Source organism: Malania oleifera, chromosome 7 (assembly GCF_029873635.1).
Source record: "Malania oleifera isolate guangnan ecotype guangnan chromosome 7, ASM2987363v1, whole genome shotgun sequence".
Taxonomy (NCBI): Eukaryota; Viridiplantae; Streptophyta; class Magnoliopsida; order Santalales; family Ximeniaceae; genus Malania; species Malania oleifera.
Genome location: NC_080423.1, coordinates 107844506 through 107916594, shown reverse-complemented (window position 1 = coordinate 107916594; position 72089 = coordinate 107844506). Strand labels below are relative to the sequence as shown.

Below are 72089 nucleotides of genomic sequence, written 5' to 3'. Positions count from 1 at the left end.
ATGGGGAAAACAAAAGAACATCAAATGAAAAGGATTAGATAGTCAAAAACTCGCTACTTCAACACTTTAGCCTCTATTGATAACGACTGAAACCATTGATTTCAGAACCTCCCTGATACGTTAACAACCTCCTTCCTCGTGTTTGGGCAAAGGATTCCCTTGGACTCTCGGTTGCTTGACGTCGAAGGTTAACCAACTAGCCTCTCTCAATAATTGCACTTTATGCTTGAAGGCCCAACATTTTTCAATTGAATGGCCTATTGCCTTAGTGTGATACTCACAGCGAGCATTTGGGTTGTACCACCTTGGGTAAGGGAATTATACCAACGCTCCAGGTGTAGGCGCAACTAGATGTCTTTCAACCAACTATGGAAATAATTCTACGTAGATCATCGGGATATGGTCTATCTTTCTAACTTTCCTCTGGACACCTCTATCTTGTGTTTGAATATGGGCGGGCATGACTAACGGCCTTGTGCCTGCATATACAGTCTGCTCATCATGGTGTTTAAAAATGAGGTCGTTTCTAGATTCGATGTGCGGGACTATTTGACAACATTGCTCTTGTGTCATTTGGGCTTTCTTACTTTTCTTTCTACTAACCAATTTAACAAGGCTTCGTTCTGACTCTGTGTACTTTACTTTCCCCATATTGGTTGCATCTTCAATTTGCTATTGTATAATTTCCCAATTGGGACTATTCTGGGGGGTTCTTTTAGGGAAATGGGCAACACATGGATATAGGTAAACTACTTTCCCTTTTCCTATCATAGGGCGACTCTGGGCTGTCATCTCCCTTCTTTGATACGAGTAATCGCTCGTCTTCTCCTCCCTACTCTTTGAGATTAGAATTGCCTCCTCGCAATATTGAGTCATGAAAGCATGAGCTAAATCCCTCCATGTGTGTATTTTTACTCCACAATACCATTCTAGAGCTTCCCCTATTAAACTACTTTGGAAACAATGGATGAGCAGATCATCTTTGTCACAATCAGCAGCCATCTTTTGTAAATACATCCCCAAGTGAGCTAGTGGACACTCAGACCCATTAAACTTCTCAAAATTTGGAACTTTGAGCTTTGGGGGTAAGATCAAATTCGACTTCAGACAAGGATTGAAAGCATTCGATGAACCTGACATGTTTGCTTTTTGCATAACTTGCAGCTGTTCTTCCCAGACTTCATTTTTATGATTCATTTCTTCACTAGGTATCTGCTCTTTGCCCATTTCTTCAACTATTCCCCCTTCTTGAATATTAGGATTTATGAAGGGCAAAACTTGGACATCTCTCTCCGGTTGAGGTTTCAGGTCTTGAGTTGATAAGACAAATGTGTGTAGGCTTAAGCCTAGACCAGCTAATGACTTCATCAACCATGGTTGAAACAAAGGCTTGTATTCAATTGCCTGCTTTGGATGTTGTGTAGTTTGGCTCCATGAGGGGGCTACCTCCTCCATTTGATTCTTAATCTTTCGCATATCTTGATGGACATCTTCAGGATTTGGTGCAGGAGAGCTCATCTGACCTTCTAGATCCTTCTGCATGAGTCTAACCCTTCGTCAAGAACTTAAAAGGATGTGCAGAAACCGTTCTGTTTCGCCTGCTTTTAAAACACCAGATCTCGATTTCACCACCTTGGCATACTGGTTTTACAGGAAATTGGGATATGATTACCGAATCATTGGAGATTACTATGCATGCATAGTAATGGAATTGAGCATGGAATGCACGATTAGGTTATGTAATGGGTGTTTATGCATGGATGCAACTAGTGCACTTATACATACAAACAAAGATATGAGCCTGCATGCAGCCTATCGTGCTTGACTATATACGAAAGGAAGTGCATGAATACGATGTAACCTAAATGACTACTTACCCAGAATTCTAGAAAAATTCCACTAATGAAAGATTTTAAGATTAACATGACCATTGATGGGCCACGATTTCAATTCAATTTCTCCCTCAACCATTTATTTCTTTGATGATGGTCCATATACCTCAGATTCTATGAAGGGTCAGATTATGATCTGAGATTGGGGTTGGCCCAGGGTAGTCAACCCGTTGGACTTGTTCAATGCGGACTTGTGAACTTTAGTGTGCACTTGGGCCTCGGGTATTTAAAAATATGGGCTTCAATGTATTTCATGATGAGATCAGACCCTAGTTTTAAAAGGACTTGGGCTTAGATTATTTAGAAAATGTTGGCTCGAATTTTTAGGTAATAGGGCCGAAGCCTATTTTTGAAATCTGGGTTTGACATTTTTTGAAAATCAGGCCTGGACCAAGTTTTTACTTAGGAAAAGGTCAGGCCCAAGTTTATTTTAAAGAATTGGGCCCGAGTTATTTGAAAAGGGTTGGGCCGACCCATATTTTAAAATGCTTGGGCCAAGTTCTTCATTCTTTGAAAGGATGGGCCATGGTTTCATTATTGGGCTTTTTCAAAATACTGGCTAAGTAGTATGTAAGTCTAAAATGGATGCAAAATGCATGGAATAATATATATACAACATACTATACGTGGATAAGGATGTGGCTCTTGTCCCGCCCCAGGGTAGGTACGTATATACAGGGTTCTTCATGGTTCTATCCTAGTTAAGGAAAACTATGTACAAGTATGTGTGGGTAAGTTATAATCCTTATTAATAAAAAGCTTCCCAGCCTGAACCCTATCTTCACCCAATGGGCTTGGACAAAGTTCAAATTAAGCGGAGTGGTTCACGTGCCCCCAAGGACCTTGTCCCATGAGGGCTAACGATACTGTACTCCTTTCTAATCCTACAAGGTAAAGCCCGGGTCGATGGCTAGTGAAAGTGTGTGAATCAAAGCTTAACCTAAACCCGCTACCCCACATGCATGTCACATGCTTATTCATAATTACTTACATGCTTATTCCAACACCCATGGAAACAAATTAAAGCAAGGATATTTTCAAACATGGGAACTAAATATTTACATTAATAAAAGGTATCTACATATATAAGAAGTAATATTCACATTAATGAGGGGTATCTATCTATATGGGAAGTAATATTTACATTAATAAAGGGTATCTACATATATGGGAAGTAATATTCACATTAATGAGGGTATCTACCTATATGAGAAGTAATATTCACATTAATAAAGGGTATCTACCTATATGCGAAGTAATTTTCACATTAATGAAGGTATCTTTATATATGCGAACATTAATGAAGGTATCTATGATTATTAGCTCCAAGCTATCTACAACTAAGGAAACATATATATATATATATATATATATATATATATATTTATTTATTTATTTATTAAGTCAAACGTATTATAATTTTAACAAATTACTTTATTCAAATATAGGGGTATTTTATTTACAAAAGTAGAGTAATTAAAGACTTAATAGATTTAAATTAGGATAATTCCTAATTAATTATTAGCTCAACTCTCGTTAGCTCCCCAGCGGAGTCGCCAAGCTGTCACGACGTCCCGGGAGCGCGTGTGCCCCGGGCGGCTAAACAAAAATAATAGTTTATAATTTTCGGGAAAACAAGGAATGTCGGAGTCGCCACTAACCTTTTAGTATGGTTAGAACACATGGTTACTACCCCGTTAAGGGTAGAATGAGTCTATGTTATCAGAGTTGGGGTCTGGAGTTCGGTCACGTGAGGGGAAGGTATGAGCACCCCCTACGCACCGTTTTTACGAACGGTAGCTAATTAATTTGGAATTATTCATAAGTTAATCTAATAAGTCTTTCAAATTACTCCTCTATTAATGAATTTACATATATACATGCAATATAAATAAATAAATAATACTAGAATATATGTAATATATAAATATATACATATTCCCTCAGAACTAAGGGTACTTAAAGCCCGAAAGCTCATACCCTAGCATTAAAATCATAGGAATAAAAATTAAGAAAATATCTAAGAAAATACACACCCAAATTTTGAAATTGTATATAAAATTTTTATAGGAAAATACTAGTATGAGAGGTTTTAATATATATATTAATAAGATAATAAGTTAAGATATTAAATTATCACACTGCATATAATAATAATAATAATAATAATAATAATAATAATAATAATAATAATAATAATAATAATAAACATATCTATTAAAATATTCAAATGTCAAAATAGGCAATAAAATACCATATATATATATATATATATATATATATATATATATTAAAATACTCAAGATACTACACAAAGTAATACCATCTATAAAAAATGCCTTAATAAGTGAAACTAAATAATGATTATACCATAATATTCCATACAATATCATACTAAATATAATAGCAAAACGTATACCAAAACCCTAAACTTGCCATAATGATTGATACATTTATATGTAAACATGATAAAATATTAGAATACTAATACTAACTATCCTAAAATATTAATATGAGTATACATAACACATATAATAAAGAAAACCCTAAATAATTAAAAATGGACATACATTAATGATGAAAACCCTAAATAGCACTAAACATATGGATATCAAAGACGCCCTTAAGTAAATAATTACGATACCTATTCTAACTACGTATTAAATATGCAATAATAATATTAACAATTCAACGAATAAAACGAAATTAAACTTCAAATATCTAAATAAATTCCAACTATAAAAATTCCACAATAAAGACAATTAACTTATCTAAACAAAACAACCAAAACTTACCATAAATACTAAATATTAAACTAACTATAAAAATCATAAAAACCTACATACCTACATATACAAGGAAAAAAAAAAACATTAGATATTAGAACGAATAAAAACTAGCAAAGAAACAGAAAAAGAAAAAGAAAAGAAATAAAAAAATGGAACGTGAATGTGTTTGTGTGTGTTTTTGTGTTTAATCTGTGTGTGTGTGTGTGTGTGGCGGGGAGCAGGGAACTCACGACAGGTGCTGGTGAAGAAGAAGGCGGTCAGCTGGGCGTGGATGGCCTTGTCGCCGGACGTGCAAAGTGGTCTGTGGCTTGTGCTGAGTGATGGGTCTAGAGAAAGATGACCGTGAAGTGGTGAATCACCAGAGTTGATGGCTGGAGGCTACCGTTGCTGCTGTTGTCGGAGCTGCACAGAGGACGGTGGCCTCTAGAGGAAAGGTGGAGGCTTTGGGCGGTGTCTGTTGTTGTGGAGCCGTGGTTGTGAACTAGTGTGGTCTCGGACGTTGCTGGAAGAGGATGAAGATGACCAGAGCTATGCGGAGGTTGTTGAGGAACGCCTGTTGAAGAGGTGGAACGTCAAAGCTTCTGGGTTCGGTCGGGATGATGGCTGGGTGGTTTGTCAGTGTTGCAGAGGGAGGCCTCGGGTGTGGTGGTAGCGGTGGACGTGAAGATGGCTGGGCTGACGGCGGAGCTGGGGGGTGACGCCAGATAAAGCGGGGCTAAGGACTTCAAGAGAGAATGAGAGAGTGCAAAACAAAACGATGGAGGCTATCAGTTAGGGCTCGGGAAGAAGAAGAAGAATAAGAGGAAGAGGAAGAAGAAGGTTTGTTTTTTTTTTTTGGCTCTGTGCGCCTGTGTTCGTGCGCTGCGCCCCCTCTGTTGGCCTCCCAAACAAGCCTTTAAATAGGCTTTTTACCTCCAAACCCTAGTACTCCAATAAATAATAATAATAATTATTATAATATTTAGTAAATAAAGTAATAATGTTAGTATTAAAAGCAACAATTAATAATAATAATAATAATAATAATAATAATAATAATAATAGCAAAATAATGATAATAATAGTAGTAATAGTATATCAATAATAATAATAATAATAATAATTATTATTATTATTATAATAATAATAAATAATGAATAATAATAAAAATAATTATAGTAAAGTAATAATAAAATAAAGATAATAAAAATACTAGTAATAATAATAAAAATGAAAAATAATAATAAAAAATAATAACACTAAAAATAATAGTGATATAATAATAATAATAATAATAATAATAATAATAATAATAATAATAATAATAATAATAATGATGATGATGATGATGATGATGAACATAAGGAGAGACCTCTTGTTCTATTTGGTTAGGAAAAAAATAGGGTGTTTACAATGCTCATACATAGGGTTTTAAGGTTTTAAGGTCAAAACAGGGCCAAAACTTTGATCTTAACTGACCTAGGTCGATCGACCTCTTGCAAGCTTAAAATGCCCAGCTGACCAACCATGCTTTGACCTGTTTTATAAAGCCTTGGTCAATCGGCCAAATTTAAAGCTTAAAGCCCCAGCCTACCGACCTTATAATTTGGCCTAATGTTCAAAGCCCAGCCGACCGACCATTTTCAAAGAATTTATGCCCAGCTAATCGACCTTCATATTTTTGCTAGTTCCTAAAACTCAGCTGACCAACCTTTTGTGCCTTAAATATCGTCAACCGACCAGCCTTTTGGTCCGATGGACCGGTCTTGAGCCTTAGCTGACCGAACCTATGAAAGTTTGGAAATCGCTTATGACCAGTCGACCGGTGCTTTCCACGGTCGACCAACTCACTTTTAAATTTCAAAATTTAACTAAGGCCAACCGATTGGCTCCTTCGCCAATCGACTGAACCTTTCAAGTTTAGGAAATTTTTCAACGCTAAATGTGTTTAATTTTTAATTAAAAAATTTTAATAATTCCCTCTGTGTCCCTAACGGTTAGATTTTTTTGAGAATTCTATATGTAGTTAATTTATAAGCATAATTAGTGATTTTGATTTGTCAAAAATTCTCTCATATATTTTGGTCATTTATTTCAAAAGCTAAAGCTCCTTTCTATTCTTTCATTACAAATATATTTTTTTTGGAGTGCATAAAATTTAGCTTTTCTGTGACGTTTTTCAACACAATAATAAACAATAATAATCGATCATCTAATAAACATCTCTTATACCATATATCAACATAACCTAACTCGAAGTGGGGTACTAGGTAGTCTATCCATCAATACATACAATCCATGTAGTGGAATACATAAAGTGTCTAAGTCCCATATACAATACTAGAGTGCTATAACCTCCATACATATACATATACTACCCCAAAAATTCACAAAATACTTTAGGGGTTATACAAAACATATCCCCAACTCTAAAAACTTACCCAGAATGCTAGGGTAACAAGATCTCCTCTACCTCGGAGTTCTCTCTACTTGTCTGTCCTGATTTTCTGAAATATTCAAATTTTTTGGGGTGAGACACCTCTCAGTAAGACGGAATAAATTATTAACTGTGTGTGGCAACATGAGTTTTGTTATATCATAATACATTCATTTAAATAATTATATCAATTGAGAAAACATACAGATTTGTACTCATAGTCATATATATATAAACATAGTTTCATAAGCTTTCATCACTCCTCATCTTATATCAATACTGAAATTTGGAATAACTTCCCAAGAGGGGGGGTGAATTGGAATCTTTTTTATTTTGATAATTTTTTTATACTTTTGCTTAAGATACTAAAGAAAGCACAACTAATAACTGATAATCACACTTTAGAATACTTGTAATTTAAACGAACAAGCCAATCAATAAAGTCAAAACAATTCAATCACTCAACCAAGAAACTTTGTACTTTTGTTGATGAATGTTTATCACCTTCTTTGAATAAGCTCTTAGTATGCACTTCTCTTGATCAAAATTTTCGTAGATTAACCAACGTACTCCTGTAACGTCCCTCAATTTCTTGACATAAAATATCATATAATAAATAAAATGGTCAACCCAAACCCGTGGGTAGCGGGGACACCTGTCAAACACAGCGAAAAACCTAGTAACAGTAAACATAAAATCTCAAACATCCAATCATAAAATATAATACAAGAGCATTCTATACATCCTCACATACATCCAAATATCTCTAGAGTCAAACACTAAATAACTCTGACGCTATTACAAAATCTTACCCTTCTCACGGGGTAATCCCACTAGCTCAATGGTGGCCTTGACCCGCCAGTCTCTCAGGGACTCCTGAAAAATTAATTAAGTTTGGGGGTGAGACACTTCTCAGGAAGGGAAAATAAACTAAATACAGCTGTGTGGCAATATGAATATTTAATGCATTTGTACCTATACAGTACATTTCATAATTCTATAACATGATCATATCGTACTGGGTAAACATATATTTTCACATCTGATAATAAATCATAACATACATAAAATCATCTGTTATAACTGTAGTACTGAAAACAAACCCAGGATGACTAGCTAGGTGGTGTCATGTATTACCCCCCATGACGCGTTGTGCAGCCCGAAGGCGGGACCCGACAATGGCTGGCCGACCACTGCCGAATCAAATATATCTGTAAGTACGATGAGCCCGCCACACCCTAGTTCGGACTACCAGGTGGACGTCCACACTCTACTGAAAGCCACATCGACTATCCATCTCCCATCTCCTCGTGGGACGGTAGCACTAATAAGGCCTCGTGCCAAAATTAACCCATAGCTACGGTACCGAGCTCCTGGTCTGAACTAAACTAACATCCTGGTTGTGAAAACATATAATACATGATCATACGTAACATCATTACGGCCTCATGCCGAAAACATAAATACATGGCCAATAACATAAATACGGCCTCGTGCCGATAACATAAATACGGCCTCGTGTCGATAACATAAATGCATGGCCTCGCGCCAATAACATAAATACGGTCTCGTGCCGATAACATAAATATATGGCCTCGCGCCAAAAACATAAATACAGTCTCGTGCCGATAACATAAATATATGGCCTCGCGCCAAAATTGTTTCAGGTATATATATATTGAAAATACATCATTTATCATATAATTGTCAAAACCATCACAACATAACTCATATTTTCATAATACCTGAAATCATGCTTTGTTTGTAAAATCTTTCACATCATAATACATTTCACATAAAATAATATTCATGCCACACATATGCTGTTAAAAAAAAACCATACTTCATATTCTAAAATCGTGAATTCCTTACATCTCATACATACATATACATTTTAATCATCATAGCAGTATTTTCACAATCGTACATTTCATTCGTAATACACAATATAACATATGCTTTTCTAAAAATAAATTTACTCATAATCAATAATAATTTGTATGAAAAATGACTGCTTTAGTTTATTCCCTTACCTGACTATTGAGAATTTCCTTAGGACCCAAAATTTCACGCCCTTGGCGCCCGAAATTTAATTCTTGCAATTTACATTTTTTCCTAGATTAATTAATCTATTTCTTCAAAATAATACTCATCTAGCCTTCCTTAGGCTTCATATACCTCAAATTAACATTTAAACTATTATTTAACATCCCCACTTAATTTTCTAAATTTTGCCTGCGGGTCCCAAAATTACACCCGCGGCGCTCACCCGAGCCCTAAATTTCAGAAATCCTACTTCAGTCTCAGATGCTAAATATTTTAGTATTTCTAAATTAATACTAGTTAATTAAAAATAAGCCCTTTAATAATCGCCGCACCCCAAATTTGGGATTTTGGCCCGAAACCCCCACGAGAATTCCGTCCCACTAGACTTGTAGAGAATCATCCCTAGATTCTCGTGGTGGCGTCTGTTCGTCAATTGGGCTTATATTTTGTAAGAAATTAAAGAAAAAGGGGAAAATGGCTTACCCCAGGGAATAAGCTTACGCTGCTCCTATCATTGATCCGCTTCGGTAGAAATGACGGCAGCAGCGAATGGAGTCCAGTGGTATCTTCGGATTTTCGATCAGGCGAAAATACGTCACGAAATCAAGGAGAGGAAGAGAGAACGTGAGGAGAGAGAAATTACAGAGAGTTGCAGAGAAGATAAAAGAAAAGAAAAGAAAAGGAGAAGAAGAAGAAGAAGAAGAAGAAGAAGAAGAAGAAGATAGAATATAAAGGGGCGCGTGAATCATTTATTAAAGAAGTCACCTGAAGCTTCAAAGAAGCTTCAGGTGATTTAATATCTATATAATAATAATAATAATAATAATAATAATAATAATAATAATAATAATAATAATAAATACATATTTAATTAATATTAATAATAATATATTTTATTAAAAAAATTGAATTAATTTTTTTTCTTTTTCTTTTAAATTCGATTAATTAATTAATTAATTAATAATAATTTTTTTTTTTTTTTTTGGGTTTTTACAACTCCCCTTTGGGTTTCCGAAAACGGTTAATCGAAACGTACTTTCTAAATATCAAGAATCTTTGTTTCTTTCTCTTTAAAACCTGCAACCTGCACTTTTAAATCATACAACACAGCAAGTACAATATGTAAAGTAGAGAAGAGAGTAAGACACAAGATTTTTTATGAGGTTCGGCTTCAACACAGCCTACGTCCTCGACCTTAGCAAAACACCAAAGGTTTCCACTATAACAGTTCCGTTACCGGGTGGAACAACACCTGTTTACAACCACTCCTTGGTCAAGGCTAGAACCCGCATTCTCCAAACAATATGCCCTTGTTTGGTCAACGATCCAACAACCTAGAATCATCCAAAATCTACAAGAGAGATATCAAAACCTGGTGTACAAGAGAGGCTCATGCAAAGAGCAGATTAGTACAAATTAAAACTATGTACTTCAAAAGATAAATATCAAGAATGAAATAAACTTTTGAAGCTTTTTAAAGATTTCACCAAATTCCTTTTCTCCAGATGAGAAATCAGTAATTCTTTAGGATTTGATGAGCAAAAATATCAGAACAACAGTACTTTCAGCTTTGCAAGAGATTGATCAAAAGAGATTTAGAGCACAAGAGAGCTTTGAGAGATTATCAATGCTTGGGATTATTTTGATCTACAAGAATCATGTATTTATAGGCTTTCAAAAACATGTTTCCTTGTTGTAAGAGTTTCCATAAAGAGTTTCCCAATTATTTAGAAAATTTGGGTTTCAAACGGCTATAATTTGAAAAATAAGACTTTTAAAAATTTGCCCATTGAACAGTATTCAGATGTCTGAGGATTCAAGGTCAGACGTCTGAAGTTCCTGAAACCCCTTTAAAATAGAACTAGATATAGGGTCAAAAGTCTGAAGTCAGGGTTCAGACGTCTGAGGTTTCAGGTTCAGATGTCTGAAGTCGCGAGTTCAGACGTCTGAACTGCTACTGCCTTTTCTGTCTTGGTTCATAAAATCTTCAGACGTCTGAAGTAATTCTTCAGATGTCTGAACATGAAGTTCAGTCATCTGAACTTCAAAAAAACCAATTTTTTTTTTAAAAAATATTTCTTTGAAAACTGATTTGCTCTCTTATGACTTTTACAAAACTTATTTCAGAAATATTCAATGGGTCTTTTAAGTTCTTATAATCTCTTGAAGAAGATTCAAAACATATTTCAAATGACATTTTAGCTTTTGAAATACTTACAATATATGTTTCTTAAGCCTTTATAAGACACGCTTGAAGTCCTTCTCATGCTTTGCTTTTGAGATTCTTTGAAAGATTTGCTCGAGCTTCAAATATATTAGATTCTCTTTGGATCATTGAATAGTTGTCCCATACTTTTATACTTGATCTTCCCTTGAATCATTCTTAAGCTATACTTGAACTTTGCTTAATCCACACTTGATCCATATTTCCTGAAATATGAAGAAAAAAAAACTCAACATTTCCAAGTTAAATAGTCCTTTGTTTGTTATCACCAAAACCAAAACCGATAGAAAGACCTTGTTAGGTCAACAATCTCTCCCTTTTTTATGATGACAAACAAGGAGTAAAGATAAAGGTTTTATGCAAAATGAAGTACTCCCCCTTACTATGAACATTAATAAAAATGAAGTACTCCCCCTTGCTATAAACCGTAGAAAATTTTTCATGTGTTCCATATATGTTGCAAGTCATTGAAATAGTCATATATCCATCCATTGTTCACATCAAGTTATGAAATTAGTTCATATGTGATTCATCAAGTTCTTATATGTAGTTAATATGTGATTCATCACATATATGTGATTCATCAAGTTCTTATATGTAGTTTTTTCTTAATTCTTTATTTATTTTATCTTTACTTTCTTTACTGAACACAACACTCTCTCCCCCCTTGTCATTAGTCAAAAAGAGTGACAAGATTATGAAGAACCATCAAAAAGTCATTCTTATAATCAAAAGGTAATCAGTACAGAGCAATACGTAGAAGTTTCATATGTTTTCATACAAAAACATAAAAAAAAAAAAAAAAAAAAAAAAACTACATTGAGGTACATAAGTCTTGGTTCTTTATGACAAACAAAAATTTGCATAGTAACCTAAGCTGGGTAACTTCTAACTTTTCTAATCTTCTTATTCAGAGCCATCCCCTTGTTGTTGAAGCCCTTCTTCTTGAGTTCCTTCTTCTTCCATATTCCCTTCATCACCTTCTTCTTCAAAATTTCCTTCTTTTTCTGCAGAGTCATCATCATCATCATCATCTCCACTCTGAGGAGCAGAGCTAATATCCATTGGATCACCTCCCTTAGAGGATTTTGCATGATATGGTTCTATATGAGTGACCCGTTTGTCAAGTGACGTGACTTTTTCTTTGATATTCTAAAGTCCAGTGCGTACTTCAGATGAAAAATTTGTGAAATTCTTTTGAAAAGATAAGAACCATGAAGGTGTTTCTTGAGACGAGCCAAGGTCTTGTGAAGAAGAGGAGTGTGCTGCTGTGGATACTAGAGCAGAGGCTGAGGCTACTGCAGAGGCAGGTGGTGCATGTGTAGCCCTTCCTGTTTTCAAATACCATCCTGATCTTCCCTTGTCATACCCTATTTGCTTGAGAGAAGTTTCACTAAAAAGTTCATATCGAGTTCTTTTTATGAAAAACTCAAAGATATTGGTAAGATTAAGATGAGTAAAAAGAAGAGTAAGAATTCCTCCGCAAGGAAGAATGACTCGATTAGATTCTAGTTTGGTCCACATCCACCTAACGATTAAACTAGCCAAATCTAGTTTCTTTCCTTTGAGCAGACACCAAAGAACAAAGCATTCGATATAAGAAAGATGATCAAAAGAGCCTTGTTTTGGAATGATATTGTTAGAAACAAGTTTGTGAAGAATCTGGCCTTTTAAATTCAGTTGCTTGTATAACGGAAGATGTGCAAAACAGACGGGTTCATTTGTCATGATTAATGGAAGAAAAGCTTCAAGAGTGAATCCTTGTTCTAGGATCCAAGATTAAGCAAACATAGGACAATTAAATTCTCCTGGAGTAATTTTGAAAACGAGGAATAATATTTCAGAATTCAGCAGTATTTTCTTCCCTTTAACTTCTGAAGAAAAAATCCCATCTTCATATGTCATATTTGCATAGAAAATTTTCACCAAATGAGCAAAACAACATTTGGGTTGTTGAGTAATGAAATCAAGCCATCCAATATCACAAAATAAGGTAAGAATATCGGGAAATTCAGTAGCAAAGAATGATACATCCATGATTTTACCTAAGATTGGTTTTACAGACATTGGTGAGTTTTGATACCGGAGTCGAGCTCAAGGGGCAACCAACCATGTGTATCCTTCACATATCATCATTTTAGTATAAAACATATCTATACTTCTCATATCATCATTTATGTATAAAAAACATATCCGTCTATAAATCTTATATCATCATATCTATATAAAACATATCTGAGTTTCTTATATCTTCATAGCTGTATAAAACATATCATTATATTTCATATTATCATATCTGTATAAAAACATATCTGTATATCTCATAACTTCATTACTGTATAAAATCATATCTGTGCTTCTTATATATCATTTCTCAGTGCAAATCATATATTTCAGTGTCAATCACATTCCCAGTATAAAATTGTTATTTCATATTCCTTATGCCACACAATTTTAGACTGACAATCATAATATAATAATCCACTACAAAAAATGAGGTTATTAGTAAAAGATCAAAATCGTCACTATTAATCAAAAAACTGTCACTAATAGTATTAGTGATGGTTTTATAAGTATTAGTGATGATTTTAAAATAGTCGCCATAACTTCCATTAGTAATACTTATTAGTGACGGATTACCACAAGCGTCACTAATAATAGAGTAGTGATGGATTATCACCATCACTAAAACCCTAATACCGTCACTATAAATTATACATCGGCTTGGCTTAAATTCGTCACTAATAGTGACGAATTTGGAAATCGTCACTAATAGTGGTGTATTAGTGACGAATATAAAACCTTGACTAATACTTGGGCTTTAGTAGAGTATTAGTGAACTTTCAAAACCATCACTAATTGTAGAGTAGTAATGACGAATTTAAAATTTTTACTAATACTTTGGTTTTAGTGACAGTTTTGAAATTCGTCACTAATATTGTACTATTAGTGAAGGTTTTGAAACCTCCACTAATAATATATTAGTAGTGACGATTTTTAAATTTGTCAATATTAGTCTACTATTAAAATTTTTTTAAATAATTAATTCTATTAAAAATCTGTAATTATATTTTCCTATATCGTCACTAAAAGTTGACTATTAGTGAATGTTTCAAAATCGTCACTAATAGTGGTGTATTAGTGACGAATATAAAACCTTGACTAATACTTGGGCTTTAGTAGAGTATTAGTGAACTTTCAAAACCATCACTAATTGTAGAGTAGTAATGACGAATTTAAAATTTTTACTAATACTTTGGTTTTAGTGACAGTTTTGAAATTCGTCACTAATATTGTACTATTAGTGAAGGTTTTGAAACCTCCACTAATAATATATTAGTAGTGACGATTTTTAAATTTGTCAATATTAGTCTACTATTAAAATTTTTTTAAATAATTAATTCTATTAAAAATCTGTAATTATATTTTCCTATATATGACATTAAACCACAATTACTAAAAAATTCATATATTATTCAAAATTATAAATAATTAAAATTCATATTCAAATACATTATACAAATTTAAATTCAAATACAGAAATTCTATCTGTTTGGATAAAAAAAAATTCAAAAAAACGCAGAAGCTGCATCCGATTGTAGCATGACGTCGTGCTGGTGTTGTGACAACCACAAACACTACAAATTAAGAATTATAAAAAACATTAGTATATGATTTTTGAACATATATGCATACGTACTATAAGTATCAATGATTTGATTATATTTTATCAAATATAATCACAGCAGATACTTAAGGTTTATGCTTGCAAAAGATTTTTCAAATGAAGTATGCAAACTTTCAAGTCTTGCAATTTGAATGCCAAGACTAGGAAGATAAAACAAGTTATTCCCAATCAAATATTTATATATGAAATATAATGGGAATAAACAATCAAGCAAGACTCTCAAAAATATTTTTAAAATATGTGTGAATATATGAGGGTAATGCCAAGAAAATGATTTGAAATGATGCACAATAACATAATCAAATCTCCCTACACCTTGCAATTATTTGCAAGTTAGGAGAACAATAAAAAGAAACTCTCTATTTGAAAATGATATGCGCAAATAAGTATGTAAGAGAGTATATGAAATTATGGTTGAAAACTTTGAGCATAAAGCAAAGGAAGTATAAAAAATTTGGGAGAAAATTTGCATAATCACTTTGCTAATCAGTTACTAATCTAAGCAAATAAGAGGTATATATAGAAATTCCCCCAAAAAATGACCGTTGGGGGACCTATTGCATATTTTGAAATTGTTAAATTAAAGTTTAGCCCAAAATAACCTCAATTAACCATGGTAAAAATAAGGTAACTCGAGAGTTTCAGGTGTCCGGTTCTTATGGCTGGTCGCCCAAGTAGACACGCAGAGAAAAGTGAACTTTTTGACTTCAGGTGCCCTAGGGTGAGTCTGGGTGGCTGAGACAAGGCGATTTCCCAAACGTTCGAGGTTTGGTTACCTGGTGAGTAGTTCAGTTTGTCGAACCTCACAATTCGGTCACCTGGGAAGATTTTGAACCAAACGTTTGGGCGCCAAGGGAAGGTAAAAAGTGGCAGCTCAAAGGTTTGGTTGACCATGTAAATTTAGTTCAATTTCAGTTCGGTCACCAGGGCCATAGTCAACAGTTTGACCTAGTCTAGTTCGGTCGACCTAGGCATTTATAACGCCAAGGTTTGGTCACTCAAAGCCCTTTCAAGCTTCAAATTTGATCTTGATTTTGATAAGTAGTCACCCTTATTCATATACAAATAACTCTTCAATTATAGGGGATTTTTCATGAGGTGCTTGGGGACGAAGAGTCAATCTGCAGCCTAGGCCTTTAAATTAAGCCAAAAAATCTGGCGTCGGTCGACTGAAGTCAGGTTTGGTTCCCTACGGTCAATTTATGGCCTTTTGATCATTAAGTCCTATCATGCATGCAGAAGTATTATTACATACCATATTATATTACAAACCCAAATAAAATTGAATGCAACCACAACAAGAAAGTGTGGTCTTCATTCCTTTTGCTTCTTCAAGAACCATATGAGGCTCGATCTTTATGGACCGTATAACTTCCTTGTGTTTCTACCATCTGTGCATGCTAAGAATAAACCTGTTCAAAAAGCTCAGTGCATTTGTCATAATAAAAATGAGATAGAACTCAAAAAGTCAACATTATCCAAAACCTAAGTACTTTGCACTTTGCATTTTAGTCATTCATCACAAGTACTTAATCCTTTCTTGCTCATTGATCTTATTTGAATCATTCCTCGAGAGAGTAGTGTAAGGTTTTTTTTGTACTTGCAATCAGCTCAATGAGAAACATTCCCTTTGTAAATCATCTTTTTGGTGTAAAGGTTCTTTGTGAACTGTTGTTAGTGAAGGTTCTTTGTGAACCAAGGGCTCTTTGTGAGCGTGTAGGGATTTTTTCCCAAGAGTAGGGTTTGGTACACGAGTTGTAAAGCTTGCTCCGCCGGTGAAGGAGTATTTTAGTGGATTGTGGAATCCTTAGCTTGGTAAGGCGTGGACGTTGGCTTGGTGCCGAACCATGTTAAATCTCCGGTGTTAAGCTTTCTCTCCCTACACTCTTTATTATTTGTTTTGTGCATGATTTACATTCCATATACTATGATATAATTACTTGAATCTTGCCAAGTATTTTGTTTTGTAGAGAAAATTTTAATTATGCAAAAAGAGTCCATTCACCCCCCCCCCCCCTCTAATTTTATACTCTCGGGCAGGGACGATTAACAAAGGCCGATGATGAAACCCTAGATTTTCAAAACTCATGCATTTCACAACTTGTTTCCACTCAAACTTCCTCATTTTCAAATTCACTCCTTTTCAAATATTGGTAATATAAGCCCAGTCCTTTTTCTAAAATTTTGGTTTTCTAGGTCGGTAAGACAAGTCCAACCTTTTTTCAAACCAACAATTTTCTTTTCATCAATTACCATCATCATCATCATCATATTTCCATCAAAACTTATGATTTTGAGGCCAACCACTTCCAGAGCAATACTTCAGGCTTCTCGAAGTCATGCCGGAGTACCCAAATGGCTTGCAAGCTACAGCATCGATGGTGATGGGAAATGGTCTGCAGGATCGAGGCAATTTGGACCACAGGGAATTCTACAATAGAAAATGAGCCAAATTCAAATGAAAGAAACATGCCACAATCAAGTCTAACAAACAAATTTTCACAACCATCCACTTTGAATTTTGAATTTTGAATTTTAAATTTAGATTTATATGAATTTGAATAGAATTAAATATAATATTATAGTATATTTTTTAAAATTCACATAAATTTATAATTAAATTTCATTATATTTACTATTTAAATCCTGATTTTGATGTCAATATATAATATGACAATGACATAATTGATGTACTTTTCTTTTAGCACTTTTAAAAGTATGACATCTTATTTAATTTTATAAAATAGACGGCATCGATTCATAAATTTCTAACACTTTTCACTTATTTTTCACGGTACAAGTATCCGTTACAACATAAAAGAAAATTTTGGATATGTCAGGCACATAAATTTCAATTGCATCCAAGAATTTTACCTTAGTATAAGTACACAAAATGCTAAGCAATGCTGGCCCATGCACTCATTGGTGCCCTACCTTGCAGGCTTTTCTCATCACATGCGTCATATAAGGCGATTGTATAAGTAGACATTGTTGTGTAACAAAAGTCTTCATAAGATGAAGATGCATCGAGCGCCAACTAATGCCAAAAAGGAACAACTAAGTTTTCTCATCAATAGTTTCTTACACATGACTACTCCTATACAAAAATAATAATAAATAATGGAATTTTATTTTAAAATTTATTTTTAAATAATTTAAAAATAAAAAAAATACCAAAGATAGCCAAATCAAGAGTAAAAATCACGAAAAAATATAAAATAAAATGGAGAGTTAGAAAGCTCAAAATATATAAAAAAAAAATCATAAAAATTAAAATTTAGAAATAGAGAAAATGCATCTAAAATCATAAAAAATTTAGACAAAATACCAAAAAGTGGCAAAAGATGAAGAGAAGTTGCATAAAATTCTAAAAAAATAAAATAAAAAATTGAACATTCAATAAAAGCCAAAAAATTAAGAAAGTAAAATTCATAAAAGTACGTTACAAAAAATAGATAAAATTCCAAAGAATAAAATGGATGAATTTAAATCTTGATTTGTTGGTTTAAAAGGTAATATCAAGTTAATATAATTTTGTTCGTTGGATGGATGTGTAGGGATGCAAGTATTTTTTCCTTGCATAATAGTATTTTTGGACTTTATCTAGTGATGGAGACCATTGACTATCGATTTTCGTGAATTTAGGTACAGTTTAGAGACCAATAAATTAGTAACGAATCCACTGAACTTTATGTTTGACCCATTTCTAGCTCACTCCGCATGCTATTACTTTCTACAACTATTACATTAAATTGTTAATAGAAAAGAAAGAATGTTGAAGTAGAGATATAGAACATAAATATCACATTACTAATATTGTAAAAATAAAATATTTTCCTAACAAGTTAGTAATTTCAAATTGTTAATTAATGCATCTCTCGTGAGTATTTAAAGAAATAGTAAATTTTTTGTCATTGTCATCCTCATTATAATCTTTTCCCCCTCTCGCCATATGGTATACTGAGAATGATTTATGAAAGAGAGGGAAAAAAGTGAGAAGAAAAAATAAAAAATAAAATAATTTTTTCAATGTAACAGTCATGCAGGCCTTTACGTTACGGTCGCGGTTCGTAACGAGTGCTACAATTTAAATCTTACTTAAAGATGAAATATGTTAGTAAATATAAACTTTAATTTACGTTAATTTTGAACTTTATATTTGACCCATTTCCCACTCCACATGTTATGAAAATTCACTTCCTCCAGTGTGAGGTGGCTCTTCCGAACAATGCAAGGCTGTATTATCAATCAAAGAAAGAAGATAAATTATTTAGCATGCATATATATATATTTACACTTTGTGATTCTTTATTCCTTTTAAAACTCTTTTATCTGCCTAATCTCAACGCAACCAAAGCTTGCACATGAGAATGCAGCCAGGTGTCCCCGGGCCACTTCCAATTCAAATTTCTAACCAATCATCTTCCATGCATGCATTAATGGAATGTGTTGTATTTGCAAACAGGATACCATTTCTAATAAACAATCATCTATCATGCATGCATCTATACATCCAAAAATTCTAATTCTCAAGCATGCATTAATGGAATGCTTGCTTTAATCTTTTCTGTGGGAATCCTCTTTTTAAGGGGACCAAAAAATGGAAGTGGATTCTCGTTTTATCTCCACTTAAAGACTATTTGTTGACTTCCTCACCCAAATAATTATAGATGGGGAGAAGGACAGCTTTCAATTGGATGTATACGTGTTGAGAATCTTTTATTTTTATTTTATTTTACCATTTTTGTTATGCATATCTTAAATCTAGATAAGATTCTAATCTCGTTACTATCAAATTCAAGCATTTACAAAGGAGGCCATGCCAGACCACTATATATACATATATGTGGCCGTATAAAAATACCATATCGCATAATAGTTAAGACTGAGAGCAAGTTAGCGAGCTAGAGCAACAATGGCCACCGAGTGCTATACCGGAGTGTTTGGCAACCCTATTACCGACGCAACTCTAAAAGGTATGTCAAAGTATGCAGGTAAGAGTATATCACAGAAAGACAAAGCAATCGTTGCAAAACAGAACAAAGAAGAGGGAAACCCCACTCTTCAGCAACATGTGCAAAACTTGACAAAGGGATTGGGTGCGAATACTGGAGTGTTTACTGTGTGCTTGGTTAACAACCTAACTGGCGACACTGTGACCTATGTTACTAGCCATGTGTGGGATGTACCCGCTAGGTATCCCTCCTGCAAAGACATTGAGAATGGGCAAACTGCTGTATTCATGCAAAGCAAAACCAAGGGAACTGCTGTCGTCTATCGTGGCAAGAATTCCAAGAGAGATGAGTGCGACTTCATGTTGGCTTGGTACAACGTGCAATCGGACTCCAAGTCCGTGAACAAGGCACGTACATGCCTTCATATATTATATATACTTGGTTTAAAGTCCTCATAATATATGGGATCTAATTACTTGTGTTTAAGTGAACAATCGTGATAAAGGTCGGTGCATTATGTGTCTACTTGGAGATATGTAACTGATCAATTTATTAAGACTCTTTCATTACCAAATAATAGTTGTAATAATAATACGTTATTGTACTACTTATTTGTAGGTCTATGCTGAGATTAAAAAAGCTCATTCTTATGATGATGACACTGTCTGGGATGCTATTTTCAAGCAACTGGATGTGTCTGGTCCTACAAGTTCTGCAACATGGAACGGATGCACATCATCTATGACAATCAGCAGTGGTGCCATTCCCACCCTTAATGCAACCCTCACCCTTTCAGAATAATCGCCCTATAGAAGCCATGCATGCATGCCTGCCCTTATTTACTGGTTGAAAAATAAAATATAATAATGATACGTAAAATAAATTGCCTTTATATCCCATGTATATAAATGGCATTGGCAATGCAATCATAATGTTAGTGCATGTATGGGTCATGTGTATTGAGTGGTTGACATCGATGTCAAGGCAACTTAATTCAGAAATAAATAATATAGTTGCATCTGGGTTTGTTTTATTTGTTCGTCATAAACCACATGCATCTCTCTCTCTCTCTCTCTCTCTCTCTCTCTATATATATATATATATATAATTAAAATAATAATAATAATAATAATAAAATAAATTTGAACCGCTTAAAATACTAAACGATTCACAAAAATTATGATATTTCCATTTTAAAATATGCAAATGTTTTTAAGCTAATGCAATGCCCTATACTTTTGAGAATTGTAATCTTGCTATTATAAGAAACTTTGTAATTAATTCTCTACCTTTTTTTGGGAATAAAATTGATGTTACACAAAAATATGTTCTCAATATGGCCATGTGGTGGGGGTCATATTTATTTATAAGGTATTTTGCCTTTACCTTTATTTGGGCATTTGAAAAGAACTTGGACCGTGATGGTGATGGATCTCCTTATAGCTGTCTCTCCTCTTATTGAGATATTTCAAAAATTCAATAGTATAAATAAAAGTTTCAAATTACTTATGGTTTGATATATTTATAATATTAAAAGATATTTATTTTTACAAATAATTTTTATATTGATAAATTTTAAATGTTAATATTTTTTTGAAAAATTTAAAAATAATAATAAGAGTTAAAAGTTCTCGCTTATATTTCCGTACATATATCAAAATTTTTGGTTGCGACACGGAAGCATGTGTCTCTAGGAAGGTTGATCCTTAATTTCTAATTAACAATCACATGTGATATTTAAAATTTTAAATATTTACGTTTCTTGCACTATTATCGAATAAATTCTTTGTTGTATTTAAGACATTATTTATTAGCTAAAACCAAGTAATTAATTTTTTAGATTAAGCAAGTTTGCCTATTATGCATTAACTCTTTATTAGTAGCAATTAAGATCAAAGAATTTGGCTCAAAATTTTACAATTATTGAAAATCCTTAGACCTTAACATTCTAGCATTTTATAAGTGCGTGTTACCTTAATATCCCCTCCCTGAACGATATCCCCTCGTTCGATTTGCTCTTTCTAGACGGAGCTACCTCTCCAAGTGATGTACCCTCACTTGGTATGGTTCACAACCCGAACCGCAAAGACACTGTTTTAAAATAATTTTCGTACAATGAAGTGCTTCTCAAAAGCTAATTTTACAATTTAAAATTCTATATGCACTCTCAAATGATTTTAAAATGAAACTCAGTAGAGTATGGTCTTCTTCTCAAAGATATTTTTCAAGTAAAAGAATGAGAGTGTGGAAAATGATTTGCTTTAGATTTGACCTCTAAAAATGATAGAAGGCTAATTTCAAGCAAAATATATATGAGTGTAAATATACGCTCAAGCCTTTCAAAAATACCTCAAAATATTTTCTCCAAAAAAAATGTTTTCAAAAGAAGGGAAGGAGAAATATTTTCTTAAGATTAACCTTTTAGTTGGATGAATGAATGCCCTTTTGATTTTAGTAGAGATTTGCCCAAAGAAGATGGAAGAAGATTGAAGTGCAGAAAATCAGCTCAAGGGTTTAAATCTTGCAATGAAATGTATGTTTTTCTTGTTGTGTCTTAGCTATTATTCTAGGGTTTAGATATTCATAATATATAGTATATTACCCTTAGAATTAATCTCAGCCGTTGGATCAATAAGATACTCCGCATGTCTTTTTAATAAAGAACTGATTTTTAGGCTTTCCCGCGAGTTCAGGCAACCGAACTCGACTTCAGGCTCCTGAAGTCTCAACTTCAGGCGCCTAAGGTTTCAAGGTCAGGCGAACGAAGAGCCTCGGTCAGGTTCTGTCTTCTCCATTTAATTCTTCAGGCGACTGAACTTAATCTTTAGGCAATCGAAGAAATTCTCCAGGCTACTAAGGTTTGAGTTCAAGCGACCGAAGTCCCCATTTTCTCATATCCAACTAAAAACCTGCTTGACTCCTTTTCTTGAATCTTTCATAAAACATATTTTTCATGATTTTGAAAACATTTCAAGGTCCATGAGAGTTTCCTAATGATGTACATGAAATGCATGAATCCTAAAACCATTCTAAGTTATAATGAGCCTCAAATTAAATCATATGAAAATGTAAGTACGTGAGTTCTAAATACCCTTTCCCAAAATATTCTTGAACTTTGCCGCTTGCATCTTGATTCCCGTACTCTTTGAGTTCCATAGATCTTACCAAAATTTGTTCACTTTCCGTGCATGCTTAGTGTAAGTCCTGTTCACAAACTCAATGCATAGATCAAATATCAAGTGATTTATCATTATCAAAACAAGATTAGACTCGTAGAGTCAACAAAGTTTTATCAGTTTAGAAAAATTTTGGCAGTATTTCGCCTATAAATAGGACACAAACTTGGTTGATCCAAATAAACAGTTCATAATAATCTAATCAGTAATGAATTTTATAGAACACAAGAGCTTCATATAATAAGTATTAAATAATGGTAAAATCGGGTTTTTTAAGTTATTTTGGCAATGGTACAAATACTATTGCGGAATTAAAAGCAATTAGAGAGGGAATTCATTTGTGCAAAAGTTTGCATTATTTTAATGTGATTATTGAAAGTGACTCGCGAATTTTAGTTAATTGGCTTCGGAAAGGTAGATGTACTTTATGGTATCTTTGAAATTTTGGGAGGAGCTCATGGTGGAGCTAGGTGATTGTAAGAGTGCTACTCAAAACCTATCAAGATCTTATACCCATCTCTGGTAAGGTATTGTCCTATAAAAGGCACCTCACATAGTTGGAGCCCAAAGTCTTATAAACCCAATATTTCCCTAATACACACCCCGATGTGGGACTGTGACATTCTCTCCTATTGAATCTCGGACACTCTCATTAGAATACTTCTGTGTAGGTCTCATATGATAGTACCCCCAGGGTGGCTCTGATACCAAATGTCACGGTCTTGGGCCCATCTCCGGTGAGATATTGTCCTATAAAAGGAGCCTGACATAGTTGGAATGCCTTGGAACCCAAATCATCCTCGTATCATAGGCTTAGGATTTCCTTAATACACAACCAATGTGGGCCTGTCACAAAACCTTTAAATTAAAGCAGCCCAAGCCTCACACTTGAGTGTGACTTGACCCATTCCCAAAGCCTCTGCCATATGAGTTGATTGCTACCATGCTTTGGCCAATGTTGTCCCCTCCATCAACTGTTGCTAGCGCTTGGAATCATATCTATGGCCTTGACTTTGATACCACTTGTAGACTGAACGCTTGTTGCTGCACCAAAAGCTACAATCGATGGTGAGAGTGCTATTCCAATTCCTTGAATTATATAAGCCCAAGTGTCATGTTTTGACAGTGATCTGACCCATACTTTGGGTCTCCACTATGCAGGCTGATTGCTATCACACCTAGGTCAACAAGCCCATTCGGAGGAAATCTCCCCAAGGGAGAATTAGCTATTTGCTCAAGTTCGTTTTCAGACTGGATACTGTTATGGAGATAATTCAGGATAATTAGGCTGTAAATAATTTATTTGAAATATTTTAGTTTATATTTAGATTGTATACATTGTGGCTGGGCATCTTTGTGGCTGTCGGCAGTTTCTGTGGTGGTTAGCAGCTTCGACTCCTGGTGCGATCGACGAAGGTGCTGTGTTTCTTCCTCTGCTATGTTGTTTTTCACACAGCGCAGGTATTTTGAGTTAGGCTTCCGTGTTTGATCTGGGCTTTTTATTTCTGTCGGGTTTTTGTAATCTGGTTGTGTCTATAGACCTCTTATTATTTGGATTTGGACCTGATTTGAGTTGGGCTTGCTGTTTATTTGGTTGACTGCTTGGGATTATTTTTATTTTTCAGTGCCTTTCATCATGTCTATTGAAAAGATTATTGTTTGATTTATTGGAAAGAATTTCCCTATGTGGGAATTCCAATTTAAAATGTTCTTGAACAGGAACGAATTGTCAAATCATATTGATAGTTCTACTCAAGTTCCCAATGATGAAAAGGAATTTGCACAGTGGGAGGTCAAGGATGCTAAGGTGATCTCTTTGGCTATTGGGGACGATTGAGTCTCACCTTGTGACCAATCTTTGTTGTTTTACTATGGCTCAGGCTATGTGGGATTATCTCCACTGTATTTACTACCAAGATCACAGTGCTCTGAAGTTCCAATTGGAGTTGGAAATTAGTAATTACTGTCAAGCTAATTTACCTATTGAACAATTTTATTTTAGTTTTATTAATCTTTGAAGCGAGTCTTTTGGTATTGTTCATGCTAAGGTTCCCCCTACGACACTCGCGGCTCTTCAAGCGGTTCATGCTGAGAGTCAACGCAATCAATTTTTAATGAAACTTCGACCTGAATTTAAGCCTGTTCAAGCCAATTTATTGAACTGTAATCCGGTTCCTTCTTTGGATATTTGTTTGGGAGATTTATTGCGCGAAGAACAACGATTATCCACGCAGATGGGTATGACTTCTGAGAAGGTAATTTTGAGGCTGTGAATGTATCATATGCAACACAAGGGAGAGGGAGGAACAAGTTGCGGTGTTTGAATTGCAAGGGTTTTGGTCATATTGCTCGCAACTATCTTAAGAAAGTTTGTAACCACTATAAGAAAGAAGGCCATATCATCAAAGACTATCGAGTGCGGCCTCAAAATCGCCAATCCCAAGCTTTTCAGGCCTCTTCTTCTTCTTCTGTGCCACTCACTATAAGCTTTGATTCGTCTGTTCTCAAACTAGCAATGGTCCAACAGATGATTGTGTCGGCTTTTACGGCCTTAGGCTTGCAAGGTATGACTACTAACTCAACTTTTTGGATTGTTGATTCAAGTGCTTCTAATCGTGACTAATAATATGACGGGTCATAGAGGCACGCAAAATATTCAAATTGCTGATGGCAGTACTCTTCCAATTACTGCTATTGGTAATTTGGGCTCCTCATTTCGCGATGTTTTGTCTCTCCTAGATTGTCTACCAATTTGATTTTTGTTGGACAATTGGTAGATAGTAACCGTGATATTCATTTTTCTCGTGATGGTTGTCTTGTGTAGGATTAGGTGTCGGGGATGGTGATCGCAAAGGGGCCTAAAGTGGGACGTTTATTTCCTTTTCAATTTTCTATTCGTAATGTTGTTTCTCTTGCTTGTACGACTACTACCAATAAAAATGAAGTATCGCATAAGAAATTAGGTCATCCTATTTCTGTTGTCTTGGCTCATCTTATGAAACATGGCTTTTTGGGCAATAAAGATTTCTTTCCTTCTCTTGTATCTTTTGACTATGCTACTTGTCGCCTTGGTAAAAGTAAAACTTTACCTTTTTCTTGCGCATGGTAGTTGTAGACACCCTATTTTTGCCCTAACCAAATAGAACAAGGGGTCCTTTCTCATTGTATTATTATTATTATTACCTTATTTTTATTATTATTATTTTATTATCACTATTATTTCATTATTATTATTATTATTATTACTATGATTTTTATTGTTGTTATTTATATTATTATTATTATTTTTATTTTCACTATTATTATTATTATTAATTATTTTCCTATATTGATATAAGTAATTTATTATTATCACTATTATTTATTATTATTTTTATTTTTATTGTTATCATTATTATTTTTACCACTATTATTATTATTATTATTATTATTATTATTATTATTATTATTATTATTATTATTTGTACTATTATTATCATTATTATTATTTGGCTATTATTATTATTATTATTATTATTATTAATTTTATTTTTATTACTCTTATTATTATTATCGTTTACTATTATCATTATTTCTATATTCATCATTATTAATATTACTTTATTATTATTATTATTATTATGGCTTGGTGTAGGGTTTTAATAGAAGCCTATATATAGGCTCTTTCACACACACACACACACAGGGGGGGCGCACACACAGTGCCGGGGCAAGGAGACATTCACTAAAAAGAAAAAGACTGATCTCTCTGTATGTTTTCTAAGCCGCGGCAACTCCACGAAACTCTCACTCTCTTGTCTCCCTTACCCGCTACACCACCATCGCTCTCTCGCCTCTCCATCCTCTTCCTGGCTGCTCCCCCCACGGTCGAAAGAGATCCTCTTTATCACTCCCTGTTGCCTCCCCACCAGCCGAACACAGCAAGTTGTCACACTTCTCTTCCCGCGCCAGAAACCCACAGCTATCCCAAGTCATCCCCCCTGTAGAGACGATCTCCGTCCACCCCACTGCTATCAAGATGACCCACTGCTTCGACGCTGCTGGAGTCACCAGTTGCCTCAATGTTCACTGCTCCGGTCATCTTCAACCACACGAGCCCAAGCCACTCCTCCACAGCAGGACAGAGCACACCACAGCAGCCCCTGCAGATCACGAGCAGAGCATCTCTCCCGAAGACACCAGTTGAATCTAGCCATCGTCTCCGGCGTCCCTCTGTCACGTCCATAGCCTCACACGCACCCACGGTGAGTCCCCTGCTTCCCTCTGCTGTATCTGCGTGCGCGCGCGTGCACACACACACACACACACACACACACACACATATATATATATATATATATATATATATATTGGTTCAGCTGGTGTTTTTGGTACATAAATTTTAAGTTTTTACTCTATTTTACTTCTGCATCTGTGTATATATCACGCAGAATCCATACGCACACTGCACACACAAATACACATACTTACACCTGTAGCCTTGTAAATATTTTAGTTTCTATATCAAAAGTTTAAATTTTTATTGTGTTTGTTATGTAATATTAGTATTTGATAGCCATGTTTATTTTATTTTTATTTTTGTTCTTCTTCACATTTATTACGAATATTAACTGGTCTATCTTTATTATTGTAGGATTATTATTGTCATGACATTTATTTTCAAGTTTAGATTTTTGGTTGTATCTACTTATAAATATTAGATGATGTATTATCAAAGTAAGGTTTTTTTTTTTAACCGCCATGTCATGTATTAAGGTCATTATCATGTTTCGTTATTTAGTGTCGTTTGAGATGGTATATTGAGCTTTGATTTGATTTCCTATTATAAGTTTATGAATTACCATGCTGATTGTTTACATATAGTAAGAGTTTGGATATATTCCCATAATTTAATTGTTTCCTTTCCTATGTATAATTACTTGCTAATTTTAGGTTTACTTAGTTTGATTACAAGATCGTTTCTTTAGTTTTGGTGATTTTGTTTATACCCTTAATTGTGTGTTCATATTAAGGTAAGCGTCCTATTATTAAAATATGCTTATTATCTTCATTATTATTATTATTATTATTATTATTATTATTATTATTATAGGCATTGTGATAGTTTAATATCTTAACTTATTATCCCATTAATACATATTAAAACCTCCCATACTAGTATTTTCCTATAAATATTTTCTATTCAATTTCAAAATTTGGGAGCGTATTTTCTTAAATATATATATTTTTTATTTTTATCCCTATGATTTTAATGCTAGGGTATGAGCCTTCGGGCTTCACGTACCTTTAGTTATGAGGGAATATGTAAATATTTAGATTTTACATATATTTTTTGTATTATTTATTTACTTATTTATTTATTTATTTATTCACTTTGCACATGTATTAATAAATTTATTAGAGTAATTTTAAAGACTTTTTAGATTAACTTAGGAATAATTCTAAATTAATTAGGTACCGTTCGTAAGAACGGAAGCGTAGGAGGTGCTCGTACCTTCCCCTCTCGGAACCAAACTCCCGACCGCATTTCTGGTAACGTAGACCCATTCTACCCCTAACGGGGGAGTAATCATGTGTTCTAACCACACTAAAAGGTTAGTGGCGACTCCGGCATTCCCTATTTTTCCTTGAAAATTAAAAATGATTTTTATTTCGCCGCCCGGGGCACCCGCACTCTCGGGACGTTGCTATAGTAGTCGTGCTTCTAATTACTTTGAGATTGTGCATAATGATGTTTGGGGTGTGAATCCTGTTATTTCTCATGGTCAATATCGTTATTTTGTGACGTTTAAATATGATTATAGTTAATTCGCTTGGATATATTTTCTAAAGCTCTAAAGTTGACTTGTATTCTGTCTTTCAAAAATTTGTTGCATTTATCGAGACGCAATTTAGCACTTGTATCAAAACTTTACACTCCGACTCAGGAAGGGGGGGGGGGGGAGAGCACATGTCGCATTCTTTTTAGACTTTTCTTTAGCAAAAGGGGGTCATTTCCTAGCGTTCTTGTCCTTATACCCCTCAACAAAATGGAGTCGTTGAGCGTAAGAATTGTCATCTCTTAGTTGTCGTTTGTACTTTATTGATTGATTCTTCTGTACCTTCTGAGTTTTGGATAGAAGCTTTATCTATTGCTGTCTATTTGATCAATTGTTTACATACTGCCACTCTAAATTATGATACTCCCTATTTTCGATTATTTGGCATATCTTTTGAGTATCAATTCTTTCATACTTTTGGGTGTGTTTGTGTTGTTAATCAACCACCTGTTGAGCGTCACAAGCTTGCTGCTCAGTTTGTCACGTGTGCCTTTATGGGATACAGTCCTACTTAGAAATGATTTGTTTGTTATGATGCTCATGCAAACAAATTCTGGATCTCCCGAAATGTATTTTCTTCGAAAATCAATATTTCTTTCAATCTCAGGTTATTTTTTATACTCCTATTACTCTTCTTCGTGCTTTTGATGATGTGTCTTCTTCTATTGAGCAATTTTAACCAGGTGTGGTGTATCATTGACGTCCTCCTCCTTCTTCAATGCCCCTTCCAAACACTGATTCGTCATCTAATTCTGTGGTTCCTCGGCTCTCCCCCCTCCCCAATACACATCCATTGAATAAGTATGGTTTTCCTCATACCTCGCTTATTGCCACTCTCGACACTGTTTCTGTTCCTCACAGGCAGCCACCCAAGCATGTTGGCAGCAGGCCATGCAAGAAGAAATCCAATCTCTTCAAGATAATCATACTTGGGATCTTGTGACTTGTCCCTTTGGTGTCAAGCCTATTGGTTGTAAATGGGTGTACTTAGTCAAGTTTCGATTTGATGGGTCACTGAGCAAATATAAGGCCCATCTTGAGGCTCTTAGGAACCGGCAAAAGTATGGTATTTATTATGAAGAGACCTTTGCACCTGTTGCCAAAATGGCTACTGTGCGGACTATCTTGGCACATGCTACGTTGCAAGGGTGGTCTCTCCAGTCGATGGATGTGAAGAATGTTTTTCTACATGGGGATTTGAAGGAAGAAATCTATATGTCTCCACCTCTCGACATGTTTGCTACACCTTCCTCAGAGGTTTGTCGGCTATGCCAATCCTTGTATGGATTGAAACAGGCTCCGCGTGCATGGTTTGATACATTTCGCTCTACCTTGCTTGCTTTTCATTTTACATGTCAGTTTGATTCCTCTCTTTTTCTTCACAAGACTTCTAGAAGAATTGTATTGCTTCTAGTATATGTTGATGACATTGTGATTATTGGCTTTGATACTGAGTTAATTAAGCAATTACAACAGCATCTCAAAGCCTCTTTTCACATGAAAGATCTTGGTCCCCTGTAGTACTTTCTTGGCCTTGAGGTGTAGCTTACTCTAACCGATATGTTGTTACATTAGCACAAATACACACAAGAAGTGAGTTCATTGGCTGGTCTCCAATTAGGTAACTCTGTTTTTACTCTCTTGGAGGTAAATCTTAAGCTTCATCAGGAGGAAGGCGAGCTTCTATCAGATCCATCCTTGTATCAGCAACTTGTTGGGAGTTTGAACTACTTAACGAATACTCATCTTGATATTTCTTTTGTTGTGCAGTAAGTCAATCAATTTATGCAAGCTCCTCGACATCTTCATCTAGCCACTGTTTGCCGCATTATCCGATATCTAAAGGGCACCTCTACATGTGGGTTGTTATTTCCTAAGGAATCTTCCTTACAGCTGGTGGGGTATAGTGATGCTGATTAGGCCGGATGTGCGGATACTCATCACTCTGTTACTGGATGGTGCATGTTTCTTAGGCAATGCACTCATTTCTTGGAAGAGTAAGAATCAAGACAGAGTTTCCAAGTCCTCCACTGAGTCTAAGTATCTTGCTATGTCTTCCGCAAGCTCTGAGATCAATTGGCTACGTGGGTTATTGGGTGAACTTTGTTTTTCTCAACTTCATTCCACTCCTCTTCATGTTGATAATACTAGTGTTATTCAGATCGCTGCTAATCCTATCTTCCATGAGTATACGAAACATATCAAAGTCGATTGCCATTCAATACGTGAATCCTTTGACAAACAAGTGATTACTCTTCCTCACATTTCCACCGAACGTCAAGCTGCAGACATATTCAATAAAGCTCTTTCTCGGCACCGACATCAGTTCTTGGTTGACAAATTGATGCTTCTTGATCTACCAGCATCAATTTGAGGGGGGAAGTTACGGAGATAATTTAGGATAATTAGGCTGTAAATAATTTAGTTGAAATATTTTAGTTTATATTTAGATTGTATATAGCAGAAAATTAGGCTGTAAATAATGCTGAACATCTGGCAGCATTTAAGCGCTGAAAATGTGCCGACAACTATGTAAATCTCTTCTATATATAATAAAAGCAAACCCGATGGAAAGGGTATTCAGACCAAAATTAACAAATACAACCAAACTTAGAATTGTTAATACTCAAAATTTTCTGGTAAAGATGGAAATTTGTATCTCTCTCCTCCATGGAGAAATGAGCAGAACCAAAGACCAAGTTTTTCTATGCTTGTGTTTCTCTTTAATTTCTTTCCTGCTTTGTTGTTAGATCCTATCGACAGTGGCTAATGTCCTGCTATTAAGAGATGGAATGGAAAGAACACTTCCTTTCGAAATGGCAAGATTGTTTCTCCAAGTCTATGCTTGCAGGTGATACCACCTGCAAGCATTGAATAATCCTCCAACGTCCTTAAAATCTCCAAAAGAGATGCCTTGTTGAATGATTAATTAAACTGATATCGATGAATGAGACATATGACAAACCTACTGTAAATGTTATAAAAATGGAGGGGAGAAATATCAAGAATCTATAAGGCATAATTTTTTAGAAATTATACTAATGATTTTTCTCTTGTCTGAAGATAAGATTAAAAACCACGAGGGTACAAGGTTTCCTGAGTGACATAATACCAATTATTTGGAGCAGTGTGGTTTTCGGTGAATGGTCACTTTGCCCATACTGTACCATGTTTGGACAAAAATCAAGCACACAATAAGTGCTTCACAACACATTGTTAATGAAGTGGTTTACGGCAACAAAATTGGAGGCATATTTCCAATTAAACAATCAGAAACATGAAATATTTCATATGGGAATATAAACATAGAAGTATAACTCAAAAAGCCTGTAAAGTGAAAGCTAAATGAATATTCTTTGAACTTTTTGAGTTTTGATGTTCACAAATAACTGTCTTTTCTTGAGAGAACTTACTTGTTATAAAATAATAGCCCATCCTTGATGTAAGGCACTGTGCCTGTATACGCTGCATATAAACCACTCAGGTCACTGTTGTATGTGGGGACCAGACTGAATCTGTACCTGTGGTATTGTGATGGCGGGTTGCAAGCCCCAGTCTCTGCAAGCTTGGAGTTCAACCAGAAAAATCTGAATTCAGCAGTGCAGTCATATAGAGAGTATCCCCGCCAGCAAACCATGTCAATTACATAGTAAGTTTGATCCAACTGCAACAAGCAACTGCCTTACATATCAGCAAAAAATGAACCAGAATTCCAACCTTCTTAGATTGTTTTGATTCTTTCCCTTTTCTTCTTCATTTCTGGGTGGTGGGGAGGGAAGTTACCTCATGAAATATGCAATCCAGTATACAATATGACTGTGCAGAACCAGAGTTGTCTCTGGCCCTGGCCCCATTGGGCAGAGCAGATGGAAAATGATGCAACACAGAACCATTTCGTAGTCTACTGACTGTTGTTCCATTAGAAGAAACAACAAAACATCGTTTTCCAGCAGGCCTTGCAAATACATTCCTAAAACATAGCAACACAACATAAAACCTCTTTCCAATCACATCGAATGAATGGCATATTCAAAAATTTAAAATGCATTTGCAGGCATGTTTTACACTTTCACAGAACTCTATAGATCCATGAACCCGTAAAATCTAAATTAATCTAGCATAAACTCTTTCAAATTAGCAATGTTATCTGACATTAGGCACGTGAGAGCATAAAACCTTTCTCAGATCACATTGAAGCAATTGCATTTTCAAAATTTAAAATACATTATACAAAAATCCAGGAATGCTTTACAGTTCTTCAAAATCCTATGGATTTAAGCCTGAGTACAACAACAACAAACCAAGCCTTAAGTTCCACTAGATGGAGTTGGCTATATGAATCATTTTCCACCAATTCACACGATCGAGGGCATTTTTCTTGGAAAGCTTTGGTGCTATTAAATCCTTCTCACTATCTCATTCCATGTCATTTTAAGTAGAACCCTACCCCTTCTACTACCAATAATAGTAACCAGCTCTCTATTCCTCAACGGTGCACTATTGACCCATGTTTCATATGTCCAAACTATCTAAGTTACCCCTACCTTATCTTATATTCTAGTGGTGCTATACCTAATTTATTAATATGTTTGGAATTTATAATTTAATATTTACCACTCATCCACCTTTGCACTCACATTCTGGCAACTTTTACTTTTTGGATATGTTGTCGCTTAGTTGCCCAACATTCTGATACATATAGAATGATTGGTCTTATAGCTTTTATATAAAATTTTATTTTTAATTTTAAGGGTATTCTATGATCATATAACATGCTCGAAACACTCTTCCATTTTACCCAACTAGTTTTAACTCTACGTATTACATACTTTCGGGTTTCTCTTTCCAATCGCATAATAGATTCGATGTATTGAAATCAACTAGTGCTATTAATTTTTTGACCATCAAATCTAATCTTTTCTCCGATATTCCTCCTACCATAGATGAATTATATTTCATATATTTCTACTAATCCTATTCCTAAAACATCTAGACTTTAAAACTCCCCTCCATAATTCTAACTTAGATTCTACTTAGCTCCTATTTCCATCAATTAACATAATATCATCTGCAAACAACATACGCCATGAGATCTCGTTATGAATACTCTTAATGAGTTCATCAATCACTAATGTCTAAATTTTATGAGAAACTCTTGAAAATTAACAATGTGATCTAACATTTGGAAATTTGAGAATGTAAAGGCTTTCTCAAGACACACATCAAGAATGTGAGAAGTCATTCATGCCAACAGCTGAACTAAGCCATAGCAAAGCATATTCACTGTTATAACAAGTAGATAGAAAATGATTGGCAAGCAGCCATGTCAAAAACAAAATGGATTATAAGAACAGAGTGCTGGTGATTTGTCTTTCATTTGTATTCAGATTTCTTGCTCTCTAAAAAACCACACACTTCTCTTCAATGACAAGCCCATCCGTAAGCCTTAGCACTTCTTGAAATTTGTTATTTTAGATTCAGCCTCAAGGCGTTTCAGGCATGCCTTGCCTTGCGAACCTCGATTGAGCCTTTTGAAAATTTGGTTTAAACATTAAGCTAGCCCTTTGTAGTCCAAAATAACTAATTTCTAAAGTTCGCTGCTCTAACTTGTCCAGGGGAAAAAAAAAGAAGCAAACAAAAAACCCTAATCCATGCGAACTACAGTCTCCTGATCCAAGCAGCATTTTTTAGGGGGCGGGGCGGAAGGCCCTAAATTTATACTCCCGTTTGCAGCAGTTGCGCCTAATCTTTCTACTGGAAAAGAAAAAAACACTGAAAACAAAGATTGAGCAATCAAAGATATATAGAAATGGCGGAGAATAAAAAACCAGTCGTCATTCAATCCATCTGGGACATCGATCATCCACTCGGGAAGCATGAGTTGTCTGGCGAACCATCGACGAGCTTCGGGGCCTCTGAGCTTCGACGCCCAACGAACATCGATTTCGCCGGAGCATTGTTCGGGTTCAGGTTCAGGTTCAGGTTCGGGCTCGGGGGCGAGTTCGATGTCGGGCGGGGCTTGTGGGTCGGAGGCGATGGGGTCAGGGGTGTGGGCATGGAGAGAGAGAACCGAGGACGCGAGGCAGCGAGCGTGGTGATGGGCGTCGCGGCGGTTCTGCGCCTGCCGGAGAAGTGAAAGCTCCCGACGCTTATGCTGGTCGGAGAAAGCCGGGCGTTTGAACGGGCGGCGGAGTTCGTGGGGCGCCATTTCTCAAATTTGGGACACACTGCGTCTTTTAAGTAATGCGGAATGACACAAATTTTTGTTACACATTTTTTTTTTTTGAAATTTTCTCTTTCAAAATGGGACGGGAGTGATGTGCTCACATAGAGTTGGGAGGGGACAATTTTAAAAAATAAAAAAGAATTTTGTTGCTATTCTTAAAAACAACAAACATGAAAGCTTAGGATTTTAGAGTAAAATACCACAAATTAATTGTAATATTATAGGATTGTGCCTCCTCTCCTTGGTAGGAAATAGAAGACCATCCTTCTTTACTCTCCCAGCATAATGTTAGAAAAGAAATGATTGCAATTTAAAGGAATTTGGTGTTAGAATATTTTAGCAATCTAAAAAATCTGTTAACACCATTTAAAAAAATTTCAAAAAAATTCATTTCCAATATAAAAACTATTGATTTCTCGAACACTTCATTTTGAGAATCCTTGATGAATCCATTAATGGTGTTCTCTATTTGTGACTCAAACATACTAAAGGAGATGATGGTTTCATTATCGGCGAGTGATTGAGCTACATTTATGGTGTTGATGACTAGCAACAAGAACTAATGAGGACAAGATGAGGGCGAAATTGAGAAAAATGCAAAAACAATGAGTATAAAGTTCATATTAGTCAAAATTTTGCCCTAGAGTTAAAGGCTACACATTCTAAAAGTATTGGGCTGTTAGAAATCAATTTATTCATGTTTAAAATTTTGGCCAAGAGAAGAAAGAAAAAAAAATTCCCTTTGATGCTAAATATGGTGCATTGAGAGGACATTGGAATATAGATCGAACAAAGGAATGGTTTTTTATGAAAATATTTCCATAATCTTTTTTTTGTAGTTAAATGAATTAATTCCACTATTGAGACGATAAGAAGACGAACAAAAATATAAGAGTCGATGGTGTCTCAAACCTGTGATGACATAGGCTCATGTGTCAAGATACTAGTGGGTGCTGGTTTGTAGATCCCATAAACCTACATCCCCTGGTACCATACCACTTGGGTCCCTGATGACACGTACCCAAGACATATAGTACTATTGCTTTAATTGTGGCAATTGATTTTTTCAATTGTTAATTGTAAACACATTGGCGATCCAGAGGATAGCGATCCCCTCTTCCATCCAAGGAGAGGAAGTTATAAATAGACATGTTAAATGGTTGGATATGAGTAGAGTCAAAATGGGTAGGGTCATTTAAAACTCATTGACCAATTTATGACCCATTTATATAAAATATTTGACCCATTTGTAACCCATATCCATTTAGGCACGAATCAACCTATTTATTCATTTAATTTTAAAGCATATGAAATCAATTATTGAATACATATTGAAGCTTATAACTATTTTCAAACATTATTATTATTACAACTTACTGTCATCTAAGGTTATTTGATCCATTACTCGATTGAAAAATATGTATATAATTATGTAAATTACGTACATGTATGTCTTTATATTAATTTGTTTGCATAACCGAATCGAATCAATTGCATATGCTTATAATTGCGTTATTACGTACATATTTGAATCCACTTAATAATTATTTTATAAAGATTTATGAGTTATAGTATTAATTATTTAATAAATTAAATAGTTTAATTTCAAATGGTAATTATAGCAAATACTATAGTTACATGTCAATAAAATTATAAATATATCTTAGCCAATGAGTTACATTATTACGTACATGCATGCATGCATATCAATTGATTTGCATGACGAAACTCAACTAATCATGTACACTCATAATTATATAATTACATACATATATATATCTAAATATATTTATACAAAATTATGTATATAGATTTTCAAATTACAATATTGATTTCATAATCAATTATATGGTTTAATTTTAAGAAGTAGTTGTAACTAATTAATACAAATGATTACGTACATGTCTATAAATTACAGATATATTTAATTAGGGGTGAATGTGGTTTGGTTAACCAAACCATTACCATTGAACAGCTAACCGAACTGAAGTTTTGATTCGCTAGAAAATGCGAACTGAAACCAAACCATTTAAATCAGTTAACCAAAATTTGGTTAACCGATTTTTAGATTAATATCCATTGGTTAACCAAGTTGAACTGTTATGCATAATTTAAAATTTTAAAGTTACTATGAATAATATTTTTTCTTTCATAATAATCAACATATAAATTTAAAAATATTCAAAATAAAAATTGGGCACGTATATTAGATCAATACAATTTTTTAAAATTTAAATTATTCAAATTTATATAATATTATATATATTGTGTCTTTTTAAAATATATTTATAGTATATCAGTTTTGTTTGGTTAATTGGAGTTATTGAATAGATCGAACAGAAACTAAACAACCGAAAAAATATAAAATTCTGAAGCGAAATCAAATCAAAAAAATTGTTAACCAATTTTTCTGTTTGGTTTAGTTCATTTTTGCGATTTGGTTCAATATTTTGATTTTTCTTGCCCACCCCTAATCTTAATCAACCAATTATGTAATTTCATACATGCATGCGTGTATATTAATTGATTTGCATAAACAAATCCAACTGAATTTGTACACTCATAATTGTATAATTACGTATACTCACAAGTAAATAAATTAATTATGTACACATAATTACGCAAGTACTTGCATATTCGAACTAAACTATTAACATATTACAAAATTATGTACATAGATATCCGAATTATAGAATTGATTACGCATGAATTTTAATTTCAAATGATATGTGTTACTACCTCTATAATTACATATTTATATAATCACAAAAATATTTAAATCAAATCAATTACGTAATTACGTACATACATGCCTATTAATTAACTCGGTAAATCTAACCAAATCAATTATGTACATATATAATTGTGTTTTTACATTCATATTCATATAGAATTGTTCATGATAATAAACTTATATTCATACATTTCCAAATTATAACAATGTAAGTGAGTTGTTTAATTCAATAACTACATAATGACAAACATACTTGAATCTAACCATACATGTATGCATATGAACCAAACCAATTGTATATATTTATAATTGCTCATATTACAAAATTATGTAAATAGATTTTTGAATAATGATAGTAATTATGTAATTATGTAGTTTAATTTTAAATTATAAGTATAATCAACATTAATATAATTACATGTCGATTCAATTATGAACATATCTAAATTAAACCAATTAAATAAACTATACACATGCATGCATGCATATTAAATAATTTAGAAAATCAAAGTAAATCAAATCATTTACGTATACATAATTGCATAATTACGTACATATTGTAACATAGCTGTTCATAATTATAAAATTATGCATGTAGATTGATGTTAATTACATAATTATATAATTTAATTACAAATAATAAATATAGATAATACTATAATCATATACCGACATAATTATGGACATGTCATGCAACAAAAAAGATGCAGAGATGTTAATTAATTTGAAAACCGACTCAAATTATGTACATAACTATATAACTATTCAACCTGAACTATTAAGTTCGTAAAAATTTAAATTATAATATTAGTTATTTATTTATAGTATATTTTAAAATATAATAATTTAAATTAATTAATTAAGGTTGAAAATTTAAATGAATCGATGGGTTAAGTGGGTGCACTCATTTAACCCATTTAATAAATGAGTCTAAATGGGTCACTCATTTATAACCCATATAATTATATGGGCGTACTATAACCCTTTTATTTATCATGGGTATGGGTGAGTCAATGGGTATAGGTTCTAATTGCTAGAGTGACCTATAGCCATAATGTAGTAGCAAATGTTTCTTTTGACTTTTTTTGGTTATTAAATGTTATTTGAAATAATAATAATAATAATAATAATAATATTATTATTATTATTATTATTATTAAATGTGCATATATGTGAATTTTGATCACTTACTTTGAAAAATAAATAAAAATATATTCATATTTTTTAACTATATGTATTTATCCTCAAGAAATGTTTTAGATCTACCACTGAATCTTCATATCTAACATACTAGTCTTGTGTGCATTCGGGATACAACGTTAAAAAATCTTGTAATTTTTTAAGAATTTTTTTAAAAAAAAAAATAACATGATTTCATCATAAGTACAAAAAATAATTATAAGTGCCTAACTTACTTAGAATATTATATAAATATGGTGAAATTATATTAATTCTAGAATATATATATATATATATACGTATATCTATATATGCGGTATCTAATTCTCTCTGTCTCTCTCTCTTGTTTGTTTATGACATATCTGATATTTTTTATACTGTACTATCTTTACTAGTCAACCTATTTTTGAGGACTACAATTTCAACTTTCAATGGAAAATTTTGGGCTCTCATTTATGGAAAATTCAACAAAAGATTTGACATTGATAGAAATTTCAATTTTAATTTTGAAGAACATTGAAAACTTAAAAATTATGAATGAAACTTTGAGAAAGATATATTAAAATGGATGATTCCGAATAATTTAGAAATAAAATTATAAAAATTTAAAACTACGGTTTCTTGCCATCACTCTTTTGCCTAAACCCTATGCAACGACCTTCACATACCTTGCCCCAAAAAAGAATACTCTGATACACTTTTCTTTTATTTTCTCCAATGCACTTGATCTTGGGTGAATGCCATATTGATAAAATCTATATTCACAGAAACAAAACTTAATCTATTATGCAAAATACATCTAAGGATGTTTTGAAAGAATTGGAGTAAAGAAACGGTCTAGTTTAAAAATTCTCATTCTGTATCCATTTACGCTCTTGCCTTATCTCCAGACGACCTACTTTTTATATCATGCAACCACGTACACCCCAACTTTAATTTAAATATTCTTATTCTTTGCTTTACGCTTTTGCCTTATCTCAATAAAATTAATTATCCTTTCACACTAACGGTCCATGCACACCCTACTCCAAAATATTCTCTCTTCTGTCAATATGCTTTTAGGTTCTTGCCTAATCCACTTCCAACAAATCAAAACTTTCATATATACCTCTAATGTGTGTATATGTGCATGGGTGTGTGAGAGCTCGGAACACAGAGAGCTATTATAGTGTCATAACAAAGTAGTGTTTGGCAATCCTATCGACTCCACTAGGAAAAAAATGTCAGAATATGCAGGAAACACAATAACTCAGAATGATAGGGAGATGGTGGCTCTTAACATGAAATGCAACTCAAAAGATGACGAAGACCCAAATCTTGAGCAGTATGTGCAAAAGTTAACGAAGGAAATGGATGATAATTGCGAAGTGAGCACGGTGTGCTTCTTTTACAACTTCACGGGGGACACAGCGACCTTTGTTGATAGCAAGGTGTGGGATATCCCTGCCGTGGCTCCTCCGTGCAGAGACATTAAAGATGGGCGGAGGCTTTTTTTCTTGCACAGAAGAACCCTTGGAACTGCTGTTGTGTATCGTGGTAAGAACGCAACTGAAGATGAGTGTGATTGGATGCTTGCTTGGTCCAACCTACAACAGGATCACAAGCCTGTCAACAAGGTGCATTCCTACTTGTAGATGGGTCTAATATTATTTTAATTCGATTAATTGCCTTTGTGAATATTTTGGTCTTTCTATATATATATATATATATATATATATATATATTTGATGATCCAGAGATTTTAGTCACCATTGCCCCACTTTGAACACAATAATACAGCATCAAATTCAGGGGGTGAAAGCCACCCGCCCATTGACGCACCCCTGGTAATTCACTGGGATAACCTCTTAAGGGGAAATTGAACCAGTGACTTTATGGTCACCAAAGTCACAAGTCTTGGTCTTTATATTAACTCTTGTTAAAAAGGACAACAAAAGTAATATTTTGTATAGCTCGGAAAACATAAAGAGCTTTAGTAGTCGTAATAAAAACACTAAATATCGTTTTTTTTTTTTTTAAATTTATTGAACTAAACATATAGGGATTTTCTTTTAGTTTTTTCTTTTTATTTTAAAACAATTTATCAGTTTTTATGTAATCTTATTATCTTGAAGGTACTTTTAGGCAAGTGATAATTATTGTTTACGTTAATGCCATCGTTACTTGAATTTAATCTTATTAAGAATTTTTTATTTTTTATAAAAAAGATAGAATGTTTTTGCTCCTCAAATGATTCATACTGAGTAATGAGCATTAATTTTTTCTCACGTGATCTTTTGTGATAACAACAGTAACAATTGTTCTGCATGCAGGTTTATACTGAAATTAATGAAGCTCATCACTACGACGATGATCATGTTTGGAAGGCAATTGCTCGACACTTGTACGAATCTGGGCAGAGCAGCACCGCCACGTGGAATGGATGCACGTCAACTTTAGAGATAAAAGACATGGGCTGTAGCCGTACCCTCACTGCATTTCTCAAGCACACGCCCACCTCTCCCTACAAGAAAATAAATATACTAATGAATAATAAAATGCCCATATATATATATATATATATATATATATATATAATGGTATATAATAAAATGTCCATGTGTGTCTCTCGTAGGAGACACGTCCGTGGCAGGGCCGGCTCTTGATAATATGGGGCCTTAGGCGAATAATTTATTCAAGGACCCTTAATATTTTGTTTAATTTTTATTTTTATTTAAAATTAATTTTTTTAACTTTTTGAGATGCAAAATCACTAATTAAAGTTTTATATTCAAGATTTTCAAGTATTAGCTAGTTGTTGGTTATTTAATTTTTGGCAAAATAACTTACAACAAAAATAAAATACTCTATCTAAATATTTAGAATATATAAGCCATTTTCTATCATGTTTCTCTCCATTTTATTATTATTATTATTATTATTATTATTATTATTATTATTATTATTAGATTCTAATTTCATCTCTGAAATTAATTGCTCGTTTTTTGGAGGATTTTCATCTTACTCATTTATATTTTGTTTAGAACTAAAAATAAATTTATCAAGAACTCCCTTTTGAGATGACACTAATTCTTTTTTTTTTTTTTTTCTTTCTTCGTTTTTCATATCCGGAGTCATATTTTCTCGTTGACATAATTAAATTTCAAAATTAACACTAACTATAAATTGACAAATTATGTAAACAAATAAAAATAAATTTAATAAATTTATAGAAATAGTAGATTGAAACAATATAACCTGATTATTATTATTATTGTAAATCGATTGGCGAGTAAACTTTAGAGATATTGGATTCTTGTCGGATACAACGCTATAATCTCAAAGCTTCCAAAATCTAAGAAAAAATAGAAAAAAAAAATTCAAAGTGAAAATAATAGAAAAATAATATACAAACATTTAAATAAAAATTAGAATTGATGAAAATTACATAGAATTGGAGGTCCGAAGATGATGAACACAATAGTTGGAACAATAATCATAGTGAAACCAAGAGATGAGAGTGTGAGAGATGAAAAAAATTTTTTAGAGAGAGTAAGAGAGAGAGATGGGAGTAATAGATAATTTGAAATACAATAAAGTTGTTAGTTGAGAAATATAAGACTTGAAAAAAAAGAATTAAATTGTATTTATTTTATATTTTAAAATATAATTTTATTATTTATTAATTAGTTGGTAAGTCAATTATGGAAATAGAACATAATAAATAATATTAATATTATTTAATTAAAAAAAATTTTAAAACTTAAAAATAATATTATTATATTAAAAAAATTGAGGGGCCCCAAAATTTTGGGGGCCCTAGGCGCCTGCCTCAATTGCCTAAAGGCAGGGCCGCCCATGGTCCGTGGTTAAAGCTTGCAACTTACATGTTGCATGTTTCGAACTCGAATCTTAAAGAGTGGGGTGAAAAGATATGAATGGGGAAAGAGTTGGCTCCTCTTGTACAATTTAGGTGCAAGATAAGTCTATTGTCCACTATATATATATACATATATATATATATATATATAATTCAATAATAAATTTAGTATATCGAGCCATGATGTTAATTACATAATTCAAAGAATATTGACTTCCTCTACCATTTAATTAAAAAACATAAGCTACGCCATATAATAACTAAGTCAATGAAATAAAATGAAAAAAAACAAAATATAAAGTTCAAGTATAAAGTTTAAGCCATATAGCATTGATCGCATAATTCAAAAATAATATGAACTTTAAAAAAACATAAAATTTAATAATTAAGTTAGCAAGAATAAACTGCAATAATTTGATATAATCTCTTTCATGTCCCAAACATTCAATACATTTGACTATAGTATAAGTATATTATAAAGTCAAATTCTTATGGTATTCATTTACTAATTTAGCACCAAGCACAAAATATCCTTACGTTATAATCAATTATTTTTCGTGGGTTAGGTTTAATTTATGATCCTCCTCTTTGCTTCTGGGTCTAGCAAAATTGTCTCGTGAAACTTCCTTACAATTTTGTAATTTATTTCTTAATCGGTAAATAAAATAATTAAATTAATATTTTTAATAAAATTTATTAATATTTGAATTAATAAATTTAGTATTAATTAATAATTGAATTAATTTGTTTTTTTGTAATTAGTACCATTCTTGTGCTATGCAAAAGATTGATTTTAATAATTTTCAAAATTTACCAACCAAATTTAAATTATAAGTCAAATTATTGAATGTTGGTATTTCAATCACATTGGTAGAATTAATGTACATATGTCTATAATTTAACTTTTTTTTTTGTCCATATATAAGAAATTTCATAAGTATGGTAGACACCCATCCTATGATTATGTGAAATTACACAAATAAAAACAATTCAAAATCAAATAAAATTTATTTTATCTAACATCTTACAAATATATAACAATATTCCAAAATTCATCTGGGGAAAAAAATCTTCCAATCACAATGGCACATCTACCTATAATATAATAATTCAATTAAGAGCATTAGTAATATTGTAACAACCAAAAAAAATTATTATTATTAATTAATTAATTATTATTAAGAAAATTAATTAAATTAAGAAATTTGAGGATTTTGGGTATATATATAAAAGTATATATAAAAATATATATAAAAGTATAAAGTAAGGGATAAAGGAAAGAAAAAAAAAAAAAAAAAAGCTTAGTGGCTAAGCTTCCTAGAACGAATAGAGAGGAGAAGAAAAAAAAATTCACGCGGCAGAATAGGAAGGAAAGGGAAAGAAAAAAAAAAAAAAAACTCTCATGCTCGCCACTCCTCTCTCTACGATTTCGCGGCGGATTCTCGCCCAATTGAAAATCTAAAAATACTACTGGATTCCATTCTCCGCCACCGACATTTCTACCAAAGTAGATTTGTCGTAGGAATAATGTAAGCATATCTCTTGGGGTAAGATAAATTTTCACTCTTACCTCAAATTTTCTTAAATTTCAAACTAAATTAACGATCGGACACCACCACGAGAATCTAGGGATGATTCTCTACAAGTCTAGCGGAGCGGATTTCTTGTAGGCATAGCCCCAAAACTAGGATAAATGAATTATTTAGAAATTAATTGTTATTTAATTATTGTAAATTAGGAAATGTTAAAATAATATTTTATTGGGGTTGATTTGATTGAATCAGGGTTCAGATGAGCGTCGCGAGTATAATTTTGGGAACCCTGCAGGCGTGGTTCAGGAAATCAAGTAAGTGAGAATAAAAATATATTAGTATTTTATTATAGTGAACTGGTTATTTACGAGCATATGAGATTTATTATTTATCTATATGATTTTTTTAGAACAACTTGAGTACTGGAAAATGATGATTTTGTTTAAGATTTATATTTGGGATAATGGCATATGATATTAAATTCGCGTGGCATGAGAATAATTTTCCTAATAAATTGAATATGAATTATTGTGGTATTTGGGTTTGCATGTGGGGATGTTTGGAATGATACATGATGAATGAATTGTTATGTTTGACTCCTGTGTGAAAATGTATTAATCTGTTGGGATACTTTGTGGGAAATGAATTGATCTGTTGGATTTTTGTGTGGAAATGCATTGATGCGTATATGTGAATTAACTGGTGTGGTTATTCGTATGCATCTCAATATAACGATGCCATGAGGGGGTTGTTATATTGCCTAGATATAAATCATGATATGAAATTGGCAAGTAGATGAGCTCGTCATATTGTCATTTATATGGGGTAGGACATTGGCAGGTCAAGGAGTTTGTTCTACTGATGTACTATGGGTAGGTCATGGGGATTGGATACTGGTGAATAGTAGTGCCTGTGTGGGCCATGTTATATCCTGTGTGGATAATGACACCTGTGTGGGTCATGTTATGTATCTTGTGTGGATGGTGGCGCCTGTGTGGGCCATGTTATGTACCCTGTGTGGGTAGTGGTGCCTGTGTGGGCCACGTGTAGATAAGAAGTACGTAGGTGCTTGTGTGGGCCACGTACTGACATGTACACAATTGCTCTGTATGGGCCACGTACTGAGGACATTGGAAGACGAAGTATAAGTTGCATGATTCCTATGTGGATGTGTTGTGCATGTGAATTTAATGAAAACATAATAATAATGATATAGCATATTGTGAATGCATGTGTGTGCATGCGGCGAGGTAAACATACCGCCGGGGGCTTGTTGAGAAAGGCGAGTAGTCTGATAAGTAGTTTCTAGGTATCAGTGCAAAGGGATGCTACTTGTATGGGCGAGTAGACATCCCGATTCTCAGAAACTTTCGCCTTTAAAATAATAAAGATGTGTATAATGACGGGGAGGTAATTCTCCACCTAAGGGCTTACTGAGTAAGGTGAGTGCTCTGGTAGGTATCTTTTAGGTACCAGAGTAAAGGAAATCTACTTGTATGAGCGGGTAATCTTTCTTATCCTTGGGGACTTTCGCCTGCATAAAAAATATGTACTTGTGCATATTGGATGTGTGTATGATATTAGATGTCAGTGATGTTATTAATGATACGTTTTCTCAGTTGTTATTGATGTTATATGAGAAGCAATTTATTTTAATATATAAATATTAAAACTCATTTGTCACACACTGCTATAATTTATTCCACCCTTACTGAGAATTGTCTCACCCTAGTGGATTAACAACTTTTTAGGTTCTTCTGGAGATCGGGTTTGAAGGCCTAAGCTGGGATTGTATTTGGTGGTTTCTTTTGGGGGTATTATGAGATATTGGTATATATATATACAGATGTATTTGTACTGGGTATGTTCCAAATGATGGTTGTGGATACGGATATCTGGATGCTGTAGTGTTTGTTTTTGGGTTGTTATATAGAACTCTGGTATTTATTTGAGATTATTTATTTATATTTTGTTGCGTGCATGATAATTATGGTATCAGATACAGGTGATTGGAACACGTGGTACCCGGGCCCCACTTGGTGGGTTTCGGGCCGTCACAAATATGCATAAAAATATTTTCCTACCTGTCGCGACATCCCGGAGCGCGTGTGCCCTGGGCGGCGAAATAAAAATCAATCTTTAATTTTCAAGGAAAAATACGGAATGTCGGAGTCGCCACTAACCTTTTAGTGTGGTTAGAACACATGATTACTACCCCGTTAGGGGTAGAATGGGTCTACGTTACCAGAGTTAGGCTCGGGAGTTTGGTTACGCGAAGGGAAGGTACAAGCACCCCCTACGTGCCCGTTCTTACGAACGGTACCTAATTAATTTGAAATTATCCCTAAGTTAATCTAATAAGTCTTTAAATTACTCATTTTTATGAATTTATAAATACACATGAAAAATAAACAAATAAATAAATAAATATAATATATACATATATATTCCCTTAGAACTTAAGGTACGTAATGCCCGAAGGCTCATACCCCCACAATAAAATCATAGGGATAAAAAAATTGAGAAAATACTTAACAAAATAATAATTAAGTTAATACAAATATACCATACTAAATATAACACCCCATACGGTATAACCAGAATAGTAATTATAATGATAAATATTAATACCCTAATAAGTAATGTTATACATACTTCAAATACTAGGAAAATATTAGCAATAACAATATACATGATTCTATATATACTAAAAAAAACTACACAATATTAAGTACTAAACATATGTAATACTAAACATTTAGAGATAAATAATACTAGATATACTAATGTACTAAGAATAGTTAATACGAAATATGTGACTAAAATACTAATATATACTAAATATATAATATCAACTAAACACTAAGTCAGTAAATATGTGTTACAGCACTATAAAAAGTACGAGAATACTAAACATATAATTTTTGCTAAAATGCTATATATATATATATATATATATATATATATATATAATACACACGTAGCTAAAAATGTTAATTTGCTAAATATAATATATGAATAAAACACTAAGTTATTAAGTATGTAATACAATATTACCAAAATAATAAGTATTCTACATTATTAAAATGTTAACGCCAATATAATAATATGAAAAAAATATCAATAAACAATCTACAACAATATTATATATGTAGTAAAAATCTAAACTTTAAACAAATTTCTATAATAAAAACTTTACAATAAAAAAAAAAATATGAACACAAATATTAACCACATGAACAAATATTATAACATGAACATAAAAATATTTATTATTTAATATGCATAAAAAAAAACAAAGAGAATTTAAACATGCATGAATATTATGTCCTCAAAAATCCTCCGCAAAAAAAATAAAAAACATCCTGCAATAATGAGAGCAAACCGGTTAATATTTACAATAATAAAAAAAATGAAACAAGATGATAATAAAATTAAATAAATATGTGGATAACTAAACAAATAAAAAAAAACATTTTTACATATATTTGCTGGTGTTTCAGTGTGTGTGTTCGTGTGTGTGTGTGTGGGTGTGTGAGTGTGTTTAAGCGTGTGTATGTGTTGATGGGTGGAGAGGAACACTCAGTCACTGGTTGTGACTGAAACTCAATGAGGATAAATTCAAGAACAATATATTTCAATCAGAAACAATACACAGAGGAAGCAACTCTCTCTCTTTCTCTCTCACTGGCTTTACACTCTCAACACACCACACTTACAATGCACACATACTCACCTATTTATAGCAATTACAGAAACCAAATAATCAACAATGGTGGGAATTTAAACTTCAACGATTGTGGCTGGTTTGGTAAGGTTGGTGGCCAAATCTTGCTTAACTTCAATGGAGGTGGGCTGCCGGTTGATGAAGCTTCTGCAGTCAAATTTTTGCTGCCACCGTCCCATTGTTCTCAAGTTTAATCTTCAACATCCCCCCTTAAACTTGACTCTCCTAATTTTGTCATTCCGAGCATTGTCTTCAGTCTTACAAAAATATCATGCCTGAGTGGCTTTGTGAAAATGTCAGCAATCTGATCATACGTTTTGCAAGATATCAATTCCACTTCTTTTTTCCTGTAACCCTTGACGACATGTTTTGCTTTGTATCTCTGGACTTCTCTTTGAGTGTTCTTCTTGGTCTTGTAGACCCATTTTACACCAATAGTTTTGCGGCTCTTCGGGAGATTTGTCAACTCCCAAGTCTTGTTCTTCTTGATGGATTGAATCTTCTCATCCATCATTTTTCTCCATTTGTTTTCTTCATTAGCTTTCTCAAAGCTAATTGGGTCGCTAGTTAGCAACAGGCAGTTTAGAGCAATATATTCTTCCATTGGTTCTGTATTTTCATACAGATCGGCTAGATTTCGAGCTCCTCTAGGTCTCATGTCTGAGATTTCACGCTCTATTGGTGATGGAGCTTCATTTGTCTGTGGTGAACCATGTGGAGGTGTCTGCAGCTCAGGAATTTGTGGCTCGATAGCCACTTCTCTTGTCTGTGTAGGTTCTTCTCCTTCAAGTGTCAATTCCGCATCTTTGGAACATTCAGCCTGGTCCCATTTTCAGGATTCATTTTCTTCAAAGATGACATCCCGGCTATGAAAGACTTTCTTGTTGATGGGATTGTAGAGTCGATATCCCATGGTGCTATCGCCGTATCCTACAAGGATACACTTCTCTCCTTTATCATCCAGCTTTGTCCTTCTTACTTCTGGGATCTTGGCGTAGGCTATGGAGCCAAACACCCTCAGATGACTCACACTGGGCTTGTGAGTACTCCAGGCTTCATATGGTGTCTTTGTGTCAAGACTCTTCGTCGGACACCTATTTAGCAGATAGACTGCACATAACACTGCTTCTGCCCAAAAACTCTTGGGCACATTCTTATCCTTTAACATGCTTCTAGCCATGTTAAGGATTGTGCGGTTCTTTCTTTCGGTTACACCATTCAACTGGGGAGTGTATGATGGTGTGAACTGTTTCTGAATTCCTTGTTGTCTAAGGAATTCCAGGAAAGCTTCGTCTTTGTACTCTCCTCCTTGGTCTGACCGGAGTGACTTGATGCGGAAGCCACTTTGTTTCTCCACAAGAGTTTTGAACTCTTTGAACTTATCGAATACCTCTGACTTCCTTTTCAAGAAGTAGACCCAGGTCTTCCTGCTGTAATCGTCGATGAAGGTGAGGAAGTATCGATTCTGTCCATTCGAAAATGGTCTTAATGGACCACACACATCTGTGTGTATTAGCTGGAGCGGCATGGTTGATCTCCAGTCGGTTTGCTTTCCAAAGCTGTTTCTATGTTGCTTGCTCAAAATACAGCTTTCACATATCACATTTGGATGATGAATATTGGGTAAGCCCTTCACCATCTTCTTGCTTCCTAATTGCTTCAAACTTTCAAAGTTTAGATGCCCATACCTTAGATGCCATAGCCAGTCTTTGTCTTTGATGATAGCGCTCAAACACCTTGGCGTATCATGTTGAATGGCAAGCGGAAACATTCAATTCTTTGCCATTTGAACTCGAGTAACAAGCTTTCCTCGAGCATCTATTATCACCATCTGCTTATCACTGAGGCTAATTCGATAGCCTCTCTCCACGAGCTGTCCGAGACTAAGTATATTAGTCTTCATGGCTGGCACATAGTAGACGTTGGAGATGTAAGCATGATTTCCAGACTTTTGTTTGATCAAAACATCTCCTCTCCCTTGGACTGGGATTTTAGAATTATCGTCGAAAGATATCTCCCCCTGAATTTTCTCATCAAGTTCAAAGAATAGGTTCTTTCTGCCAGTCATATGGTTGCTGGCTCCAGAATCAAGGTACCAAACACTCTGGTCCTGAGAAGTTGCATTGTGTGCCATCAGCATCAACGACTCTCCATCTGCATGATCAGTTTCGGCAAGGTTGACCTCCTCGCTAACCTTTTCTTGTTGTCGCCCCCAACATTCATTGCTATAGTGTCCATACTTGTGACAATTGTAGCATTGAATGTTTCTTTTTTCTACATTCGAGCGATTATTATATCCTCCTCTTCTTCCTTGTCCTCTGCCTTGTGGGACATAGCTCTGTTGATTTGGTCCTCCTCTAGTGGGACCTCTTCTGCCTCTGCCACCTTCTCTGGAGTTAAAATTTCCAGAATTTCTTCCACGAGATCCTCGGTCTCGTCCTCTTCCTTGTTGTGACGTCCCCCCTTTGTCGTATCTATCTGTAGTGAGGGACAACTTCGTTTGGAGAGCTTGCTCCAGTGCTTTATCATCACTTCTTCTATTGACTTTTTGCTCATGGGCTTGGAGTGAGCCCACAAGTTCTTCTATAGACATTGTTTCCAAGTCTTTTGTTTCTTCTAGGGTCACAGCTATATAATCATATTTTGGATCTAAAGATCGCAAAATTTTTTCACAAATTCTCTCGTCATTGAGAATTTCTCCATTTCTTCTTAATTGATTTGATACTACCATTACTCGTGTATAGTAGTCTGTAATGGATTCAGTAGACTTCATTTTGAGAGATTCGAACTCAACTCGCAATGTCTGAAGACGAATCTTTTTTACTTTATCTGCACCTTTGTGTGTTCGATGGAGAGAGTCCCAAACTTCTTTAGATGTCTTTGCGGAGGCGATGATTTCAAACGTGGCCTCATCAAGGCCTTGGTAGATTATGGATTTTGCCTTGCAATCTTTCTTTCGATTGGCTCGCAAGGTCGTTCTTTGAGCTTCGGGCATAGCTGCTTCGACTTCTTTTGATGGGCTTTCTCTGTACCCATCTTCAACGATGTCCATGACATCCTGAGAACCTAAAAGGGCTCTCATTTGAATCGACTAGTTGTCATAATTCTCTCGGGTCAATTTTGGAATGACCGATTGGATAGTACCGTTAGCCATCGAATTTAATATATAAAAAAACAGAGAAATGGGGGCTGATTTTGGTAAATCTAATGACACCAATAAATTCAGAAGATTGAAAAACCTTAGGAACCGGTTTTGGTTTGCAAAGAACCGGTCTAAAAATCACCGAACCGGCTATAGGAAAATTCTAGTGAATTTTTAAACTAACCGGTTTAACTTAACGGCGTTAATTTTTCCGTTACGCCACGTGGCGTTCTGTGTGAGTGCCGCGTGTCCGCTCTGGAGGAGGGTCGGATGCGGGTCAAGTCTCGGGCACGGATCCGGGTTGCTGGTCGCTGGCCGGGTTGCGGGTCGCTGTCCGGGTCGGATCTCGCCAATCGAGCGAAGAAGACGCGTGCGGGAGCGTGAGGCGCGTGTCGCCGTCTGCCGGAGTCTTCGTCGGCGCGTGCAGCACGTGGGAAGAGCGCTGTCTTCGTGGGAGGCGCGTGGGAGAGCGTGTAGTGTCCTCCGGTGTCCGTTTGAGACGTGGTTTTCACCGTTGGAATTGTCTTGGATGGAATTTCAAAATGATAGGCTCAATTTGAATTTTGAGCAACTTCAAAACTGGGAGAAAATCGGATTTCTCCTCTGTTCGCCTCTGTTTAGCGAATTCCGGCGTACCTAGATGCTCTGATACCACTGATGGGTGGAGAGGAACACTCAGTCACTGGTTGTGACTGAAACTCAATGAGGATAAATTCAAGAACAATATATTTCAATCAGAAACAATACACAGAGGAAGCAACTCTCTCTCTCTTTCTCTCTCACTGGCTTTACACTCTCAACACACCACACTTACAATGCACACATACTCACCTATTTATAGCAATTACAGAAACCAAATAATCAACAATGGTGGGAATTTAAACTTCAACGATTGTGGCTGGTTTGGTAAGGTTGGTGGCCAAATCTTGCTTAACTTCAATGGAGGTGGGCTGCCGGTTGATGAAGCTTCTGCAGTCAAATTTTTGCTGCCACCGTCCCACTATTCTCAAGTTTAATCTTCAACATGTGTGTGTAGAGTCAGGAAGTTCACCTCAGAGGTTGCTGCCGGAGTTGGAGGAGCGTCGAGCACAGTAGCCCGAGATGAGGGTGGAAAGGCTGGCCGTGAGGTTGGCGTTGATACATGGGTGGTTCGCTGGAGTTGCAGCGGCAGAGAGCCGAGGATGGTCTTACTGCTGCTGTTGGAGATACAGAGCCATGAGTGCTCAACGGCGACGGCGGGGCTGGTATGATGATAGAGGAGATGGGGCGATGGCGACGGCGATGCCTGGACTGTCTGGTGAACGGTCGGATCTGCTAGTTCATCGAGTATGGAGGCTGGGAGGTTGACGATGTTACGTGGGTGGTTCACCGGAGTTGCAGTGGCAGAGAGCCGAGAATGGTCTCGGCAGGGGGCTGGGGTTCGTGGCGGTGGCTGCTGCTGTGGTTCGCCGTGGAGTTTTGGTCGGTGGTGGTCGCAGCTGTGGGGTTCGCTGCAGAGGATGGAGGGTGATGGCGGGTTGCGGGAGGCTATGGCAATGCCGAGGGAAGAGGAAGGCTTAGGGAGTGGGAGGCCGAGAGAATGATAGTAGGTTCGGTGGCTGTTGCTAGTTTTGCAGAAGGCTGAAGAAGAAGAAGAAGAAGAAGAAGAAGAAGAAGAAGAAGAAGCCGGAGCAGAAAAAATGGCCTTGTGCTGTGCGCTGCACCCCCTCTTGGCTTGTGAGAATGAGCCTATAAATAGGCTCTCTCCCCCCAAAACCCTAAAAATCTTTCCTTTTTTTTTTTTTTATTTTTTCTTCTTTTTATAATAATAATAATTATAATAATAGTAAGATAATAATAAAAGTAAAATAATAATAATAATAATAATAATAATAATAATAATAATAATAATAATAATGTTACTTACAATAATAATAGTAAACAATAATAATAATAATAATAATAATAATGATGATGATGATAATAAAGATACTAAAAATAATAATGATAATAATAATAATAATAATAATAATAATAATAATAATAATAATAATAAATAATAATAATAATAATAATAATAGTAATAATAAATAGTAATAATGATAGTACTAATCATAATATAGGAAAATAATAATAATAATAATAATAATAATAATAATAATATATCAAAAATAATAATAGTAAAGTAATAATAATAATAATAATGAAAATAATAAGAGGGGACCCCTTGTTCTATTTGGCTAGGGCAAAAATAGGGTGTCTACAGCTGCCACTCTTTGTAGGCTTGGTTGTTTTAATATAATGGTAGGAACTCTCCTATGTTTTTTAGTAGCAACAAGCCTACAAAGATAAAAGACACCTATTTTAGCCAAACCATTCAACTCCCAATGACTTTTCAGGTTAATCAAGAGTTGTTTATTTCTGCCAACTAGGGATGATCACTTAAGTGTAAGATTCTAAGTATTCAGGTGTAAAATCTTGAGTCTTTGAAAAATGGTTACTACATTGGAGAATGATCAATCGGGTGTAAGATCCCGATTATTCAGGTGTAGGGTTACTTCGCTGGAGATGATCAATCAGGTGTATGATCCCGATCTATAGTTTATGGAGGGTGACTCGCACCGGGTATAGGAACCCTAAGGACTTCTCGGATGTAGGATTCTGAGAGTATGATGACTGCTCGAGTGTAGGACCTCGAGGACTTCTCAGATGTAGGATTCTGAGATTCTGCCGATTGCTCGAGTGTAGGATCTCAAAGACTGCTCAGATGTAGGATTCTGAGAGTTTGATGACTGCTCAGGTATAGGAACCCTGATGACTTCTCAAATGTAGGATTTTGAGATTCTGTCGATTGCTCGAGTGTAGGATCTCAAGGACTGCCCAGATGTAGGATTATGAGACTTTGTTGATTGCTCGAGTGTAGGATCTCGAGGACTTCTCAGATGTAGGATTCCAAGAGTCTGCTAATTGCTCGAGTATAGGATCTCGAGGACTTCTCAGATGTAGGATTCTGAGAGTTTGCTAATTGCTTGAGTGTAGGATCTCGAGGACTTTTCAGATGTAGGATTTTGAGAGTCTGTTGAATGCTCGAGTGTAGGATCTCGAAGACTTCTCAGATGTAGGATTCCAAGAGTCTGCTAATTGCTCGAGTGTAGGATCTCAAGGACTTCTCAGATGTAGAATTCTGAGAGACTGCTAATTGCTCGAGTGTAGGATCTCGAGGACTTCTTAGATGTGGGATTTTGAGAGTCTGCTAATTGCTCGAGTGTAGGATCTCGAGGACTTCTCAGATGTAGGATTCTGAGAGTTTTCTGATTGCTCGAGTGTAGGATCTCGAGGACTTCTCAAATGTTGGATTCTGAGAGTTTGCTAATTGCTCGAGTGTAGGATCTCGAGGACTTCTTAGATGTAGGATTTTGAGAGTTTGTCGATCGCTCGAGTGTAGGATCTCGAGGACTTCTCAGATGTAGGATTCTGAGAGTTTGCTAATTGCTCGAGTGTAGGATCTCGAGGACTTCTCAGATATAGGATTCTGAGAGTTTGCTAACTGCTCGAGTGTAGGATCTAGAGGACTTCTTAAATGTAGGATTCTAAGAGTTTGCTAATTGCTCGAGTGTAGGATCTCGAGGACTTCTCAGATGTAGGATTCTGAGAGTTTATGGATCGCTAAAGTGTAGGATCTCGAGGACTTCTCAGATGTAGGATTATGAGAGTTTGCTAATTGCTCGAGTGTGAGATCTCGAGGACTTCTCAGATGTAGGATTCTGAGAGTTTGCTAACTACTCGAGTGTAGGATCTCGAGGACTTTTTAGATGTAGGATTCTAAGAGTCTGTTGATTGCTCGAGTGTAGGATCTCGAGGACTTCTCAGATGCAGGATTCTGAGAGTTTGCTAATTGCTTGAGTGTAGGATCTCGAGGGCTTTTCAGATGTAGGATTCTGAGAGTCTGATTACTATTTAATGGGAATTCTGGACCAATGGTTAATGATGACTCGGGTGTAGAATCCTAGTTAGCAAGGCTTTTGAGAAGGACTTGTGCTAGGTGTAGGATCCCGATGACTTAGGAGGGTGACTCGCACCGGGTGTAGAAACCCGAGTACTGAAGTATGAGGATGATGTGCATCGGGTGTAGGAACCTGAGTGCGGCAGTATGAGGATGATGTGCATCGGGTGTAGGAACCCGAGCGCCGAAATATGAAGATAATGTGCATCAGGTGTAGGAACCCAAGCGCTGAAGTATAAGGATGGTGTGCATCGGGTGTAGGAACCCGAGTGTTGAAGTGTGAGGATGATGTGCCTCGGGTGTAGGAACCCGAAGTATGAGAATGATGTGCATTGGGTGTAGGAACCCTAGTGCGGGAGTATAAGGATGATATGCATCGGGTGTAGGAACCCGAGCGCTAAATCATGAAGATGATGTGTATCAAGTATAGGAACCCGAAATATGAGAATGATGTGCATCGGGTGTAGGAAGCCGAGTGCGGGAGTATGAGGATGATCAATCGGGTGTAAAATCTCGAGACTCTTTGAATCATAAGCTCATATGGGTTTTAAGTCTCGAAACATTGCTTCACTAGGCACGATTAATCAAGCGCCAGGTCCCGAGATCTTTTGGAAGGTCAGTATTTTGGAAAATGGTTACTCTGCTGAGGGTGATCAATTGGGTGCGAGACCACGAGATTCTTCTAGAAAGTGTCCTTAAGTGTAGGGTTCAGAATTATCCCACCGGGGATTATCGATCAGGAACAAAATTCTGAGTTTCTTTGGCTATCTTTAGATTACCCTTTTTAAGACTCAACAACCAATGCATCAATTGCTTCCTGGGGTCAACTGCCACAGTTTCAAAGTATGTCAATCTGTGCATGGGGGCCAGCTGCCCCAGCTTCAAAATATGTCTAGACAAGAATGGCTCAGTCAAGGATGCAAAAGAATTATTCAGAAGTTTATTCAACTAGGCAAGTATGAATGAATGGTTCTCTATTGCTATATGTATGCATGTTGCTACCTAAGATGCTAGAATGCAGTGATATGTTGCTATATGTGCATAATGATGCGTGAATGCAAAGATGTATGCATGTTGAATGAGATGCCCTTTGTATTTTCTTTCTTATGCAGTGCATGGAATGTGTTGTAATGCATGAAATGTATGGTAATGCATGAAATGCATGGTAAAGCATGAATATTTTCTCCTTCCAACATGTTTGTAATCGGCAACCCAATCTCTGATCTTGGGTGTGCTTTCAAATTCCAAGTTGCCCCTAATTCTAGCCATGTTTCAAATTCCAAAAGGCACTTAAAATTTGCCCTAGTGTTTACATGCCACTGGTCATGACCCTATTTTGGACTTTTATTCTGTCCTAAAAGCTCCTGAATTTGCTCCAATGGAACTTAAAAACTGCCCCAGTTTCGATCCTCGTCCATTGATCTTGGCTATGTCATCATCGTGCACTCTAATATGAAGGCATCGGAATTATTCCAGACAAAACTCAAACCAAAATCTGCCCCAGTTACCATCGTTTGTTACTAATCTTGGCTTCAATTTTCTTGACTAATCTGGCATGGAGGTGATTGGCTTGGCTCAAATGAAACTTGACAGCAAAATATGCCCCAGTTGAATGGATCTATAGCTGATCTTGACCCTGTTTTCATATTCCAATCTGGTAAGAAGGTGCTTGAAGGGGTCCCATTGAAACTCAATTCTTTTTGAGTAAGCGGATCTTTGAAACTTGACATGACATCTGCCCCAGTTAAACTGCTCTTTCTCTATAGGGATCTTCTTTATATAAACTGCTGGTGATTCTGAAACCCTTTGACTATCCATCCTCCTTTAAAACTTTGAAGGGCAAGGAGATTTTTTTTTGTTTTTTGTTTTTTTATATAATACATGATGACGTGCCAATTTACTAATGAGCTTGTAATAAACCCAATTCTGATCTTGGCCATATTTTTGAATTCCCAACTGACATAGATGTCCCTGAATGTGTTCTTCTGAAGCTCGGCATGACACCCACCCTAGTAGATGCATTTGTAGCTGATGCTGTCTATCTTACATTTTCTCCACCAGGACGTTCTTTGGATTGCATCCTTAATGTTTTAAAATCTCTTTGAAATTTAAATGAATAAGCATGCAATCAGATAACTCAATCTCAATGGAAATATGGATGGAATGCACAAACTTGCTTGACTTTGCTTGATTTTCTGTGCTTGTTAAATAGGAGACAAATTTTACCAGTACTTTGACATAATGTAACTTTGCTAGCTTAGAGAATCATATCAATGGGCAAAACCTTTTTTTTTTCTTTCTTTTTTTAGCCTCATAACCATAACTTCTCCACTGTATCACCACTTAGAGGTTCTTTCTTGCTTATTTCAAGCTTGTCTCAAACTCCCTATCTTGAATTATAACTAGTATCTCATTAGGTAGTCTGATCAATATTCCGATCTCAAGGTGGACTTTAAGACATGGGACGAAACGTAGGCTTAAGATTTAGGTTTCACCAAGCATAAGGAAACTAAGGCTCAAAATTCCTATTCCATAATAAAAAGTTTAGCTCCAATTTGTGGTGCCATATTCGCAGAGTTTTGACCGAACTTGTTATTTGAACAAGCTGCCTACGTACCTTTTTAGGATCAGGTCATTACATAGTTCAGATTCAATATTGAGTCTAACAAATCATTTGAGACAATAACATATACCAATTTGGTCAGCTCTTTCATTTGGACCGTTACGTAGGCTAAAGGTATGGGTTGAAGAAAGAAAGATTTAAATAAGGCTCAAAATTTATCGATTTCATGAAGGGTAATTTGGTCAAAGATCACATATGTAGTATGTCCCATATTTTTCTTTCTTCTTCCTTTTCTTCTTCTTTCTTTTTTTTTTTTTTCATTTTTTTCATCTTCCTCTTCTTCTTTTACCGCAACTTTTTCTTTTCCTTTTATGAAGGAATCTTAACTTCATTTTCATTTGAATTCTACTTGAGACTGATCTTTTTAAAACTGCCCCAGTGTGGGGTGTGATCCTTTGACAAGTTAATCAAGAAATGAATTATTCAGGCTCAAAAAGGCTTGCAAGGGATTCCTTCTTTGACTTTCTTTTGGGTAGCAGAAAAAAAATGGTCTGCCATCATTTTGGTAATGACCATTGCCTCAAATGTCTTGTCAAACACTAGAAGACCCAAACCCAGGCTGAATTTTAGTGAACCGACTTATAAGAAAAAGCTGGTATAACATTTAGGCTCAACTTGATTAACAAATGGTAAATCATTGTTTGGTTCTTTATGGGAAAACTAGTCGATCAAAGATAGCCACCCCTCATTTGATCAGAATATAATCATTATACCTTTAAGACACCAATCATAACTTAGATAACAGAGATAAGAGGTTTTTTTATCAATTCCATCAAACAAATGTAGGACCAAGCTTGATAAGTCCTTTCTGTATATTTCTTCTACGACTCTTCATCATTTTGAAACCCACATCCCACCAAGCTTCTTGACAACATCTTGAAGTGGTGTTCTTTACTTTATCTTGGAGGCTTTTCCTTCATCTACATTTTTTTTGTTTTGCCCCATTGAATAGACCCCTGAAATCAACTTATGGCTCCAAGTCCTTTGTACTGATAAAATTATTTCCTATGTCACTTACACAAAATACAAGCAAAAATGAACAAAATTTGGCACAAGGTAGTGGTTCAAGGAGGATGAAATGAGATGAGACTGAAATACATTCTTATTTCATTCAATTTCAAAATGATTTAACTGAACAGCATGGATGCATTACTCTTGTCATCACCCTTAGGTGATCAAGCACATCATTTTGTATCATGTGAGCTCACTTTTGAAGTTGAAAACCAATCAATCTTCCAACCTGATGACATTTATTACATTCCTACTATGATCACGCAACGAGTTCCCATGATCCTAACCTTTCTCTATAGAGAGATCATCTTGCTCCACTCAATACTGGAATCCCGGATCTCTAACTTTGCCACCTTGGCCCATGATTTTGCAGACAATTGGAATATGATTATTGACCCATTGGAGATGACTATGCAAGCATGGTTAAGAAATTGAACATGGAATGATTATGTTATGCAATGGGTGTTTATGCATGGGTGTACCTAGTACACAAATACATACAAATAGGGATGTAAACATGTATGCAACCTATTGTGTATGGCTATGTGTGAAATTATGCATGAATGCAATGTAACCTAAATAATTACTTTGCCAAAATTCAGGAAAAATCTCACTAGTGAAAGATTTCAAGATTAACATGACTATTGATTTGCCACAATTTTAGGTCAAATCTTCCCTCAACCATTCCTTTCCTTGTTGATGGTCAATGTACCTCAGATTCTATGAAGGGTTAGATTATGATCTGAGGTTGGGGTTGACCCAAGGTAGTCAACCCGTTGGATTTGTTCAATGCGGACTTGTGGACTGCTTTGGTGTGCACTTGGGTCTTGAATATTTTAAAATATGGGTTTCAAGTTATTTTATGATGGGATCAGACCCTAGTTTTAAAAGGACTTGGGCTTGGATTGCTTAGAAAATGTTGGCCCGAATTTTTTTAGGTAATAGGGCCGAAGCCCATTTTTTGAAATCTGGATTTGACCCTTTTTGAAAATCAGGTCTGGGCCGAGTTTTTACTTAGGAAAAGGTCGAGCTTATGCTTGTTATTTCTTTAAAAAATTAGGCTCGAGTTATTTGAAAAGGGTTGGGCTGACCCATATTTTAAAATACTTGGCCCAAGTGCTTTATTTTTTTTTTTTTTTGAAACGATGGGTCATGGTCTCATTATTGGGCTTTTCCAGAATACTGGCTAAGTAGTATGTATGTTTAAAATGGATGCCAAATGCATGATATAATACAAAGTATCTCACAACATATATATAACATACTATACATGGAGAATGATGTGGCTCCTGTCCCAACCCAAGGTAGGTATGTATATACAGGGTTCTTTATGACTCTATCCTAATTAGGGAAGACTATAGACAAGTACGTGTGGGTAGGCTCTAATCCCTATTGATAAAAAGGTTCCCAATCTAACCTCCATCCTCACCCAAAAGGGGTTTGGACAAAGTTTAAACTGAGTAGAGTGGTTCGCGGGTCCCCACAAGCCCTGTCACGTGGGGACTAACGGTATTACACTCCTTTCTAATCTTAGCAGGTAAAGCCCGGGTATAGAGCGTGAGAGTGTGTGAATTTAATTTTAACCTAATCCTACTATCCTCACATTTATTCACATGCTATTAAAAATATGGAAACAAGATATCTATAATTAATATATTTATTCAAAAGATAGGGAAACACAATATATGCAATTAATATGTTCATTCAAAAAATTTGGAAACAAAATATTTTTAATTAATATGCTTACTTAAAAAAAATATGGAAACAAAATATTTATGATTAGCATTCAAAATATCTATGATTAATATGCTTATTCAAAATATCTACAATTAATATGATTATTCTGCATATTTGGAAAAAAAGTATCTACAATTAATAAAAAAAAATTAGGAAAGAAAATATTTTTAATTAATTTAGGTTGTTTGTAAATTATGGAAGTAAAATATTTACAATTAATCAAGGTTATTTACGAATTACAATATTCACAAAATAAGGAGTAATTAAAAGATTTATTAAATTTGAACTAGGGATAATTTCTAATTAATTAATAACTCGACTCTCTAAGGTCCCCAGCGAAGTCGCCAAACTGTCGCGACGTCCCGGAGTGCGTGTGCCACGGCGGCGAAATAAAAATTAATCTTTAATTTTCAAGGAAAAATACGAAATTTCAGAGTCGCCACTAACCTTTTAGTGTGGTTAGAACACATGATTACTACCCCGTTAGGGGTAGAAAGGGTCTACGTTACCAGAGTTAGGCTCGGGAGTTCGGAGACGCGAGGGAAAGGTACAAGCACCCCCTACGTGCCCGTTCTTATGAATGGTACCTAATTAATTTGAAATTATCCTTAAGTTAATCTAATAAGTCTTTAAATTACTCATTTTTATGAATTTATAAATACACATGAAAAATAAATAAATAAATAAATAAATATAATATATACATATATATTCCCTCAGAACTTAAGGTACGTGATGCTCGAAGGCTCATACCCCCGCAATAAAATCATAGGGATAAAAAAATCGAGAAAATACTTAACAAAATAATAATTAAGTTAATACAAATATACCATACTAAATATAACACCCCATACGGTATAACCAAAATAGTAATTATAATGATAAATATTAATATCCTAATAAGTAATGTTATACATACTTAAAATACTAGGAAAATATTAGCAATAATAATATACATGATTCTATATATACTAAAACAAACTACACAATATTAAGTACTAAACATATGTAATACTAAACATTTAGAGATAAATAACACTAGATATACTAATGTACTAAGAATAGTTAATACAAAATATGTGACTAAAATACTAATATATACTAAATATATAATATCAACTAAACACTAAGTCAATAAATATGTGTTACAGCACTATAAAAAGTACGAGAATACTAAACATATAATTTTTGCTAAAATGCTATATATATATAATACACACGTAGCTAAAAATGTTAATTTGCTAAATATAATATATGAATAAAACACTAAGTTATTAAGTATGTAATACAATATTACCAAAATAATAAGTATTCTACATTATTAAAATGTTAACGCCAATATAATAATATGACAAAAATATCAATAAACAATCTACAACAATATTATATATGTAGTAAAAATCTAAATTTTAAACAAATTTCTATAATAAAAACTTTACAATAAAAAAAAAAATATGAACACAAATATTAACCACATGAACAAATATTATAACATGAAAATAAAAATATTTATTATTTAATATGCATAAAAAAAAAACAAAGAGAATTTAAACATGCATGAATATTATGTCCTCAAAAATCCTCCGCAAAAAAAATAAAAAACATCCTGCAATAATGAGAGCAAACCGGTTAATATTTACAATAATAAAAAAAATGAAACAAGATGATAATAAAATTAAATAAATATGTGGATAACTAAACAAATAAAAAAAAAACATTTTTACATATATTTGCTGGTGTTTCAGTGTGTGTGTTCATGTGTGTGTGTGTGGGTGTGTGAGTGTGTTTAAGCGTGTGTATGTGTGTGTAGAGTCAGGAAGTTCACCTTAGAGGTTGCTGCCGGAGTTGGAGGAGCGTCGAGCACAGTAGCCCGAGATGAGGGTGGAAAGGCTGGCCGTGAGGTTGGCGTTGATACATGGGTGGTTCGCCGGAGTTGCAGTGGCAGAGAGCCGAGGATGGTCTTACTGCTGCTGTTGGAGATACAGAGCCATGAGTGCTCAACGGCGATGGCGGGGCTGGTATGATGATAGAGGAGATGGGGCGATGGCGACGGCGATGCCTGGACTGTCTGGTGAACGGCCGGATCTGCTAGTTCATCGAGTATGGACGCTGGGAGGTTGATGATGTTACGTGGGTGGTTCGCTGGAGTTGCAGCGGCAGAGAGCCAAGAATGGTCTCGGCAGGGGGTTGGGGTTCGTGGCTGTGGCTGCTGCTGTGGTTCGCCGTGGAGTTCTGGTCGGTGGAGGTCGCAGTTGTGGGGTTCGCTGCAGTGGATGGAGGGCGATGGCGGGTTGCGGGTGGCTATGGTAGTGCCGAGGGAAGAGGAAGGCGTAGGGAGTGGGAGGCAGAGAGAATGATAGTAGGTTTGGTGGCTGTTGCTGGTTTTGCAGAAGGCTAAAGAAGAAGAAGAAGAAAAAGAAGCCGGAGCAGAAAAATTGGCCCTGTGCTGTGCGCCTCTGTTCGCTGTGCGCTGCACCTCCTCTTGGCTTTTGAGAATGAGCCTATAAATAGGCTCTCTCCCCCCAAAACCCTAAAAATCTTTCCGTTTTTTATTTTTTTTCTTTTTATAATAATAATAATTATAATAATAGTAAGATAATAATAATAATAATAATAATAATAATAATAATAATAATAATAATAATAATAATGTTACTTACAATAATAATAGTAAACAATAATAATAATAATAATAATAATGATAATAAAGATACTAAAAATAATAATGATAACAAAATAATAATAATAATAAAAATAAATAATAATAATAATAATAATAATAGTAATAATAAATAGTAATAATGATAGTACTAATCATAATATAGGAAAATAATAATAATAATAATAATATATCAAAAATAATAATAGTAAAGTAATAATAATAATAATGAAAATAATAGGAGGGGACCCCTTGTTATATTTGGTTATGGCAAAAATATGGTGTCTACACTACCTTTATCCCTAGGCATTACAAGAATTTAAATTTTCGAGAATCGTATGACTTGAGAAGGGTTAAGACCCCGACCAACAGAATTAGACCAAACAAACCATAGTTAATTCATTTAGTGTCAGAGTCTTCTTTTCTCAAAAATATTTTCAAAAATTCCAAAATATGTATTTTTGTAGTGCTTTCTCAATTTTCAAAAAGGCTGTTAATTGTCCTAGCCCAGGAGTATAGAGTTAGAGGGGGGGTGAATGGACTCTTTTCGCATAATTAAAATTTTCTCTACAAAACAAAACACTTGGCAAGATTCAGGTAATTATATCACAGTATATAAAATGTAAATCATACACAAGACAAATAATAAAGAGTGTGGGGAGAGAAAGCTTAACACCATAGAATTAACGTGGTTCAGCACCAAGCTTACGTCCACGCCTTAGCACCAAACCAAAGATTCCACAATCCACTAAAATACTCCTTCACCGGCAGAGCAAGCCTTACAACTAGGGTACCAAACCCTACTCTCATGAACAAATCCCTACACGCTCACAAAGAGCACTCGGTTCATAAAGAACCTTCACTAACAATGATTCACAAAGAACCTTTACACCAAGAAGATGATTTACAAAGAGAATGCTCCTTATTGAGCTTATTACAAATACAAAACAAACCTTACACTACCTTCTCAAGGAATGATTCAAATAAGATCAATGAGCAAGAAAGGATTAAGCACTTGTGATGAATGACTAAAATGCAAAGTGCATAGTGCTTAGATGTTGGATAAAATGATATTTTTCACAAATATGATCAACAATCCTTAAAACCATGTCTAAACAAGCCTAATAACTTGTATTTATAGTCAAAGAGCCAATATGAAGGTTAACTAGTCGTTGGGAGTGAATCCTACGTGATTTTCTTTGAGAACTAGCCGTTGTGGCGCTGGGTACGAGACCACTCGCTGACGAGTCCCCTATTCACGTCGACTAGTCACACTCTGCTAGCAATCATTAACATTTTGCCTATGACTTGTCGACTAGTGCCCTGCACTCGTCGACTAGTGTCAATTAGTGACTCGTCGACTAGTGTCAACTAGTGACTCGTTGACTAGTGTCCCCCCCTCATCGACGAGTGCCTTGAATTAGAAAAATTCATCAACATGAACGTTGTGGGATTTTTTTATAACTTTCCAAGGATAGAAATATCGTCCTTTTTGGACTTTTCTAGAAAAAGTTATGCCCTAAATATTGAAGGGTGTTCAGGACTCAAGGTTGCACTATGTTAGTTGACGATTGCTCTGTTTTTCCTTGTCAAAAAGCATTTTAATAACTTAAAACATTCTTGGACAAAAGTATATGAAATATATTAAGTTTAATGAAGATTAAAACTTGTCCAAGTGAAAAGTTTTGTGGTGTTATATCTTTGGTGTTATGCATATAGGGGAGAAATGTATGTATGTATGTGGGGTAAAATGTATATGATGATATGATAAGTTAATTTTTCTTATAGTTTTATCTTAAATGAACTATTTTATGATGTGCATATTTAAAGCTGTTGACTTTTTGAGTCTGATCCCATTTTGATTATGACAAACCACTCATATCTCATGAGTGCATTTAGTGTTTGAACATGTCTATATCTTAACATGCACATGTGGTAAAGGAAAAATGGAAGCCAGAAGGAACTTAAAGAATACATCATCTGGCATATTCCATAAAGAAATGAAGAGCAGAAGAAGAAGAAGAAGAAGATATGATATATTTATTTGTAATTGCATTTAATTTATATTTGGTCTGTAATAATACATGCTCCACATGATATGATGCTAAGCTCAAATGACCATAACTGACCTTAGGGAACCATACCTTTGATGAAAAACCCTTCACTTAAATCTTCATACTCATACATATAGGGTTTGAAGGTTTTGAGGTCAGAACGGGGCCAGAACTTTGATCTTAACTGACCTCGGTCGACCGACCTCTTGCAAGCTTAAAATGCCCAGCCGACTGACCATGCTTTGACCTGTTTTATAAAGCCTCGGACGATCGACCAGATTTAATGTGACGACCTACTCAATTTACGCATTTTTTTTAAAAATATAATAAGATTAATATCACGTATCTCAGTAGATCATAATCCACCTGGACCCGTGGTACAAGGGATACATCAGAACACATAATAGAAGCCTAAGCAACAGGAAACATACAATCACAATATTATAAATACAGAAACATCCATCACATTACTATAAATACCAGAGTCACTACATCCATTGTATTTCAGTATATACATCCTAAAAGAAGCAAAATCTAGGGGCATTTCTCATAAAATCCAACTGTCCCTACTAAAACTTACCTTTCAAAAAAGCAGACAACAACTCTAGATCAGCGGGGCTTTTCCCGCTCTCCTATCAGGGGCTCCTGAAAAGTTTATAAAATTTTGGGGTGAGACACCTCTCAATAAGGAAAATAAACTAATACCAGTGTGTGACAACATGAGTATTCGGTGTTCTACATATAGCATACATAACATATTCGGTAACCGTTTTTTCAAATCTGAGAAAGCATATATATCATCAAAACATGGCAGAATGTACTGGATTTTCATAAACATATTTCATCTCATATAATAATAATAACATAAAAACATTCCTAGTAGGTTAGCTGGCTATTGTCATGTATTACCCCCACATGACTGGGTTGTGTGGCAGGACTTGACAATGGTTGGCCGACCACTGCCAAGCCAAAAGTACAGTCTATAAGTCTGATGGGTCTGCCTGACCTAATCCGTACACCAGGGGCGATCACACACTTTTAAAAAATCACATCGACCATCCAATCTCACACCACTCCGTACAGTGGCGTTAACACAAATATCATGATCATGAGGACCATGGACACATAGCAACGGTACCGTGCAAGTACTAGCCTAGACCAAGCCAACCAGGTTCTGATACCATATAACATATGTTGAAACTATGATACATGGATATTTCATATCATTAATTTTCACATCAATCATATCATTTCGCATATATACGTATATCATGAAAATTATCGGTCCGTATGCTGGTATTACACATTTTATCATAACTCGGCCCGTACGCCGGCAAATCATAGCACAGCTCGTATGCTGGCAATCACATCATAGCACGGCCCATGCGCCGACAGACATATCATAACACAACTCGTACGCTGGCAAATCACATCATGGCACAGCCCGTACGCTGCCAAATCACATCATAGCACGACCCGTACACCGACAAACATATATAAAAATTTCAGCCCGTACGCCAGTTTTCCCATTATAAAAATCCGTATCATAACTCCATTCCAGAAAACAGTATTTCATAACATTTTATACTCATGCCACACTGAACATATTTTCCGTGTATTTAACATACTGTCGTTTTAACCGTATTTTCTCAAATATAAATCATATATAAATATATTCATTTCCCTCAAATCAAAATCTATAATAATATACATACATTTTTCATAAAATACTAGTTTAGTTTATCCCTTTACCTGGCTACTGAGAAAGCCCCCAAAATATTCTAGTCTAACACTCAAAGGATTTTCTGGCTAATTCCCCTGAAAATGAAAACTCCCAGTATTAAACTTCAATATTTCCACATGTATATCATTTCCTATAACTATCGCAAGACCAAATTTGGCTTAAAAAGCCTTACCTCAACTCAGGGATGATTTCCAACTTGCCTTCACCAACGATCCGCTCCAGCAGATTTGGAAAAAACTTCCCCATGAGCGTCGTGGTGGCTTTGGATTGTCGATCCGGCGTAAATTTAGCCTGAAATCGATGAAAGAGAGAGAGAGAGAGAGAACCGAAGGGGGGAGAGAGAGAGAGAGAGAGAGAGAGAGAGAGAGAGAGAGAGAGAGAGAGGAGAGAGAGGGAGAGAGAGAGAGAAGAGAGTTAACTTAATAATGAAGATAAAATCCAGATTTTGGTATTTATAGAGCAGGGATTTCGTCAACGAGCCACGTCATTCATTGACAAATCCTTCAGTAATTTCGTCGATGAAATTCAGTCCTCGTCGACGAAATTCAGTCGGCTCAAACCTCTCTCGGTATTTCCTCGTCAACGAATCCCCTGTATTCGTCGACGAATTTTCCTATACCCTCATCGACGAATCCGCTGTATTCGTTGACGAATTCTATTATACCCTCGTTGACGAATCCCCTATATTCGTCGATGAATTCTCTTATACCCTCATCGATGAATTCCCTGTATTTGTTGACGAAGCCCTGATGATTCACTCGGTTATTCCTTTCAAAGTGCAATGTCGTCGATGAAGTCGACTTCTTCCTTCTGTTACTGTTTTCCATTTCCCTTCCTCTTTATTATTTAAATTTCATTTTTATTCGGGTTGTCACATTTAAAGCTTAAAGCCCTAGCTGATCGACCTTATAATTTGGCCTAATGTTCAAAGCTCAGCCGACCGACCATTTTCAAAGCATTTATGGCCAGCTGACCGGCCTTTATATTTTGGTCAGTTTCTAAAGCTCAGCCGACCAACCTTTTGTGCCTTAAATATCCTCAGCCGACCAGCCTCTTGGTCTGATAGATCGGTCTTGAGCCTTAGCCTACCGAACCTATGAAGGTTTGGAAATCTCTTATGACTAGTCGACCGGTGCCTTCCACGATCAACCAACCCATTTATAAATTTCAAACTTTAACTAAGGCCAATCAACCGACACCTCCTTTAGTCGATCAAACCTCTCGGGTTTAGGAAATTTTTCAATGCTAAATGTGTTTAATTTTTAATTAAATAATTTTAATAATTCCTTTAATGTCCTTAACGGTCAGATTTTTTGAGAATTCTATATAAAGCTCATTTATAAGCATAATTAGTGATTTTGATTAGTCAAAAATTCTCTCAAATATTTTGGGCATTTTATTTTAAAAGCTAAAGCTCCTTTATATTCTTTCATTACAAATATATATATTTTTTGGAGTGCATAAAATTTAGCTTTTCTGTGATGCCTTGATTTTCTACCATTTTTTTTCAACACAATAATAAACAATAATAATTGATCATCTAACAAATATCTGTAATACTATATATCAACATAACCCGACCTGAAGTGGGGTACCGGGTAGTCTATCAATCAATACATACAATCCATGTAGCGGAATACATAAAGTGTCTAAGTCTCATATATAATACCAGAGTACTATAACCTCCGTACATATACATATACTACCCAAAAAATTCACAAAATACTCTAGGGGTTATACAAAACATATCCCCAACTCTAACACTTACCCTGAATGCTAGGGTAACAAGATCTCCTCTACCTCGAAGCTCTCTCTACTTGTCTATTCTGATTTCCTGAAATGTTTAAATTCTTTGGGGTGAGACACCTCTCAGTAAGACGGAATAAATTATTGACTGTGTGTGGCAACATGAGTTTTGTTATATCATAACACATTCATTTAAATAATTATATCAATTGAGAAAACATACAAATTTGTACTCAGTCATATATTGTAACGCCCCGAACCCATAATCTTGGGTTCGGTGCGTTATACCTAATAATATCCTGATAATCCATAAGTCAATACATACGCAGCGGAAAACATAAACATAATCTACATATAACATAATACTCGAGTTTACTAATTCTAACTATAATCCATAATAAATCATCATTTACCTGCATTTCCATATATACACATATCTTCAAAACATTTCAGTATTCACAATCATTCATTTCTCAGTACACTTAAAATATAAAGACATAAAACATAAACTTTATACAACCCAACAGTACTATCAAAATATACTCTTTCTCTTTAAATCTCCGGTGTTAAGCTTTCTCTCCCTACACTCTTTATTATTTCTTTTGTGCATGATTTACATTCCATATACTGTGATATAATTGCTTGAATCTTGACAAATAATTTTGTTTTGTAGAGAAAATTTTAATTACGCAAAAAGAGTCCATTCACCCCACTCTAACTTTATACTCTCGGCCTGGGACGATTAACAAAGGCCGGTGATGAAACCCTAGATTTTCAAAACTCATGCATTCCACAACTTGTTTCCACTCAAGCTTCCTCATTTTCAAATTCACTCCTTTTCAAATTTTGGTAATAAGCCCAGTCCTTTTTCTAAAACTTTGGTTTTCTAGGTCGGTAAGACAAGTCCAACCTTTTTTCAAACCAACAATTTTCTTTTCATCAATTACCATCATCATCATCATCATCATATTTCCATCAAAACTTAGGATTTTAAGGCCAACCACTTCCAGAGCAATACTTCAAGCTTCTCGAAGTCATGCCGGAGTACCCGAATGGCCTACAAGCTGCAGCATCGATGGTGATGGGAAATGGTATGGAGGATCGAGGCAATTTGGACCACATGGAATTCTACAGTAGAAAATGAGCCAAATTCAAATGAAAGAAACATGCCACAATAAAGTCTAACAAACAAATTTTCACAACCATACATTTTGAATTTTGAATTTTGAATTTAAATTTAGATTTATATGAATTTGAATAGAAGTATATATAATATTATAGTATATTTTTTAAAATTCACATAAATTTATAATTAAATTTCAATGTATTTACTATTTAAATCCTGATTTTGATGTCAATATATAATATGACAATGACATAATTGATGTACTTTTCTTTTAGCACTTTTAAAAGTATGACATCTTATTTAATTTTATAAAATAGATGGTATCGATTCATAAATTTCTAACACTTTTCACTTATTTTTCACGGTACAAGTATCCCTTACAACATAAAAGAAAATTTTGGATATGTCAAGCACATAAATTTCAAGTGCATCCAAGAATTTTACCTTAATATAAGTACACAAAATGCTAAGCAATGCAGGCCCATGCCCTCATTGGTGCCCTGCCTTGTAGGCTTTTCTTTATAAGATGAAGATGCATCGAGCGCCAACTAATGCCAAAAAGGAACAAGTAAGTTTTCGTTAGATAAATCAATTCATTTAGTTTGGATTGGTTTAGAGGCTACCCAAATAGTTTCTTACACATGACTACTCCCAGTGAAGCCTATCCTGACTTATACAAAAAGAATAATAAATAATGGAATTTAATTTTAAAATTTATTTTAAAATGATTTTAAAATAAAAAAAAAATACCAAAGATAGCCAAATCAAGAGCAAAAATCATGAAAAATTATAAAATAAAATGGAGAGTTAGAAAGCTCAAAATATATAAAAAATCATAAAAATTAAAATTTAGAAATAGAGAAAATGCATCTAAAATCATAAAAAATTTAGACAAAATACCAAAAAGTGGCAAAAGATGAAGAGAAGTTGCATAAAATTCTAGAAAAATAAAATAAAAAATTGGACATTCAATAAAAGCCAAAATAAAAATAAAAATAAGAAAGTAAAATTCATAAAAGTATGCTACAAAAAATAAATAAAATTCCATAGAATTAAATGGATGAATTTAAATCTTGATTTGTTGGTTTAAAAGGTAATATCAAGTTAATATAATTTTGTTCGTTGGATGGATGTGTAGGGATGCAAGTATTTTTTCCTTGCATAATAGTATTTTTGGACTTTATCTGGTGATGGAGACCATTGACTATCGATTTTCGTGGATTTAGGTACAGTTTAGAGACCAAAAAATTAGTAGCGAATCCACTCTGAACTTTATGTTTGACCCATTTCTAGCTCACTCCGCATGCTATTACTTTCTACAACTATTACATTAAATTGTTAATAGAAAAGAAAGAATGTTGAAGTAGAGATATAGAACATAAATATCACATTACTAATATTGTCAAAATAAAATATTTTCCTAAGAAGTTAGTAATTTCAAATTGTTAATTAATGCATCTCTCGTGAGTATTTAAAGAAATAGTAAATTTTTTGTCATTGTCATCCTCATTATAATCTTTTCCCCCTCTTGCCATATGGTATATTGAGAATGATTTATGAAAGAGAGGGAAAAAGTGAGAAGAAAAAATAAAAAATAAAAAATAAAATAATTTTTTCAATGTAACAGTCATGCAGGCCTTTACGTTACGGTCGCGGTTCGTAACGAGTGCTACAATTTAAATGTTACTTAAAGATGAAATATGTTTGTAAATATGCACTTTAATTTACGTTAATTTTGAACTTTATATTTGACCCATTTCCCACTCCACATGTTATGAAAATTCACTTCCTCCGGCGTGAGGTGGCTCTTCCGAACAATGCAACACTGTATTATCAATCAAAGAAAGAAGATACATTATTTAGCATGCATATATATATATATATATATATATATATATATATATATATATATATATATATATATATATATACATTTTGTGATTCTTTATTCCTTTTAAAACTCTATCTTTATCTGCCTAATCTCAACGCAACCAAAGCTTGCA

General features: G+C 34.6%; 3 protein-coding genes across 3 annotated transcripts; 2 read left to right on the top strand and 1 right to left on the bottom strand.

Annotated features, from left to right (window-relative positions):
- Nucleotides 1–17171: 17171 nt before the first annotated feature.
- LOC131160573 (uncharacterized) lies at nt 17172–35281 on the bottom strand. The gene is made up of 5 exons (XM_058116384.1): nt 34834–35281; nt 32789–32975; nt 32419–32669; nt 23102–23214; nt 17172–17486 (listed from the first exon to the last, which is right to left on the bottom strand). The coding sequence occupies exons 1-4, from the start codon at nt 35211–35213 to the stop codon at nt 23172–23174; spliced, it is 861 nt and encodes a 286-aa protein (XP_057972367.1). The 5' UTR covers nt 35214–35281; the 3' UTR covers nt 17172–17486; nt 23102–23171.
- LOC131160574 (23 kDa jasmonate-induced protein-like) lies at nt 19916–21043 on the top strand. Its single transcript, XM_058116385.1, has 2 exons — nt 19916–20417; nt 20629–21043. The coding sequence occupies exons 1-2, from the start codon at nt 19971–19973 to the stop codon at nt 20809–20811; spliced, it is 630 nt and encodes a 209-aa protein (XP_057972368.1). The 5' UTR covers nt 19916–19970; the 3' UTR covers nt 20812–21043.
- Nucleotides 35282–40265: 4984 nt separating the features above from the next.
- On the top strand, nt 40266–43091 carry LOC131160571 (uncharacterized). The gene is made up of 3 exons (XM_058116383.1): nt 40266–40760; nt 41457–41754; nt 42974–43091. The coding sequence occupies exons 1-3, from the start codon at nt 40365–40367 to the stop codon at nt 42994–42996; spliced, it is 717 nt and encodes a 238-aa protein (XP_057972366.1). The 5' UTR covers nt 40266–40364; the 3' UTR covers nt 42997–43091.
- Nucleotides 43092–72089: the final 28998 nt, after the last annotated feature.

Bases quoted from the DNA above. Each gene is read 5' to 3' on its own strand.
- LOC131160574 (XM_058116385.1), top strand. From the start codon at position 19,971: ATGGCCACCGAGTGCTATACCGGAGTGTTTGGCAACCCTATTACCGAC. The intron at 20,418-20,628 runs GCACGTACATGC...ACTTATTTGTAG, and splicing joins ACTCCAAGTCCGTGAACAAG to GTCTATGCTGAGATTAAAAA.
- LOC131160573 (XM_058116384.1), bottom strand. From the start codon at position 35,213: ATGGCGCCCCACGAACTCCGCCGCCCGTTCAAACGCCCGGCTTTCTCC. The intron at 32,976-34,833 runs GTTTTTTATTCT...GCTATGTTTTAG, and splicing joins GATGGATTGAATGACGACTG to GAATGTATTTGCAAGGCCTG. The intron at 23,215-32,418 runs GTAAGTTCTCTC...GTTTGTGAACAG, and splicing joins GGGCTATTATTTTATAACAA to GACTTACACTAAGCATGCAC.
- LOC131160571 (XM_058116383.1), top strand. From the start codon at position 40,365: ATGTCAGAATATGCAGGAAACACAATAACTCAGAATGATAGGGAGATG. The intron at 40,761-41,456 runs GTGCATTCCTAC...TTCTGCATGCAG, and splicing joins ATCACAAGCCTGTCAACAAG to GTTTATACTGAAATTAATGA. The intron at 41,755-42,973 runs GTAGGAGACACG...GCCTAAAGGCAG, and splicing joins AATGTCCATGTGTGTCTCTC to GGCCGCCCATGGTCCGTGGT.